Source organism: Abramis brama, assembly GCF_963993115.1.
Source record: "Abramis brama genome assembly, chromosome: 7".
Taxonomy (NCBI): Eukaryota; Metazoa; Chordata; class Actinopteri; order Cypriniformes; family Leuciscidae; genus Abramis; species Abramis brama.
In genome coordinates, this window is record NC_139969.1 from 12,354,572 (window position 1) to 12,426,660 (window position 72,089).

The 72,089-nt window shown below is 40.0% G+C and overlaps 1 protein-coding gene across 3 annotated transcripts; it reads left to right on the forward strand.

The window, feature by feature from the left end:
* Nucleotides 1-2,207: 2,207 nt before the first annotated feature.
* epha4a (eph receptor A4a) lies at nucleotides 2,208-43,017 on the forward strand (the record flags this gene model as incomplete). Of its 3 annotated transcripts, none has more annotated exons than XM_084119061.1 (18): nucleotides 2,208-2,399; nucleotides 3,505-3,572; nucleotides 5,850-6,513; nucleotides 22,355-22,510; nucleotides 26,305-26,640; nucleotides 27,939-28,063; nucleotides 29,171-29,330; nucleotides 29,723-29,834; nucleotides 32,171-32,229; nucleotides 34,816-34,929; nucleotides 35,086-35,271; nucleotides 38,311-38,372; nucleotides 38,481-38,690; nucleotides 38,946-39,122; nucleotides 39,225-39,418; nucleotides 40,185-40,343; nucleotides 40,702-41,584; nucleotides 41,943-43,017. In XM_084119061.1, the coding sequence occupies exons 1-17, from the start codon at nucleotides 2,300-2,302 to the stop codon at nucleotides 40,814-40,816; spliced, it is 2,997 nt and encodes a 998-aa protein (XP_083975187.1). In that variant the 5' UTR covers nucleotides 2,208-2,299. The 3 variants fall into 3 exon arrangements, with proteins under 3 accessions (XP_083975187.1, XP_083975188.1, XP_083975189.1); XM_084119062.1 differs by having other exon boundaries at nucleotides 38,973-39,122; XM_084119063.1 differs by lacking the exons at nucleotides 40,702-41,584; nucleotides 41,943-43,017 and having other exon boundaries at nucleotides 38,973-39,122; nucleotides 40,185-40,347.
* Nucleotides 43,018-72,089: the final 29,072 nt, after the last annotated feature.

The window sequence follows — 72,089 nt, forward strand, 5'->3', positions numbered from 1 at the left end:
TTTCGTCAAACTGAGTGACAATCGATGTTGGGCACCCATCTAGGAACGCCAGATGCTCCGCCCGACTTCATTATGCTGGCCGAGATGGTTTCGCCGGAGCAACGGCATCGCCACAAAGCGTTTCGATCGTGGCCCTAGAGACAAAGTCCCGGACGTCACCTGCTCCTCAGCCTAATGCTATTAAAAACGAGAGATCCCAGAGAGGCCCCAAACGCATATGGAAAAGAACAAAAACGTAGCTTCTCTGGCCTATACATAAACAGGAAACGCTAGCTGTGGTCAGACGAATCTTGAATTTTAAAGTCTGAGAAGGCGGTGGAACAATTTTAAAGCCTTGACCGAATCTGCTGGGACCAACTTTCAAAAAACAGCTGAAGACACACCCTTTACTGGGAGCACTTCACTAGAAATGCATTGTTTTAAACAATATGGCACTTTCCATGAATAGGGTACAAAATGGGGCCTGAAACGGAAAACAAATGTTCACTGAAGGAGGTGCCCCCTTAAATTAAATGAGCATTTTTTTCTATTCATTTTCTAATTATAATTGTCTAGCAATAAACATTAAATTGATATAAAAAAGAAATAACTAAATTTATTACAACATTACTAAACTACACCAGAATGGATGAAAAGGTTGCAAATGCAGCATAAATTAAGGTTTATCAAACCTATCTGATAGATAACAAAAAAACAAACAAACATGGGATTTGTTTTTAATGCTTTCAAAAAAGGGTCATGTGACACCAAAGTGTCCCTGGTTTTTCCACATTTGGTAAGTCACTGTGGATATAACAAAGCTTTACGTGCTTATTTATTCAAGCAAACACACTGATATCTCACTTTATTCCAGCCATCTAAATTTATCGTATAGTGACACAATAATAAAGTGCTACTACAACTGTTAATGTTAAAGTATAAACAGTGCCTTGTCTCTTTCAGATCCATCACGGTCCTCAATAACTGAAGTCAGTACTCTCCTTTGCAGTCCATCCATATGCAAACACACTGTTGTCAAAGTTGTCAGCACACAGTCAGTCCCGACACCCGTTACAGGATGTAGATTGGCTCATCAGGTGGGCGCATATAGTAAGACAGTGCAAAGCGTGAAGCGAAATCGACGCATCTGCTGCTATTGATGGAACTACGATAGAAAAGACGCAACTCTGGGTGTGGGCGTCATGAAATGCTTGATTGACAGGGGCTGGAGAGGTCGTGGAGTGTAGGCGTCCAGTTGATAAAGGCATAAAGGGTCTCACACTAACATTTAATAACTTTTAGTCTTTGCAGCAACACAAACTGAATAGCGATGCTAGATTCGCGAATGAATCGTTTTTTTGAGTCGGGTCTTTTAATGATGCAGTTCACAAAATCGGTCTGAACAATTCGTAGGCTATCGGACTTCTTTTTCGGACACGATAAACATAATTATTTATAAAATGTAATCGAAAAATTAAAGAGAAATAATGTGTCTACATGTGGTCTTATTGTAATGCCATGCCGGCATGCAAATGACGCAATTATCTCCCAATACTAACCGACTGATTTGCGATAATGAGTCTCTCTACTGAGACTGTAGCACTGAAGCACTGCAGAAAATGGTCTGGTTTACGTTTTGAAGCATCTTCCCACTCATAGTTTTAGAATTGTTTGTTTTAATTAATAATTATTGGAGAATTCTGTTTCCCCTGAATAAAATGCCTGTTAGTAATGAAGTATTTATACACGAACTAGCACGTTTAGAAACTGGCTTATGTCCGAGTGTTGTGGATTAGAGGAATACATTGCAAACACTAGACGGCGCACTTGCTCTTCCCACAATAGAGCTGGTAAACTTAACTTTAATGCATTGCGCGTTCCATACAGTCTTTTGTATGACGTATACAGATATAATAATCATGATCAGGACATTTCCCATATATTGTGGACCAAGTTCTATATGTAAAGAAGAGATTTAACAACAGCATCTCTCTTTCTTTCTCTCGCGTTCTCTTTCACGCGCACACTGCATTAAATCTCTCTCACTCGCGCGAGCTTAGTTTTTTTATGATACGCAAAATATTAAAATAAGACTTTTTATACTTCTCCAATTCTCCAATTATCATATACCTGGAAAATGGGCTGGCTTTTTCCCCGAATGGACAGACTGTTGACTTTTTGTGTCTCGCTGTGACAGGCAGGTCAGGCAGTAAAGATCCGCCCCTCGGCGGTGTTCAGCAGTGCATCACTCTCAAACGCTAATTCCACCGGGACAGACGCAACTTCGGTCCGCACGCGGAGCGGAGGAGACGCACACGAAATGACACCAATGGCTGCGCTTGTGTTCACAGCGACTTTTGCGCTAATAATCTGGATACCGACTTTCACATTAACCGCACGGGTCTACCCTCCTAATGAAGGTAAGGATTTACCAAACCAAAGGAAAATCTTTCCAAGAGTTATTTTTTGTTGTTGTTTGGGTTAAGATTTGAGACGGTATAGAGTGGCACACTGCTACGACTGACGTTTATTTCTTTATTTACCATTTGTATTTTTTTATTTCGAGACTTTATCCCGTCAGCGAAAAGGATTTTTAGAATTTTTCTCCGAAAGTCCCTTTGGGGATCTCCAAGTGTCTGTGGTTCCCAAATCCGCAGATCCTATGGAAGACTGCGGCGTTTATTTCATCAAACGAAGTTTAAACTCGGACTCTATTGGGAGGAAACACTCTTCTAATTTTGTCTTCTAATTTTGTTGGAATTATTTTTTATCTTATTTATTTATTTATTTGTATTTCAAGAAATGTGCTTGGATGACCAGAATGGACATTTAGGCTAGCGTATTCGAATAATTTGATGGAAACTTGCACGACTCCTTTATTATTTTAATTTATTTGGAGTGTTTTCTGAAGCGAAATGTACGAAATTCGTCCATCATAACCAACAGAGACACGCACAAAATGATTAAAGCACTTCAGTATAATACAGACTTTAGTCTCTGTTAAACTCGCGTAAATATCTCATTACACTGTACGCTTTTAATTTAGGGTAGGCTATGCTAGGGCTTTGTTTTTGTGTATGAAGGCTATAGTCTACACACAAATAGACAAATTCTGAAACCCTTAGAAAAAAGAAAAGAAAATTACTTGTTGTAAACATAACCTTTTATATATTCCTTGCACATTCACTGTTCACTGACTATGCTCTTCTCTCAAAGGACCGGATTTTGTTTGGACAATAGCCAAATTGGAACACTGATTAAAACAATACTTAATCATGCCACAATCAAACTTTATAAAATACTTATTTTTGCCAAATATATGTGTTATTTAACCATATCCAGTACATTTCCTTAATAAGCATAAATCAGTGTACTTGGAGGAAATGGAGAGAGTAATAACTTTGTACACTTGGGAACAAAAGGGTAGCAAAAGAAATAAGTTGTGACTTAAGAGACAGTTTGGTCAAGTCAAAAAGAGGTTGATGATCCATCTTCAGTGACTCACGGCATTTTGTCTTTCCGCAGTGACGCTGCTGGACTCGAGAACTGTGCAAGGAGAACTGAAATGGGTTGCGAGTCCGACGGAAGGAGGGGTGAGTCTACAGAGTACAGACAGTGTTGTTTTTACTTTTGTATTTGTGTGGAAAAATCTCTATTGACAACTCTTGAAGGTGCTGATCGTCTTGGAAACTATATTTGCACATGAAAAGCAGACTAGAGAATTTAAAGAACCTTTTTTGAGCACAGCGGAATTGCTGCTCCACACTGTACATAAAACAAGAAGGTTTAACTAAGGCCTCATGCTATGCTAAAAGCACACTAAAAATTTATGGAAAACGGCTTAAGATGCATCACACTGTATGCAATCGGTATTTTCTGCATTAGTGCATAGATGAAACACAGAAGACTAATGAGATCTACACAAACATCCATAATTATAAATCCTGACAGATGAAATGGCTTTGTTCTTATAATTTGATGTTTCATACAGACTGAGAAACGACTTGAGTTTAAGTGCTTGTGCTCAGGATAATTCATCTAGAAATTTTATGCTTTGTAATTATAATGTTCATTTCTTTACATTATTTATGGGCTGGCATCTTAAAACTTAAAATTTCTTGGTGTACTATATTTTGCATGTACAACATTAAAGCTTAATAAAACGAGTACAAATAAGATAATTGAAATACAGTATGAAGGCTATGTGCTGATGGTTAACATGCTGAGATTTAAATATTTAGTTTATACATTTTTCACATTTTTATATTTATTTAAAAAAAAAGTATATATATTTTTTTTTGGCCACACTTTTCATTCATATTTGTACTTAATTATAATTATTATGCAGTCAGCAACTGCATGTATAAGTTTAAGCACATTATATATACACATTATTATTGTTAGTGTTGCGATTTAATTAGTACAACATCGTTTAAAAAAAACAAAAAACAACTGCATAAATTAATACATTACATTAACAAAAACATGTACTCATTTTAAAAATATTTTTATTGAAATATTGAAATCAATCTACTCAAGTATAAGTGAAGTTATTTATCTGTGATTTGACTGATTAATTAAACCACAATTAGTCTTCCTTATTCTCTCCGTACACGCTTTGGTTGGTTTCAGGTTTAATAGTGAACTTGGCATTTGAGGATATGTGGTTCCCCCCACCCTCTACTGCTTTATCTCATCCACCCGTTTGATTGACAGGGTCCCGACAGAACCCCCTCCCTCATACAAACGGGCCGAATGTACAGCTTTATCGGTGTGACAGCTGGGATTTCTACACTTACGACTTACAAAGAGTAAAAAAGCGAGAAGAAAAGACAGCGTCATAGATCGTGACAGGCCTTTTCAAAACTCTCCTTCATTGCATACATCTCATTTGAAACTCTCACCAGCAGGAAGCATCAAACTCTAGGCCCCATGGTATTACAATGGCTTAATATGGGATTAATGGTCACCAGGAAGTCAGGGCGTTCTTGTAACTGTTGCTGGGTACTGCATTTGTTTGGTAGATGTGCAAGGGTGTTGGTAATGCTGAATTATTATTGGAAACCATACTTTCACCTTAGTGTTAAGAAATTCACAGCAATCAATCATTTGACGTATCGCCATATCTATCTCCCAAAAACAACTGTTTTTGAAACCTTTGAAAGGCTTAAACAGCACTTTCAGTTCTGATACACAGAAACGGAGCTGAACAATGCTTCAAAGAATCATGTTATCTCAATTATGTTAATTATTTAGCAATCTCCAATAAAATCTTTGTATGGCCAATGAGTTTGTTTGCAAAGAAGTGTAAAGTTTGAGTATTAAAACCGCTTGTCTTAAAGGCATGGTTCACCCAAATATGAAAATTCTGTCATAATTTACTCACCCTCATGTTGTTCCTAAACCTGTAAGACTTTTCTAATGAGGAACGCAAAAATACATATTTGGAAAAATTTTGTTTTGTTTTTTTGTCCACACTGTCAAAATTCAGTGGAGTTCCAGTGCTGTTTTGGACCCAATTCACTTTCCTTGTTTGGACAACAACAGTTGAATTATTCTTCAGAATTTCTTCTGCTTTTTGCAACAGAAAGAAAGTCACACAGGTTTGAGTAAATTATGACAGAATTTTCATTTCTGGGTAAACCACCCCTACTATTCACAAAACAGTGCACAGAATCTGGCAGATGTGTGATTTAAATTCTCATTATCATATCGTAATCAATGAAATCATTGCATCATTGCAGCTGTTGGTCTGTGGTAAATCTCCAGCTCGGCCTGGAATTGTGTGCACCTGCTGTGACAAAAGTCTCCCTAGCAGAATCTCTATAGGCCTACTTACCTGTCTGTCTTTCCCTCCGTCTCTCTCACAGTGGGAAGAGGTGAGCATCATGGATGAGAAGAATATACCAATCAGGACATACCAGGTATGCAACGTAATGGAACCCAACCAGAACAACTGGCTCCGAACAGACTGGATTCCCCGTGGCGGAGCTCAGCGCGTCTACATCGAGATCAAATTCACCCTGCGTGACTGCAACAGCCTGCCAGGAGTCATGGGAACTTGCAAGGAGACCTTTAACCTCTACTACTATGAGTCCAACAATGACAAAGAGCGGTACATCCGAGAGAACCAGTTCACCAAAATCGACACCATTGCGGCAGATGAGAGCTTCACGCAGGTGGACATAGGAGACCGCATCATGAAGCTGAACACGGAAGTGCGGGATGTAGGAATTTTGACACGGAAGGGCTTCTACTTGGCCTTCCAAGACGTGGGGGCCTGCATCGCCCTGGTATCCGTACGGATCTTCTATAAGAAATGCCCCCTCACTGTACGCAACCTAGCCCAGTTTCCAGACACCACCACCGGTGCGGACACCTCATCACTAGTGGAGGTACGCGGATCTTGTGTGGACAATTCAGAGGAACGTGAGGTCCCTAAAATGTACTGCGGAGCAGATGGAGAATGGCTGGTGCCTATTGGAAACTGTTTGTGTAACCCTGGCTATGAGGAACATGGGGGAACATGCCAAGGTAAGAGCTCAGATAACTCCCTCGCTCGAGTTTTTCCAACAGAGCGTTTCACCAGGTTCTGTTATGACTCGAGATTTATGCACCTCCCACATGGAAAGTAAAAAAAATACCCTGATCGCCCAGCAACAATATATTCCATAATTTAAGATGAGATCATTATAAGTGAGGCTGACCCGGATCCACTTTTCCCCTCTCAGGGATGAGAGAGTTTACTCAGATGTATACAGCTGGGTACTCGGCAGATCACTGTGGATTAAGCGAGTGTTGTTATTCGAGAGGTCTGGTTATGATTATGAATCGCCCTGTTTGATATCAAAACACCTCCCAGTGGATTTGCGCATGAGAAAAGTTGGCGCTAATTATTTTGTTGGAGCAACAGCCGTGTGGTTTATGTGCAGAATCCGCTTAATTAGATCATGGGCGAATGCTCTTGTAGCCTTTTCACTCTCGTTCTCATTTTGCTATCTCTCAAGAGCATGTCTGGTGGTTTTCAGTTCACATTAAAGCAAAAAGATGCGATTGGCAAAACACTGAAAGAGCAAAAGAGATAAAAGAAGAAAAGGAGAGGATCAGATAGATTGCTTCTGTCACCAGAGGGTCGTTTCTCTTTCTCCATGCTGGCTTTGATTCCCAGTGTCCGTAGTCAGGCCATACGGCACTGAAAAAGCCATGATATACTGTTTGGGGTAATGCTGAGGTCAGTGCAAGCAAAAAGGAAGAGCCAGAGGACATGTAGACAGTTTGAGCACGCCCTTTCTTTCTTTTCCGTCTGGTCCAGGAGAGGGTCGTCGCTTGAGCGGGGTGATAAACGGCCGACTGGCCAGTCTAACGGCCTTTATTTATGAGCGCTATCTCAGCGGGCTAATTGCATGACAAATACGGGCTGTAATTTAGGGCTCTTGCGGGCTCAAGGGGGGTGGTCGGCATTCACCGCGGGCGATCTCTCTCTTAGTGGATGTGCTTGTGTGGGTGGTTGAAGGGGTACACTGGGAAAGGCCATTCTCATGGATCTGGCCGTTTTTCTTGGCCACTCTTTTATTAGCAGAGCTCGCTGGCAGTGGCCGGGTTCCCCACTCGCTCCTTAGCTTTCCGTCTCTCTCCCTCTGCTCTCTTTTGCCGTTCAGATATGTTGAAATGAAGGAAAGCGGCTGTAATTGACCAAGAGCAGAACGGAGTTTCCACACAGACATTTGGTGAAACGTTTTACTTAAATCACTTCAGGGCTTGCGTTGATGATTTCATTACTCTGAGATATTTGGAAGAGAGCGATTTTGATATTTCTGTTGTTTGGAGTCTGCAAAAGTTTTTAGATTTAATTTCCCAACTCACAAAACAAAACACACAAAAAACACTTCAAGTCATAAAAGCTGTATTGGATCATTTTGGCCACTTGTTTGCACAGTGCTGAACTGTAAGGATGGCCTGCTGGCCCAGAGTTTTAGGTCAGTTGAACAAAACCATCACTTGCTCTTTCAGGACGGTTAGGGTTAGTGCTGCAGCCGGTGCTGAGTCACCAATGTAACATTTATCGATCTTATTCGTAAATTTTTATAAATTGCAAACTATGTTTGGTTTTCTGTGACTTTCTGTATTGTCTATTGTTGTTGCACGTTCTGCTGATCTGATTGTCATCAAAAACACTAGTAGCTGGCAAACATAGAGGTTGAATTTGCAAAAATGACTTGACAGTTTTGAAAGCACAACTAAGAAATTTTGTAAAGAAAACTTTGCACTTTTTTCTAGAAAATATAAAAAATTCAGTGCTAAAAATAAAATTGATCATTCAACTACGGACCAGCAAAAAAAAAAAAAAAAAAAAAAAAAACCTGTTCAGCATTGGTGCATAAAAAATATATTTGTTGTTGAAAAAGGAAAAATTTTCCAAGCAGTTTTTGATATCGGCCAATGCAAAAAGTTGACCAATAAAAACTAATCACAATTCATATTTAGTATTTTGTAGTCAATATTCCAATTTCCTTTTATAAATATCCAGGTGCCTTCTTTACATATCCTTAGACCATCTTCTTTATATCTGTGTTATTTAAGCATGAGCTTGTCATCAATGTCTGATTAAGCCATCACACGCTGTCTTCAGCAAGGCAACAGGCAGTTGTTTCCTCATTGAAGCGGGTTCAAAAGGTGGCTTTCTATCCCAGCATGCAGATGCGAGTCACTGTCTGTTTAATAAGTCTGTGTGTGCAGCCCAGGCCAGGGGAGGGATGCAGAGGTTCACCTTCAATGTGAGGGCTTAGGCGAGGGCGAGAACTTTCTCAATGGGGCGTCCCAAGAACCTTGTGAAAAAAGCCCATTGAGGATAAGGGATACAAGCCCTGTACCCCAGAATGCCTCAATGGGAGCCTCTCCCCAATTGTTGGGATGTCATGATCGGGGATGGGGGTGAGAGGGGAGGAATACTAGACAGGGTCAGGGGTGACCCCTGGCTTTATCCTCCTCTCCTCCCCAAGAGACGGGGGTCATGGCCGAGATTGATTAAGACGTCAAAATTTTGACAGCTGCAGCCTAGATGGACAGGTCCAAGAACAGAGGAGCGAGAGATGGCCACAAAACAGCCGTCGTTCGGTTGGTGAATGGAGCGGAGACTTGGCCAGAGGATTTGGTGTCTTTTCTTCTTTTTAAGAGTTTGCTGTTTTCTCACTGCTCATCTGCTGTGTTGAGTAGGAGGTGAGGATAGAGAGGAAATCTCTGCTTGTTAGTGGGCGTCCGGCGAGCTGGAGACGTGTAAAAGCCCGCTGAGATGCTAGGCTGCAATTAAGAATGACAGCCCACTCTCAGCTTTTCACTACACTGTAAACGTACACGCAGTTTAGTGAAACAGCACGACGACATGGAGAAAAATCCAACCAACACTAGTGAGTTTTCAGCTCTTTTGACAAATATGCCTCTTCAAAAAATGTGCTACAGTATTTCTAAAAATGTACCCCCATGATAGTGTCTCAAAAGAAGTACTGGTATACTGTTACCATGAAACATGTCCAAACAAGCATGGTAGTACCATGGTACAGACCATGGTAGAGAAATTCATGCACCATACTATTTAAATAGTACATCAAGATATTTCAAAAGATAATATGGTATTACTATAGTGCATTTCCAAAAAAACATGATAGTACTATGATACTTCTGTAACATTTACAAAAAAAATATTAAAGAAAATACCATAGGATTTTAGACATGTAGCATAGTACTACCATAGAATTCTTGGAAGTACCATAGTACATGGATTTCAGCAGCATGGTATATTTCAAAGCCATGATACCATATTGGTACCATAGTACCACCACAGTAGGAGGTGATATAAATGTAAAAAAAATAAACTTGGTAGTGCCATGGTACTGTTTGGTAGTTTGTTGTGACACCTTGTCTAAAAATTATATTAGTGCCATGGTTCTTTTTTTGTCAGTGATACTATGGTATTTTAAATGTACCATGCAAGTACCATAGAATATATCAAAGTACCATCTGATACATCACTCAACCATTGTGCCACCGCATTATTTTAATGGGTGCTAATGTAAAACAGCTCACGCATATTTAAGTAATTAGAAAGGATAAAGGGTTTGAAAACTAGAGCATGATGGGAAGGTGTGATAATTTGAAACCATGCTCTTTGAATCAGAACAGACAGCAGTTTGTGTAACTGGAAGGAAAACGATGCTTGACAAGACATTATTTATGTATGTGAGCTGAGATAAACTCTCAAGAGAACGCCGTTTGTATCGACTTCACCATGCAAAAGTACATTTTAGCTTTAATCACACATTAAGCAAATTGGCGTACTTGAGGAGAGGTATTGATCTGGTTTTCTCATGTGTTATTGTTGAGACGCAGCTTTTTTTCCCTGTGTAAACTTTGCACCTTAGCACCTGTATGCGGCTGTGTATGCCTAATTAGAAAAAGCTTGCATGTGTATCTCTTCGCTGTCATAATTATGAGCAGGTGTATGAGACTCATCATCCTCAGCTGTGAGTCGTTTTTTGCTCTTTTCTTTGTTAAACAATAGCCGCCAAAATGCTCCTACGTATGAATATTCATCACTTCCTTTTTGCTTTTGATGGCAAGCACATATGTTGATTCCTGTCACGATCCTCCTCAGTTCTCCCCTATGAGCCCCTCCATCGGCCCTTGAATGGACTGTCAGCTGTCCCAGGAAAGAGAGATGGAGAGAGGTGTCCTTTGATATCAGACAAATACACCATTTGCATATTTCGTCCGTGAAATGCAAAGCCAGCAAACTTGCCTCTCAAAGACAATGGGCGGCTCGTCCTTTCAGCGAGATCGAGCGAAGGTTGGGTCCATCCTCTTCGCTCTGTGATCATGGCAGCATGCTGTATATGTTTGAAATCATTTGGATAATATGATTCGCATGATTAATTCCAGATCTTTTGAATCGGCGGAATCTGACGTTCGTGTTTCGAGTTCAGACACTCTGGTCTGTCTGCATCTCTCTCGCTGTGTCTGTATGTGTGCAATTGCTTGCTCATGTGTGTGTTGTTCTCCTTGACCTCTTCCTGTCTATCATCATCCGGTGCTCCCATACGGAAGCTCCCCTGACAGCTCGCAGCCCTTCAGTTGTCATGTTGTGATGGATGCACCGGGGTTGGAAAACGGCCTGAAGGACAGAACTGGTGGGAAGGGTGAGGGATGGAGGTGACTGTCCCCCTCCTACAGAACTGTTAGCATCCATGCTAATGCAAGTTTATAGGTGACAAATGCCCTTTTTTACTGTTCGTTCAAATTAAATCACTGCATTCAAACTATCATATTGTAGCATATTACATTCTGATGCAATCGCTGTGCCTTTGTGCAATCACAGTCATTTCTATAATAGGATATTTTCTACTTAATTTTAGTATATAACATCATTGATAAATTTACATTTCTCAGGAGGAGTTTTTGAAACTACCTGCTTTTGCTAATGCAAACTAGTCAAACTGTCTGCACCCATGCTAATGTTATCTGACACGAAAAATATTATGAAGAAATACTTCAAATGAAAATGGAGCATGGTGATACCATAGTACTCTTTGAAATATCTTGTAAATTGTCGTTGTTTTCCAGGAGATCCGTCTGTCTCCAGAAATGCCCCCATTCATGGTACCGTTCAGTACCATGGTATATATCAAAGTACCATAGTATGATACCATCACTGTACCTTTTTTGTAAGGCAAAATGCCTGAAATAACCAGATTAAGTAGAAACTATCCAGCGTCTTTGATAAATCCACATAATTTCCCAAGAAAGTCTGTTGAAACTACATGCTAAGCAAAGTTTTGCTAATGTGAACTAGCTCGCTTTCCCTTTTGAGAAATTCTGATAGCGCTAGTCTCATCTCTCTGGTGTTTAATTATATTTTAATTACGCCGTCTGGAACACATTCATTGCTGGATCCCTTGGATCAGAAGAGCTGAGCACAGATCTCCTTTAGCGTCACTGGAACAGCGGTGTGGACAGCACTGTCTCAGCATCCACATGCCAGCGTTTATCTTTTCGAGTGGATGAGCCTTATTGACTCACTGCTTGAGGGTCTGTCCTCCCATTCTTCCTGATTAACCCAGCATCCATTTAGCCGCTGCTCTCCACACATGCTTCATGCCAAAGAGTTTGTGTTCTTTTGACAAGATGTCCATCAACGGCGGACGTGAGCATCCAACCCAGCTACTTTATGCGATCCTCCCCATCAGTTAGTGCCTTGCTCCTTTCTTTTCCCGCTTCAAACATGGAACCCTTAAGTTGGCTTCCTTCCAGAGAAGGTCATAGGTCAGCCTGAGCCTGTGTCAAAGGCAGGAAGGCCCAAGCCATAATTTTCTTCTGAAAGAGATGTTGAAACGGCTGACCTGTTTTATGTGAGAGGGGCACGTTTAACTTTACAGTCAGCATGGCTGCTGTGTGTCTTTGTCTTCGGGTTTGATTAGGACGCTGCCAAAATTTTCTCTGTACAAATGCACCAGATGGAGCCCATGAATGCAGTTGTTCTTTTCTACTAATGAAGTGTTTATGAAGGCCTAATATGAATGGTTTGATTCATGATGATTGATGTCACAAATTAATCTTAGTGCTAGTAGTTTGAACCAAATGACAAAACTTTTTTCTGCAGTGTGAATGACAGGAACTGAAGTGGCTCAGTGTTTTCTCACTTAGGTAAATATGCAAACGTGAATGAAATAAATGTTATTCATAGACACACACAAAAGCACTTTTTGAACTCTCCATTGCACAAACATGCATAGTCGCCTGCATACTCAGGGATTCCTGACTGAAGTGCTCTTCGCTAAACTCACTCTCGGCACTTCTAGATAGGACGTCAGTTAACAGATGTCAATTAGCTGAGACCGTGTCTACAAGAACGGGAGCTGGAGAAAGGACAGACTTAGTAATGGGATTATTTTGGGGGTTGGCAGACCTGTTTCCACAATGCAAGGCAACACTAGTGATTAGCGCAGAGTGGTCACAGCGGCGACTTCACAATGCACATTAATACTAGTAATTATTTGGAGGGGCTGAAGCATGGCTGGATCTAATGCTTGCCATTAGACTTGAGGGTTTATTCCATTCCTGGGGTTTTCGTTAGAGTGGATTGGTCTCTCTCAGACCAGCTGCTGTGGAAAAAGCCACTCGGTTTGTCACTGAACGCAATTAGTTGTGACTTTATGTCTTTGTTAGCGCTGAGAGACACAGAAAGGCGGGAGGGGAAGATGAAGAGCGTTTGCTGAAGCACTTCGGTAGACGTAAATCTCATCAAAGAATTTCGAAACATAGGAATGGGATCCTTATATAGAAGCATTGTAATGTAGCTACACATTGTTGCTTTGCAGTTTTGTTACCAAAAGGTAACTGTGAAATTAGAGAATAATTTGGTGTCCTTGAGGAGTAAAAAGTAGCAAAAGTAGCTAAGCTACTAACTTAGCTACATTTTTTTAGCTTGGCGGTGGCTCAACGGTTTTTAAAATAGTTTAGCAACAACTTTTTCATCAAGTAGCAGTTTAGTGTGACAAAATGATACATTGCTGGCCTTTATATCACATTGAATCGCAAGCTAAAGTTAGTGTCAAACACATAAACAAAAAAGCTTAATTAATGAAGTACCTGCATGGCATTTCACTTCAGTTTTTAGCTAAATATTTAATATACTAAGTATTTCATTTAGTAATTAAGTCATACTAATTGAGATTTATACATAGATTAATTTATTATTTTACAAATCAAATCTTATAATTATGAAGTCTTTTCCTTAAAATATAATATAATTTTAGATATTTACACATTTCTGTCTTTAATAGCTTCAGTGGTGTTAGCTACTTTTTGTTAGTAGCTTGTTGTATTGCCAACTACTTCTTTTCTTCTCTCTCTTTTTTTTTAAGTAGCTTGAATGATTTAACTTATGAAATCAATAGTTAGTAAGGAACCAAACTTATGCATTTTATAATTAGAACACACACACACACACACACACACACACACACACACACACTCACTCCTCCTGGCCTGTAAATGACCCTTAACATCATTACAATGTTGCGTGCCTCCTCTAACACATGTGGCTTACTTAAAAAACCTGAGTATGTTTCCCTTAACAGACTCCCAGTGCATTTTTGTGTGTGTGCACACAGACTTTCGGAATCCAACCACACATGCATTTCTCTTGATTATATTTGCACTACTCAACCTTCAAAAACATACACACGTGACAGAAAGCAAAGCAGTAATTTGAAAAAGAGACTGTTGCGAAGTGTAATTCACTCATCGTTGCCGTGGTGTTGACACATTTACCCTTTAACATCCCTTGCTGGACATTAATCCGAGAATCCAGAAACTCTTTCTGCCCCTTCACCACCTCGTCGGCACACACCTCTGCTCTGAGGCACGAGCTTGTGGCCGCACATTCATAGTAACCACAACCCATAACCCTTTGCATGTGCATTCAGTATGTCTAAGGAATTCTTGCGCTGTGTTGAATTTTGGATCACTTGAGAGGGGAAAAAAAATCTAGTCTTAATGTTGCTTATTTTCACTGTAAGTTGTTACTGCTTTCTTTGGCTCTGATTTGATGCATGTAATCAAACTGTTAGATTTTATCCGTTCCATTTGAGATTTAAAGAGTCTGCCTGTTTCTCCAGTGCAATGTTCTCTATGTCATGAGCTGTTCTTGGTGTTTTGTAAGGCATAGATTGCGCGCTAAGCGAGAGCGTCCATTCAGCGGGCAGCACAGTGCATTCTCCCTGTCTTTGTGTGGCAGCCTCCCTTTGAAGGCCCTTGGCTAAGAGGAGGTGGGGGACCGAAGCCGACAGCGAGAGCATTAGCATGTGAAAAGCTCCTAGAATCAATAAGGGCCTTTCTCTATCTCTCTTTTTCCCTCTCATTCTCTATCTCTTTCTCTCTCTCGTGCGCAATATCTCTACCCAGAGGCCACGACCCTCCCTGGCATCTACCAGCACCGAACAGACCTTACCTTCATTTTTTCTGTGTTCACCGTGGTCCTCACGGGCAACTTTAGCGTAGGTTCTATCTGGAAATCTTATGCTGTAACTTAAAGACCTTGTGCATTATATGACATGAACTTATGCAGGTTTTAAGTTGACAAATTTAGAATTTTAGTTGAGAAAACAGGAGATCTGTAGAAGACAGTGAAATAGGATCAGGAGCAGAACTCAAACTTAAATTTTCCACATGAGCATCACAGCTCAGTGTGCGAACCAATAAGCCGTAGCTCATATTCAGGTTTTGAAATGCACATTTCTTAAGGCATTTGTCTTGGAGAATCTCTTTTCTTTTTTTTTTACCATGAGCTGTCAAAGCATGTCCCGCCGCTACTGGCTGCAGCCCAGCCCCGAGTAGCCCCTTTGCAGTCTCTGCGGTCTGGCCGCTGAACAAAACAAGTGGACGGGACACGACCTGTTCTCAGAAGCATCAGCTCTTCAAGAGAGCACCACTTAGCTAGGGTTCATGCCGAATACACCGCCTCGACCCCTCAGCAGAATTTAATATAGCGGTCCAGAGAGAGCCCACTGCCAAGCCTGCTTGAAGCGAGTGCTATTTGCTAATGATTGTAAGAGTAATCCTGCCTGTGAGATATGTTGAAAGAGACAGACAGGGCTGAGAGGGGTGGTTTATGGGGTGCCAGAAAAGCAATTGCAGGCCAGAGCATTTGCAGTGAGGGGGAAAAATGTTGGCTTTGCAATGAGGGGACAATGATTCTGCGCCCTATGGAGTGAGGCAATTATGACCATGAGTGAGTAGTGGAAAAAGACAGAGAGAAAAAAGAGAAATCTTCCAAAGAGTTTGGAAGTATCTTTATGCACCATGCTCTTACAGACAAATTCCAATTCCATGGTATTACCACAGGATTTTAGACTTTTGGTATATTAGCTCCATGGTATTTTTCGAAGTACCACTGAGTACCATGTAGTAGCCATATCACCCTGTAGCCCAAGACTGGTTGCCCACTGAAGCTAAGCAGGGTTAAGATCTCCTGGGAAAACCAGGTTGCTGCTGGAAGAGGTGTTAGTGAGGCCAGTAGGGGGTGCTCACCTTGTGGTCTGTCTGGGTCCTAACGCCCTAGTAAAGTGATGGGGACACTATACCGTCAAAGAGCACTGTCCGTCTGATGAGACGTTAAATCGAGGTCCTGACTCTCTGTGGTCATTAAAAATCCCAGGATGTCCTTCGAAAAAGAGTAGGGGTTTACCCCCAGAATCCTGGCCAAATTTTCCCATTGGCCTCTGTCCATCATGGCCTCCTAATCATCCTCATATTGGCTTCATCACTCTCTCTCCACCAATAAGCTGGTGTGTGGTGGGCATTCTGGCACAATATGGCTGCTGTCGCATCATCCTGGTGGATGCTGCATATTGGTGGTGGTTGAGGATATTCCCCCTTTCATATGTAAAGCTATTTGAGTACGCAGAAAAGCACTATATAAATGTAATGAATTATTATTATTATTACTATGTAAATTCAACGGTACATGAATTTCAATACCATAATATAAGTACCACAGTAGTATCTGATACCATCACTGTAAAATAATATCGCCACAGTACTTTTTTTTTTGCAGTGAACAGTGTTGTAATTGTTAATTAAAACTAAATAAAGCTGAAATAAAATAAAAATTAGATAAACAAACTTGAAAATTAGAAATGTTGCCATGTCTGAAGTTGAAGTTCTTACAATTATTGTATACAAGCGCACATAACAAAATTACTTTAATTACTAAAACGATACTAAAATATTCTCCAAGATACATAATGCAATGCTTAAAAATTCTAAAATTAGCATAAAGTAGTAACACTATATATCAAGACTTTCTGACGAAAAATGTGGTTTCCACCAGTTCGCAAATCTCACTTCTGAAAGTTCAAAATTGCACATTATTATTTGACTATAATTTGTAGATAGTCAAATTTAGTTGGATTTGTAGAAATGTAACCCTACATGTTTTTAGCCACATGAGAGTGCAAAATATTGATTGAATTTGCATCTTTCGGGTGAACCTCCCCTACGCATACACACACATTGCAAGGCAGCTCCTCCTTGTTTGCTATGCAGGAATTGTTAGGAATGTGAGATGTTTGGCCCCCTGCCTCTCTCAGCTGCCCGCTCCCCTCAGAGGACAGTAGACAAGACAATGAGCTGCATTTCAGAGAGACTTCACCTCCATATCCCTGCTGCTGCACCGTCCCTGCCCCCACAGCAGACTGAGAGGAGAAAAGAGTGTTTTCTTGTCACCTGCCTGAGCCAACCCTTCATCAAGGACTTCCTGAAATGCCATGTGTGTGTGTGTGTAGTGTAGGTGGAGTTCCTGTCTATCAGATCTGAACCTCTAGCTGGGATCTTGATATGATTCAGAAAGACCTACCCTGGAGTTGTTGTCTATGCTGCTTTGCCCCCTTCTTTCTTTTCCTTCAACGCGTTACGTAGCTCCTTATATAAAATACAGCAACACACACACACTTCTGTACAGCAGATGGCCACGTAATAATTTACCTCAGAGCGGAGCTCTCGCACATAAAGGTTAACACACGTCATTTGTGTGCATTCGCCTCTAGCTGTACCACCGTACCTTACTTTGGTAAGACCTTGGGAGTGTCTTTAGAAAAGTTTCAAAAAACCTTTGACAGGTTCGGGGGGGATCAGAGAGCGAGAGAGGGCAGGAGAAGGGTACGAAGAAGTAGAGGCAGACAGAAGAGCAATAAATAAAACCTAGGTGAATATATATAGATTAAAGCCAGTAGGGTTTGACGCAGCTTGGCCCCTCACTGACAAACAAGCTTCTCAGGGGTTAGAGCCACATCAATCACAGCATCATCTTGCACACGCACAGTACAGCGATGAGGAATGTTTGCATGCAGTGAGAGGATCAAGGCATCAGTCACTGCAGATGTAATTAATAAGCAGAAGAAGGTGGGAACCGATCAATGAGGGAATTGGTGTGTTCGTGCTGGAGGGCAGAGATGATAATCATCTCTCTTTTTCATGTCTGGTTTTCGCTGTATTTCTTTTTCTGTTCATTCAGATATTGCATCAGATAGGAGTGAAAGCAGTGTTTGAAAAGTTCCAAAAAAGTATAACTTAGGGAATTTTGGTCAGGTATAAACGAGTGGTCAACCGAGTAGTGACTGGTGTGGTGGCAATGTTTTAATATAATTTAGTAAACATATAGTAATGACAAATAAGTGTGTAAATACTAAATAGAAGATAATATAGATATTATTTAACTATATATTTAACAGGCAGTATGTGTGTGTATATATTTATATTGCAAATTACATAAGCCTGTACATAATTACATAAGCCTTGCCCCTTTTGTCATAAGTGACAAAAGGGGCAAGGAACTGCATTAAAGACCATGAACTAGATAAATGTCATAAAATGACTCTGATTTTCCAACTTGAACCTGGCAACTCATGAGATAATGTGAGTGAGTGTGCGTATGTGATGTGGATTAGCCGCTGTTGATCCTTCTGAGCAGCGGCTTCAGAGATAAGCCAGCATCATAAAAGTGTCATAAATATGTTAGCCATTAGCTCAGGTCTTGACTTCACTTTCTCTGCCTTCGGGAAGTCTCTCTCTCTCTCTCTCTCTCTCTCTCTCTCTCTCTGTGTGTGTGCAAAAGAGACTTTCTTTTTTCTTTGTCTTCGAAGCTGGGTTTCCATCAACATATTTTTATGTGATTATGGGATAATGCATAAAAATGCTGGATATAAACATGCAAAGAATGATGGAAATGTTTCAAAATGTACAAAAACCTTCAAGACGGACACGTAAACTGCAATTTTTTTTTTTTGCGTAACTTTGTTGTTTTTATAATTGTTATGACTTTTTATTTTATCATTTTTTTATTACTCCGAGGTGCAGGATGTGGTGGAGAAAAAAAAGGGCAAAAACAGAGAGAGATAGAGACGGAGAGAGTCACACTTCACTTGTGTTAGAAATATAACCTGGCAGAGTTAAGTCAGTTTTGAATTTCCGAGAGGACACACACACTCTGAAGACCACCCAGTGCTGAAGCTCCATTCACTCTCATTTTCCTGTCCCCCTCTCTCGTTTTTTTTCTTTCCACTTTTCCTCACATTACTATTTATTTTTCCTGCAGTTTTACCTCTTTGTCCACTATTTATTTATTTGCGATCATCTGAATAGAAACCACCAATGTCTTTATTGACACAAGTATCAGACCCCTTTACGTGTCTAACCGAACGTCCTCGGATTACATGCATCTAATTGAAGTATTTTGTTCCGTTTGGAAAATCTTTCAATACTCATAAACCGCCACACATACCTTGCAGAATTCCATGATTCATTCGCTTCCCAACACAATGCCTTATCCGCTTTTGTCCTCAACTCCACCCTGCGTTTTGTCTTTCTATGGAAGACAACAGGTGACTGTTTTAAGGTCTAAAGACTATAGAAAGCATTCAGTCTGAGATGGTGTCTTCATTGAGATGGACATTGTCCCTGCAGTGGACGGCAGGACGAGAGCGCTGACCCTGAATATTAGGGCATGGGCTGGTAATTACGACCCTATTATGTCAAAGGCAGTAAGCTCATCTCTTCAATCGTCCACCAGAGTGGACAATGAGACTGTGATTGTCCTGCTATTGTCCAGCCCATTGGTCATAGGCTTCATGGAGAGAGAGTGGAAAGGTCAGACCTGTAGGGGGGACAGAGTTGTGCGTGGAATGGAAACCAGGATCTGTTAGGGGTCTCATGAGGGATCTAGGATGGAGGACTTAGGAAGGGAGAGGACAGCTGGTCATCCTCTGTAAGGGTCTGGGACTGAGAAAACACTCAGGCTCTTAAGCAGGTGGAGGGTGTTAGATATCCTAAGTGCTTGAGAAAAGTGCTACAAGTCAATGAGTGCATTCGCTTATAAACAAGACCGAAGCTCCTGCACTCGAGGTCTTCTGGTCTCTCAATCACACCCCATACCGTGGTGTTAAGCTTCCCAAGAATCCTCTTCAATTAACTCTGTCCTTCAGCTGGTGTTAAGATGAACCAAAGCTGATCAGATGAAGCCTCTAGCTCTAATTCCCATCCTTCCCCTCCAACGCACGGCAACAAAGCCCTCCGTCCAGTGGAGGTCGCGACCCAGGTCTGCATCTCTTCTCCCTGAGCTCGTCCTATCTTTCTATCCCTCAGCCCCCTACTGTTGTTTTATGGACCCTGTTTAGAAGATGACAAAACTGTGTTAATCTCCTCTCAGAAGATGTACGTTAACTCTCTCCTCTGATCAAACTTGCTGTTGCGGCTGATTGCGAGTGATTGGCCCCTGGGTAGTCTGTGATGGAGAGAGAGATAAAACGGAGAAATGGAGGAGAGTGGAAGGTGGTGATTCCTGAGGGCAAGCACTAATGCAGCCCCGGGGTTCCTGACACTTATGTGAGATTAAAAGAATTGGCCAGCAAAGAGAGAAAATAAGAGAGAATGAAGCAGAGAGTGATGAGGGACACTTGTTTGAAGTACTGTTGGTCTTGACCTCCTGCATCTTGTCAATCAAAAGCAGAGAACTTTTCTGTCCTCACTTGAAGCGGAAATATGTGATGCAACAATATCAGAGCAATCAGTATGTTTTTCACATTTAGGGCCAGATTTACTAACAGCTTGCGCCAGTGCAGACCTTAAGAGGAGAGTATTTCAATGTATCATGCAAGGTGATTTACTAAGGTTTTCGCTAGTCAATTTACTGGTATTTGTGCCATTATTTAACGCCCCCAAAAAAGCATGTATTAACCCATTTTGCACCTGTGTTGTTAGTAGAACCCCCTGCACCTGATTATCAGCTGCTCTGCTTGTTTGCGACCCAACACTAATTTGTGCTGTTCTTGGTAGATTGCGTTGGTCACTATGGAAATGATCCGGCTGCGTCATTAATTTGCGCGTCGTCAGTAGATCACACAGAGAACTTTCCACTCCCATCAGCGCTTTTATGGAATTGCGCTCTCACGCTGATTTGCCCTGTTTTGTAAATCTGGCCCTTAATATACAGTTATACTTGCACTAGTGATATTTCACTGTGGGCGGGGCTGCATGGCTGGTTGGAAGCCTTGTAAAGGGTAGTCACACTAGATTTTAAAAAATTTAACAAATTTAGGAAACCGGAAGATGTCACGTTCCATCACAGTATGATTCATAATATATTGGTACTGGTTAGTTTTTTGTTTTTTGTTTTTTTACTTTACTTTTTTTATTTTAAGTTTTAAGTTTCTAATATTGATGCAAAACCAGCAAAATGAGTTTACCCATGTTTGATTTTCACCCAAGAGGCCAATCATTGATGTTTATATCCCTTGTTGGTCTAACATATTATATGCATTGCCAACTTGCAGGTCAGAGTTCACCAAGCACAAACTTTTGTACCCAGTGAAAGGCAAATAATATTCACATTTGTTCGCATTCATATGAATGTAAGTGAATGGCACACAAAGCCCAGTCTGACTTGCCCATCCTCTCGACACACGAAAGCTTGTTTGTCCTATTTGCCATATAAAAGCTTTGTGTTTCTTTCCCATAATGCTTTGCTAAGAGCATGTATGATTATCACTAAAGGCATTATATTATGATTTGTGATATTCTGTACAGAGCGTTTACATTGATAGGGCCTTTTAGGGAAACACATCTGCACACTATCTACAGATCAATAAACTCTTAGATAAATGTCATAAGTAGTGCGGCTTTATTCTTGTTCATATGCTATCTGTACTTCTGCGGGTATCGATGGCTTTGTAGAAGAAAAAAAAAGTCAATAAAAGACCTCAAAGCATTCCTTTGTCTCTGTCACCATAAATAGGAAATTATGCTGTGTGTTTGTGTGTGTGTGTGGCATATTAGGAGCAACAGAAAAAAAAGAAGGAAATAGAAAGGCAAACAAACAAAGGAAGAAAATAATAAAGCTGGAGGGAGATGGACGAGAAATAAAAGAAAGCGGACAAACTTGAAAAAAGAGTTTGAAAGAGAAAACAGAGCTAGGAACAAATGCTGAGAGTGAGCGAGAGATATAGAGAGAGAGAGAGAGAGAGAGAGAGAGAGGGCTTGGCTTGGGTGTTAGGATTAATGACAGTGCATTCCTCTGGTATCACTTCCTCTCTTCATTAGAGTGTCATAAAGCCGTGCACTGCTGTCTGTCATTCAGACATTCCACACCACTCCCTTACAGTGTCTTTCACAGGCCTGACATAAACATACACAGACAGAGTGTCTTTATAATTGCTGGAGGTTAAAGACTACGGTTTTTTATCACAAAACTATGAGCTACTATAGCAGGATATGTTGAATAGTTTATGATCATTAACGTCTCAAATTTCTCCCTCTTTCTTTCTCTTTGCAGCCTGCAAGATCGGTTACTACAGAGCGCTGGCAACAGACGACAGCTGCTTCAAGTGTCCCCTGCACAGTTACTCTGTGAGAGAGGGATCCACTTCCTGTGCCTGTGACAAAGGCTTTTTCAGGTCCGAGACGGACCCTGCCTCTATGCCCTGCACACGTAAGTGCATTTACTTTGATTTGGGTTCACACTGACTCCATGGATTAATATGCACATCGTGCATCACTTCTGTCTTTCAGGCTTGCATTCATTGCCAATTGTTGTCCGATTTACACTACTTTTCAAAAAGTTTGGGGTTGGTAAGATTTTAAAATGTTTTTGGAAGAAGTCTCTTTGACTCTTATGCATTATTTGAACAAAAATGCAGCGAAAACAACTGACTTGCACGAATTATAAATAACTATTTTCTATTTTAATATATTAGCATTTATTATTTAATATATTGCAACATGTAATGAAAATAAACAGCATTTATTTGAAATAGAAATCTTTTGTAACTTTATACATTTTCATATTTACTGTCATTTTTGATTATTGATGTACTATCAATTTACTACTTAATCAATTTAGGGCATCCTTGGTGAATAAAAATATGAATTTATTTCCAAAAAAAAAAAAAAAAGTATACTAACCCTAAACTTCTGAACGGAAGTCTCTAGACATGGTGGACAAATCCGGGAAATATTTGGTTCTGTTATTCCGGCTTCGCAAAGATCAGACAATTTCAACAATTCATTTTTTTTAATCTGAATAATTAATCTGAATAATTTTGGAATTTTTAAAACATGAAAACATGCTAAATTTGAGTTAGTTTGAAATACCTAGTAGAAAGTTTAAAAGTTTTAAACACACTCCATTTCATAATTACCCACATTTTTAATGTCACAGGGTCGTTTTACATTTCAGTTAGATGGTCTCTTCCGGTCTAAGTGTGCTGTTCTTGGTCAGGATAAACTGTAACATGAACCAGATTATGCTTGTATTCAAAAGTCTAAAAACACAGACGTAAACAAACCGCCCTGGACATGAGCAATCATTAGACCAGGTCAGGGTTTTTGAACTGAGGAAGCACATATCACTCAGGAGAACCAGCACCGCCTGGACATGTATCAGACTGCAGCTGTTCACTTCACACACCATTGGAGCTGTTTTCCTAAAGGCTGCTTACCAAAGTTAAGGACAAAAAAAAGTGCTTGACAGTGACAAATTATTGGACGTTTAATTGCAGCAGATGTTATTTTGCGTCTTTTATTCCTGCATTGTCTTATCAAAAAGTTTTGTGACGGACTGAAAATGTGTGTAGCAGTGAGTTGGGAGGAGCCCTGTCATGATGAGTAAAGATAGATATGTGTGTCAGACCCTGAGGTGAGTCATAGACTTGATAACAGTGTTCTGCTTGTTAAATAGAGACCAGCACAGTTGACATGGCACAGCTTTGAGCCAAGACGACAGGGTTAATCATAAAAAAAATACCGAACACACGTCAAATCGTTTATGACACACTCTTTCTCACATACGAATCACTCTTGTTTTTGCAGACACACACGCTTAGGCTGGGGTGATCTAAAAAGCGTTATGTAATAAATATATTAAAGATCTGTGGGAAAGGGGCAGAGAGGCACCCAGGCCAGATGTGTTCATGGTGTCAGATTTAATAGGTTTTCCAGATCTGAATGATCAGGGGTGGCAGGTTGGGGGGGGGGGGGGCTCTCATGCACCTATCGGGCGTCCATTTTACGTATCGGATTGTCTTTCTCGCTTCTATCTCCTTTCTCTAGCCTCTCTCTAATTGGAGCTCTCTTTCATATCGCCGTCTGTCGTTCACCCAGAAGCAGCCGTCACATACTCAGCAACCAATGCACTAAAAGGCGCATTCAAAAAACGAGATAAAAAGGCGCTAGGTAGCAAGGGAGGGAATAAAGCAAAATGCGAGAAAGTGGGGAGACAGACAGCGAAGAGGTGCGAGAGAAACGACCCCATTACGCTTGCCGAGCTGAGAGTCTCTCTCACCTTATCGTATTAAAATGCAGCGAAGCCAGTCGGCTTAATCAGCTCCTGTCAATCACGGAGCGTGTGGCACCGAGGCACCGTGGGAGCGCGCTCGGTTCACCCCAGTCTGCCGGGTGGGTACACCAGCCACATACTTAATGCAGGTTAAACAGAGTTTAAAGACCATTTACACTTAAAGCTCAGCCAGGAGGAATTCAATCTAATCCAGACCTGTGTCAGATATGTGTTTGAAGTGTTTAACTGATTTGGAGGATATGGAGATATTTGAAAATGGCTTTTGCCATATGGGGAGATCTCGAGGAGGGATAATGAGACACATCCTGTTTGAATGTTTGTCCTCTTACTCACTTCTCTGAGTTTAATGTTGAATGTGTGGTACGCGAGACCACCCACAGGAATGAAAAATCTCAAATGAGATCTTTTAAAGAGTGAAGGGAGTAATTCTTTCTTTCTAGTTAAAGTAGTCTTGTCTATCCCAGCTAAATGTGCCAACTTTGGCTTAACCAGTGGTGCGAGTTGGAGGCGGGACTACCTGCTTGTCCAGCCAGTGGGAGAAGAGGAGACATACTTTAGCTTTAATATTTCAATTGTTTTCCCTTGAGAGCAATGAAATTAAAATGAGACCCTATATTTAATGCCAATCCACCTTATTTTTAACAACAGGCAAGTGCAGCCATTTGTACTTCTAATGTACAAGGCTTTGGGTGTCATCCACTACCAGTTATTTTAGTTGTACAAAAAAAGTCTGTTATGCTGCTTGAAATTGCAAACTGGTATCTGTTATCTATTATTATTATCGTAATAATAAACATACTGGTTTGTAGCGCAAATGGTTTTACCATTTACTGCACTTTATTATTCTTTTAATTATTTACCTATTGCGGCTAATGAATTGGAAGTCTCACAGATTTACAGAAATGTGCTTACTTCCAGGCTGAAAAATAAGGTGGTTATCTCTAGCTTTTCGGATTTTGTCATGTTAATGAAGACCTTAACAATCTCAAATCCTCTGGAGTTTCAAAAGAGACCTCAACAGTGTCTCAAACTTTGCTCAAAGTTGTCAAGCTACCGAAGTCTTGAAATTTCAATCTCGACTCAAACATATCTCATCCAGTTTTCTCTTAATGAAATTATAATTTTTTAAAAGCTCTATAATGTATGTTGACAATTGTCACACTTCTTCCTATGTTTATTTCTCCTCAGGAATTTTAGGAGAAACCTCTAATACTTGAATATACATACCTGAGGACTCAATTGAGCAATAAAAGAGCAACTCCTGAGCAATAAAAAGTTCCTCCGAGTAGATTTTATGAGAATGTCAACCTGAGACTGCTGATTTAGAGAACCATATTTATGACAAGAACGTCATTGCTTTGCTGTACCAGAGATGGCAGCGAGGGCGACCAAATTAGCATTTATGAGATCCCTATCAGCAAGTTGCTCAATTATGGAGATGTAATCATTCTCTCTCTCTCTCTCTCTCTCTCTCTCTCTCTCTCTCTCTCTCTCTCTCTCTCTCTCTCTCTCTCTCTCTCTCTCTCTCTCTCTCTCTTTCTCGCGGGTTTAGAGTATTTCCTTTTTGCGCAGCTAGCACTGCGTAGCCTGTGGTGCTGGTTTGTCATAAATGTAATTATCTTTAAATTCAGCAGCGCCTGGTTTACGAAAACACCACAGAGAAAAACAGCGCCAATACACACAAGCACACAAACAGACTTGTATCCGTCATCTGCCTGCAGTGGCAATAAAAAGGTGTGTGTGTGCGGGTGTGTATTTGCTTTCCATTGAAGATTCCCTTGCCAAGGGTGTATTTTGAGATCAATTCTTGCCACAGTCATAATCCTGTTTTGTTTGTTCCAAAACTTTCAGACATTACTGCAAATCATGTGCATATTTTGTCATAGAATCTCTTAACTGTTTCTTTTTCCAAAATTGTCTTTTCATAGAGCCCCCATCTGCTCCTCAGCACCTTATTTCCAATGTGAATGAGACCTCCGTGAATCTGGAGTGGACGACTCCAGCATCCTCCGGTGGCAGGCAGGACCTTGCTTATAATGTCATATGCAAGCGGTGTAGCTCGGATGGCCAACGCTGTCAGCCCTGCGGCAACGGCATCCATTTTTCCCCTCAGCAGCTGGGCCTACGCACCACTCGGGTGTCCATAAACGACCTGCAAGCTCACACTAACTACACCTTTGAGATATGGGCCGTCAATGGGGTCTCCAAGCAGAGTCCTGGACCGGAACAGGCGGTGTCTGTGACGGTTACCACTAACCAAGCGGGTAAGTGTGTGGTTTATGTTAAAAAATTATTGTTAAATATGATATTCCCACTATTATGATTTCATTAAATACCAGGATGATGTCGTCATGTGATCTGGTCACAAGCTAATGTGTTGAATTTGTCACCACAGTCTAACACTGAACATAGTCATCAACTCCGTAATCAGCTTCTCGTCTGTGAAAGTGCTCTGTCTTATATCACCACAGAGAAATTTCTAATTACTTATTGCCTGTGTCTGTCAGAATGGATTTTTATGGCATTAAACCGCGTGTCGGGTCAAATTGCGCATATGTGCATATGTTGGCTGTTCACATTTGTTTGCGTTGAGTGGACTGTTAACTTTTACAAGGTGTTTAATTTCGGGTTCTTGAGAAAGCGTGAGACAGGAAGTGCCTTTTTGTCTGGCTTTTGGGACTGTGTGTGTAGGGCCCCCAGGAGTGAGGTCTTCCAAGTGTCTTTCTCACCATCATTGTCTTGGTGAACTCTGATTGTAATAGCCATGACACCTGTACAGAACACTCTTCAAACAGACCTTCACTCTTGACCGTCTGTTCTTAGCTTTTATGACCCTGTATATCGGGGTTCTGAGCAGATATTGCCCTACAGCACTGAAGCCAGATCTGCTTTTCTCTACTGGTGCTTGCTAAGGGCTATATCAGTATTACCCTAGTAACCATATAACATTTCTCTTGCACCCACTGAGAACTGTATAGCAGCATGTTTTCCTGATTTTCGACAGGAAATGTAAAAATCAAGTTAATAAAAGATACATATTAAACATGGATCTGTTTCTGATTATAATTTTCATCTGTGCTGAGAAACTAGGCCAGAATCGTCTCAGGATCTGGCTTAAATTCCCCTTTGGCAACTGTAGAGTGTCATTGATAAAACCCTAAAGATTACAGATAAGCATGTGCTCCCTAGATGAGTACATCAATGGACCTTCTGTAGTAGCAAAGTGGAATTATGAGAGGAGGAAAAGAATCAGAAGCACTCGCCCGATTATCAGAGTGGATTCGTAATGATGATGATATAATGGGTGCATCACTTTGGTGATTCAACCTTTTTCTGGGAGTTGCGAAGCTGTAATCACTACAGTGTCAGATGCTAACCTGTGTAGCTTCCAGCGTTTAGTTGTTTTTCTGGTTTTCTCAATTTGACAGCATAAATATCTCCAATCTCATACCTTTTCATTGCTCTATGGCACTATTATGTTTATGTTTCTCTGAAACAGCTTGGTGGTCGGTGCTCCTAGAAACACTAAGCTTTTTCTCTTTGTGATTTTCTCTTATTCCAGCTCCCTCTCCAGTTACCACCATCCAGGCCAAGGACATCACTAGACACGCTGTGTCTTTGGCATGGCAACAACCCGAGAGACCCAACGGAGTCATTCTTGAGTACGAGGTCAAGTACTACGAGAAGGTAAGATGATTCATGTGAAAGTAGTTTCCAAAATTTAGCCCTGATGAGATCTTCCTTGCTGAAAAGACTAGCATATGTGGTCAACAGCATATGTTGTGTTCTGGATGTTGGTGTACAGCCCAATGAGGCTTCATGACCAGAAATCTTGGTCAACCAGCTTCACCAGAAAAAAAACAATGCTGGTTGATTTTGCAATCCATGGTGGTTTAAGATGGTCTTTTTGGCTGGTTGCTCATCTTGACAGCATGAGATTAGGGATGTACTTTTGGAAATGTAGTTCAGGATTAGGCCTTGTGACATCACATGTCAGGGACAACAAATGGGAAACATGCTGCTTTGAAACCACAGTTTAAGGTGTAGCAATCAACGTGAAGCCTTCATTTAAGTCCTTTACATGAGCAGTATGATGTCAGGTACTGTACATCAAAACCAGAGAGCTGCATTTTAGTTCAAGACCAGACCAGACTCACTCACACTCGCAGCAGGAGTCTGGTGAACCGGCGGGTCAGAACAGCATGGGGTGGATAGACAGATCTAGGGTGGAGCATGTGGGCCGTTGGGATAGAGAGAGGATAACAGTGTTCTCCTCTCTCTGCTCCTGCTGTGTCTTCCTCTGGCTGACTGATTACAGATTGCAGCAGTGGTCAGATTCCTTTCCCTTACACGCTGATGTTTTCCATTGCAAACACACTCTGACACACACATAAGACCAAGACACAAAGGTTATTGTTTCGTGATCCAACAATTATAAGCCAAACATTAGGGGACATTGAAAAAAAATAATTAAACTTAGTTCCTTTGCTTGTTTTGGTTCAAACTCGACATTGTTTAAGTGGTTTGGATGTAGTGATGAAACGGGGGAATTTTGAACAAGCAAATTCAGGTTACACCCAAGGGAGCAAGTGAAAACAAAGATGGCAGCCTTGTTTTTCTACAACAAGGCTGCGGTTTTCCCTACAAAAGCCTGGCTGTAGTTTCTGTATCAGACCTTAGACAAATCCCTCTTCCGTTTTGTTTTATCAGGGTTTGATTCCAAATAAAACAATCTTAATGACCAATCCCACAAGTTGGTTCAACTGTTGTTTCCATTTTCTCTCATCCAATCAGGATCAAAATGAGCGCAGCTATCGCATAATGAAGACCACATCCCGAAGTGCCGAGATCAAAGGCCTGAGCCCGCTCACCTCCTATGTATTTCATGTGCGTGCCCGTACCGCCGCTGGCTACGGAGACTTCAGTGCCCCCTTCGAGTTCATGACCAACTCAGGTAGGTTTCCATGTGCATGTTACCGAGCCGACAATAGCAAGTCTTTGTTTCCACAATTAGAGACTCGTGTTGAATTTTAGGGTGGATCACCCATTCATCCGGAAACTATTTCTCTAAAGTAACATAATTATAGCCTATGTGTATGTTTTCCTTTTCTTTACGATAGTTTCTTTGTTTGCTCACTACAAAGTCACTGGTATTTTTAAAAGCACTTTAAAGCAAACTCTGTAACGACTGGAATGTTTTTGAGCTTTGATACTAGGTTGTTGCAGCACCTTAAAAGAAACAAGATTTGTTCCTCCCTGATGAAACTAGCCTGACAAATTCAATCTGACACTTTAAATGAGAATTATACATTTGAGATGAACTTTAATATTGTTTTTTTCTCTTAGTTCCCTCTCCCATCATCGGAGATGGTGCTAATTCCACCGTGCTGTTGGTGTCTGTGATTGGCAGCGTGATTCTGTTACTCATCTTCATCGGAGTCTTCATCATCAGCCGCAGGTAAGCCACCCGTCCCAACTGGGTGTCAGTCGTCTCACAGATACTGTCTGAGACAGGAAGCATTCCTCCATCTCTCCCCGTCCCTGTGGGCGTCTCCATCACCTCTCCCTCACCCTGTCTGTCATCCTGAATCAGACTTTCTATCTGTTGTTCTCCTGCTGTCTTCCCCTCTCTCTACCTGTCCATCAGTCTGGTTCTCACTGCTCTTCCACCTTCTCTTTCCCACATTTTCGCTCTTTTTTTTTTCCTGTGGTGTAGCTAGTGGTATTGTGACAGGCCTTTGGCAGCTCTGCCTGATTAGTCTCCGGTGTGCTGCTACAGGTCTATGTGCCATGTGTGTCGGAATCCGTAGGGAACACGTACCATTCCCAAGAGAGCTGAGACGCACGGCAGGACGGCATATGTGCGTCTGTGTACCGTACTCAATCAGAGCAACTGTCATACTCCCACTGGCGAAATGTCATGTTTGCTTTACCTTAATCAAACAACTTTTTCTTGCCAAACTCTCAGCCAGCTACGCTCTTACTCCATCACGGTTATCATCAGCTACGTTTCCCTTTCTGAAGGCCTCCTCCTTTTGTGTCCGATCTGAGTTTCCCAAGACCGAGGTTAGAGTGTCTATTCTTGCAGTGGTTGACATCGTATCATTATCAGCCGAGATAATTATCTTCGCATCCTCAAAGTACCCGAAAGAGAGCCATCACCCTCATTCAGGGTGAAACTAACAATTTGAGCTAATGAATGGGGCTTTTGTTTTGGCCAAGCAGCCATTAAGCACTTCCTCAGTGGAGCCCATCAGTGGGAGATAAGCCTACACCTCACGAGTAGCTCTCACCTTTGGCCTGCTCCTCTCTACCTCGAGGGGAAACCAACCGCTCGATCGTGGAGGCGAAGAAGGGGGGTTACAGCTCCGCACAAAGCTGTGACGTTTATTGCTTCTGTACTTGGATAGCTCACCTGATAATCTCCTTGTTCCTAAAATAAACGTGTACTGGCTGCTCGCGCTGATGGCAGGGCCTCCTCCAACGAAACCATGGCCCCCTGCAGGCATAGCTATTTCTAGCTTCTGCGGAGCACTCAAGCATTAAAGCCTGGCCCTTTCCTCCTGTTCTACCTGTGGATATGCCCCTCTCCCTCCCTCTAACCTTTTCTTCCTTCAGTAGCCCCAAACCTTGGGATTCTTTGTCAGCGCCAAAACGCACTAGAAAAACAATAACAGCAGTTGTGCATTCCTGAATGAGCCCCCCTTTCTATATACAGGCAGGTGACCCCATCCCCAGCAGGGAGTCTTGGATTTGGCAATGTCCTGGGCGGGGTTGTTATCTGTTCCATTGCCTCTGTTCTGCCCCCTGCTCCCATGTAGAGGGGTCAGCGGTTGACCCTAAGGGGTCAGCAGGTGATTGGGTGAAATGGTAACTTTGAAGGTGGCACATTCTAGATCCTTTATGTCATTGTGGACAGGCTGAGAGTGATGTTTTAGAAGAGGGGGTGGGATGGTTTTAAATGGAATTTTGTTGCCATTTTGGCCGCTTGATGAGTTTGTGTTTACTCATCTGTCATTCTCTCTACCTCATTGCTGTTTGCTCTTTATCTGTCAATCTCTAAATGATTTTTAGATGAGAGGCCAGTGGAGTTGGGTCGTGAACAGACCTTCTTTCTGCTTTGATGATGTAGTCTCTCCCTCTCACTCTGTGCAGCCTCATTGGCTTTACAGATTTTTACAGCCCCACTTTTATGGAAAAGGTTTGAGGTTATTCAAAAGTTTCACCTACTACATTGACTGGCCCACCGTGTCTCACACATATGCCAGCTAGTCTGTGTGTAATTTTTGAACAGATGTTTCAGGTGATTTCTCTGAGAATTTGTCTTTTATTTCTTAGAAGTGATTGTTTCATATATCAGGAGACTTAGAGAGCTCGGTTATGTTTCTTGTTATAAATCTCTGATTTTTATCCTAAAGTGCCTTTAGTATCTGAAAATCTCAGATATATTCCCATTAAAGTGTCTAATAACCTATATGCAGAACCACTGTTTTTTATTATTTGTTTTAATAATAACTAAAACATTCATCACCAACCTCTGAAGGTCAACAGCCCACTTTAGGAGGTGTTGTAAAAATAATAAAAAGTAAAATAATTTATGCAAAAATATTAAGTTAATTTACCTCGCTGACTTTCACATTGCACACTTCTGCTATCTAAAAAAATCTGAGCACAGTTTCTGACATTGTTCAGTCTCAAAGAATTAATTCCTGTTTGAAAGAAACCAATGAGATTTGTGATTGTTTTTTTCTTCTTCTGTGGATTAAAATCTCTCTCATCTCTGTATGTTAACAGGAGAAGCAAATACAGCAAAGCCAAACAGGATTCTGATGAGGAGAGACATTTACATCCAGGTAATGCAGTGGCCACATAAACAAACACAAACATTAAGCGTAGCGTCAGTTCTGGCAGGTCACGTTGGTCAGGCTCGCATCAGCTGATCCACGTCTACCTATAGGAATACGACGCCTATCACTGTATACATATATAAGCTCCTTCAGTATTATCAGCAGCTATCGCATTTCTCAGGAGCTAATTAAATGGCGAAATTCAGCAGGCAAACCGCATTATCTCACAAGGAATCGTGCAATTGGGAATTTAGCAAGAGGAATAAATTCCCCACAAGGATTTCACCTCATTCATTCAAGTTCGTGAACACGAGATTCGCCGCATTGATCATAAGTTGCCTGATTTGGAAATGACCTCTGTCTGCATTGCTGCTCGCATCGCTGCATTATTGACACAGGACTCGATGTGATTCACTCTCCATTCATCTCTGAAAGTCTTTACGAAGCTAAGCTATCAGGTTATTGGCAACATGCTTGTTGCTAATGCTATCCGTGTTGCTTGAGCTTATCTAGTCATTTTCATTCGAATGCTCTTGCTAGGCTTATGCGATCATATTGGCTATGTGCGTTACTTATCTGTTGTCATTGGCAATTGCTCGCGTTGCACATGCTGAGCTTTTAGCACTGTGCAGCACAGATTCAAGCAGCTTGAGGTGATAGTTAGGAAATAACTATTCATGGTGCAAATGGAATCATTTCTTCTGAATCATTTCACAGCTCTAAAAAGACATAGTTAACAGTCACTATTCAGTTGAGTCCGTTCTTAAAGCTATAGTGTATTTGGAATATGCTTGTGCTTAAGGTTATCTGGTTGCTATTGGAAACCTGCTCAGATTTTTTTAAAGGTTTAAAGGGAGTGCGACCAAAAAATAAATAAATAAATAAACAAATTGAGAACCACTGCTCTAAATGCTGTTAGGCTAGTTGCTATTGGAAACATGGTTGTTTTAAAGTTATTTAGCCCAGTCGTTATTTGGAACATGGCTGTGTTTTAGGCCTGTATCTGGTGTCATTGTTACATGCTGTGCAGCTTATCCAGGTATCAGCAAAATGCTTGTCGTTGTTTCAGCAACATTGCTATCAACTGGTTGCTAATGCAAATGTTATCGAATATATACTCATTACTTGGGCTTCTAGTATTATTGAGAATACTGTACTGAGTGACATGCTGTGGTAATCAAAGCGTTGTTTTAGCCTTATCTGGTTGCATAGAATAAAGAATGAGCTTTTTTTTTTCAATCAGATTATTGCACATGCTGTGTTAAAGTTAGCACATGCTTGTGGTTTAAGATTATCTAGATTATTGGTAACATACTGTGCAAATACACATTAGGTATGTTCACCGCAGAGGTCTTTCATTCAACACTAACAGCAGAGCTGCCAACACTCACGCATTCACCGTGAGACTCACTCGATTGAGACTTTTCACACTCTCTCACGCCACACATCCATTGTGTGACACGGAGACCGACAGACTAGACAGAGCAGGTTACTTATGATATACAAAAAATCTCAGCTCTCAGATTCTGTCAATTTTATTACGAAATTCAAACAATAAATACCGTTTTGGCGCTTGTAAATGTGACGTGACAGATCCCTAGCGGCATGTGATTTCCCCCCCCCCCCCCCCCCCCCCCCCCCCCCCATTAATCTCACTCCAAGCTAAACTCAAAAGTTGGCAGCTATGCTAACAACATCATTGCTTGATGATCCTGTGAATGAGTGTGGAATCATGGGAGTCCTCTTCACCTCCACAATGGAATTCAGTACGACGGGAGCAGAAATCATTTTCATGAATGAGGAAGCACACTGTACTTCATTGCTTAGCTACACACTGCATATGACCCAGAGCATGCCTCCCCGACCGGACTACACTAGTTTTAATACTAGTTCCATGGTTATATAACATGCTTGTTGTATCAGATTTTGTTGCCACTAGTCTGAGCTATTGCTGTAGGGTTTATGCTTCCCCTGCCAAACTACACTAGTTTTGGCAATAGTTCTGTGATTATACAACATGCTTGTTGTAGGCTATCAGTTTTGTTGCTGCTAGTCAGAGCTAATGCTGTAGGGTGAATTTCTCGGGAGCTAATTACCCTCCTCCTCTCGTCAGTCAGGATTTGGCATTCTGATTACCCCAAATCAGACTAAAATTATCTAATTATGTTGTACATTAAAATTAATTAATGATATCTGCAATACATTCATGTTGGTTCTGTTCTGTTTACCCTAAGGGGGGTTATTGCTGCTCTCCCTGCTCTTATCCCAGAACAGAACCATTCCGCCAATCCTAACTGTATGCTAATTGTCAATCATATTTGACGATAGTGGTCCTGACAGAAATGCACATTATCAAAGATGTATATGTATCAAATAAGTTAAAGGGGGGGAAAAAAAGTTGTATAGGAGAAGAGAAGGTTTGTATGTTTGTATGTTCTCAGTGTGGTGGAGGACAGACAGAAGCCAACAAGAGAAGGAGGAAAATAGAAAACAGATGTTGTATATTCATCATGTTGTCTGTCTGCCAGCTATCCTCCCCTCCTCTTCTTTCAACCTCCTAACATGTAGGCACCTCTATTCGTTTCTCCACAGGGGTCCGGATCTATGTGGACCCCTTCACCTACGAGGACCCCAACCAAGCAGTCCGTGAATTCGCTAAAGAAATTGACGCCTCCTGCATCAAGATTGAAAAGGTCATCGGCATTGGTGAGCAAACGACCTGCTGTTTTCCTTTCCGTGTGTCTCAGACTGAGTGTAGCTAGACTGTTAAAGTGAAATGTTAGCCCACAGTTCCAGAGATATTTCATGGGTCATTATGTACCGCTTACATTTTTGATTCAAGCCTGGTTTTTCCGTTTAAAGGAGAATTCGGGGAGGTGTGCAGTGGCCGTCTCAAAATGCCTGGAAAGCGTGAGATCTGTGTGGCCATAAAAACCCTCAAAGCAGGATACACTGACAAGCAAAGGCGGGACTTTCTGAGTGAGGCCAGCATCATGGGCCAGTTTGACCACCCCAACATCATCCGACTGGAGGGAGTCGTCACTAAATGTGAGTCCTTTGAGTGTTTAAAATGTGAACAAGCTACTCATTTACTTTGACCACATCCTTTCAGACAGATTTGTTCTGGTTTTGCATATCTTTTGCAAATCGTGACCTTGTTGATTCAAGCTGTGCTTCTCTGCCTACAGCCATCTTTCATGAAAAGTCTTTTTACAAAGTGATGCATGATGATTTTTGTAGTGTTGTGCAACAGAAATATCTATATCTTCTAAAGTTTTTTAAAGAATATATTAAAAAAATTCTTAAATAAATTAAATTACGTTTTCTTGTTTTAAGCATGAACCTCCTTAAATTCTGTTAGATTTATACTTTGCAATGAAAAAAACTAACTTCAAAAATAAATAATGGAAACAAAATCTTATGCAATTGTGCTTCTCACAAGGGCGAAAGAGATGTTTACATATTTTTACAGAAAAAAAAAGACAAAAATACTTGTTAAGAAAATTATTGTTTGCTGTGTTGTCAGCTTATTTGGCCACCCATCGAAGCTCTGCTGTAGAGCTGATGGTTTTAATTTCTTTAGGTTTTCGACTTTTGCTTTGAGTTTTAGCCATCTAAAGCCTTAGCCTGAGAATTGGTCCACTTCGCTTCAAACTTTTTTACTGTTGATGCCTGCCTCCTGTTAGCATCTTAAATGCGTTTTGGAACCATGCTGAAGGAATGACGCACTCCCCGTTCCCCAATTCATGATAAATCAACCCTGTCTTTTGTAATGCACCCTTCCCACTACCAGAACGGAATCTTGGCTGACTGGCAGACCTGACATCAAACCTTTTAATAACTCATTATTGATTGAAAGTTGACTCTCTCATATGTGCGTTTAAGAAACCTCTAGAGTGTAGTTGTGGCCAGTCCTCACTGTGCATAACAAATATGCTGAGGACCGGGTGTGTGTGTGTGTGTGTGTGTGTGTGTGTGTTCATGTGTATGGAGCTGTGATTTGCATTTGATGGCTTTGCATTTGACAGCTGGACTGAAGAACACCCTTAGTGTCTTCTCACGCTGATGGCTCTTGTGCTGTCTGGCAGCTCGAGAGCTCTAGAGAAACACATAGATGTAGATTTTAGTTTAGTTTGTTTTGGTAGACTGCATGGAAGAGAGCTGCATTCATATGCAGGGGCTTCTGCAGACATGTAACAATCCCACAATCCCACTGAGTCACATCTTTTCTCCAGACAGCCCTGGCAAATCCCCATCCTCTCTGATGTATTAGTGAAGACAATGCCAACAGATGGGTTACACACAGAGAAAGAGAACAGAAGTGAAACAGAGAGCAAGATAGAGACATTATAAGGACCAGGAGAGAAACCACTCGTGGAAAAATAAATGGGGGAAATTGTTACACTCAACTCTTGGTTACAAGAGCCAAGTGCCATTTTCATTGAGTTTGTTTACTTAGCAAGTACATTAACTTGACCAAATTTAATTTAATTGAATTGAATTCATTTTTAATTTTTTTAGGATGGTTTGAGATGAAAATGCATGATACTGTACAATGTGATCAGAACTTTTCCTATAACAGGGCTGGTGTTGCAGAGCCAGCTTAGTGTGAAGCGTTAGAGTGCTGTTTATTATTATCAGCCCTTCTCCCATAATCCTTAGCATGGCAGAAGTAGTGTCTTCAGGAAAACTGTTATTGCAAACAGACTATGGCTGCCCTCTCTCGTAGCCTACGCCTCCAACTGGGCCAATTAAACCTGTTAAATAAATTACTAATGATGTAGAAATTGTCCTAAATAAATAAAGACAAAATGCCCCTAAGCCTCTGAGAACGGGAGAGAAACATGATGCCAGCCGTCTCTGCAGAAAGCTTTCACAGACGGGCTTGGTGGGCGCAGTCTTTTATGCGCTGGCATTAAATGCAAAATTGTATTTGCATAATGAAGGCACCGCTAGAACACTGCAATGATTCCTCTGAGGTGAAGTGTGTGCGTGTGTATGCGTCTGTGAGCGGCTCTGTGTAGGTGTGTGTGCGTGTGCCATTGTCCTCTATTGTGAAGCCACTGCACTCCATCCTTTTGGCTCCATGAGAGGGCCATGCGTTGCCATAGCATTGCCTTGTCTCTGTACTGACTGGCAGGTAATGTGGGAATCCAGTCCTGATAGCCTCCAGCAACGGCTGCATTCAGTAAACAAACCCACACAGAAATCCCACTCGCAAACAGGAGCGAAGAGGAAGAGAGAGGGAGGGGAGGGAAGAGGGGGAGGGAAGAGGGGGAGGGGGAGGGGGAGGGGGAGGGGGAGGGGGGGTGTGAGAAAGGAGGGGCTTGCAAACTAACACTTTAGGGCTTGATTGGGAAGTGGCATTCAAATGTGCTGATGTGTGCCTTGAGTGCATACGACTACAAACAAAATATAAAATCTCTGCATTTTTCTCCGCATTTTGATCTACTTTGAGTTTTGAATCACTATTTGACTGTTTTTGTTCTTGAAGACAGGTGATTTAAGCAGATAATTGGTTCAGTACCCAGATTTACCAACTCTGATTGGTTCTGAGTAGGGCAAACTGCATCCAATCAGGTGCTATTATGTAGCTGCAAAGGATCTGCTGGCTTTAATGTTGCTTTCTGAACAGAAATCAGATTTCCAACTTGGAAACTCAAGTGAAGATTAAGATTAAGCTAATTAAATGCATCCAAAGATTTAACGTAGACATACACTGCCGTTCAAAAGTTTTGGGTTGGTAAATGTTTTTTAAATAAGTCTCTTATGCTCACAAGGCTGCATTTATTTGATAAAAAATAATTTAGTTTTCTATTTTAATATATTTTGAAACGTAAATATTATGGCAAAGCTGAATTTTCAGCATCATTACTCCAGTCTTCAGTGTCACATAATGCCAAATAATATGGTGCTCATCTTATTATCAATGGTGAGAACAGCTGTGGTGCTTAATATTTGAGTGGAAACTGATTATTTATAAATCTCTTTAGTGTCACTTTTCACTTACATGCTATAAAATGATAAAATATCATTTTAATTTGAGTTCATTTATTCAAATCTTTTTTTTTTTTTTTCTCTGCGCAGGTAAGCCAGTTATGATCATCACTGAGTACATGGAGAACGGATCCCTTGATGCTTTTCTCAGGGTGGGTTTTGTTTGTGAGTTTTTTCAAGCACATCATTTTGACCCGACAGTTGTTTAGTACTGTCTTGGCTTAAACATCTTTTAACTATGAATGTTATTCCTTCCATAGAAGAACGATGGGCGGTTTACAGTAATTCAGCTGGTGGGCATCCTGCGTGGTATTGCTTCAGGAATGAAGTATCTGTCTGACATGAGCTACGTCCACCGTGACCTGGCGGCACGAAACATCCTGGTGAACAGTAATCTGGTGTGCAAAGTGTCCGACTTTGGCATGTCTCGAGTTTTGGAGGAAGACCCAGATGCTGCTTACACTACCAGGGTAAGTCTGACACCTACGTTTGAAACTCGTTTGTTTGTACTTGTGTTTGCAGCCCTAACACAAGCTTTTTAACCCATTATCTTCAACATTTAACCCGCATGTATGTGGTTGTTCTTACAGGAAGTGCTGTAACTTTTCAAGTAGTATAGAAATGAGCAAACTAACCCCAATATTGAGTGCAAAGCATGTGTGTGTGTGTGTGCATGCGTGTGTGTGATTAACCTCGATGCATGTGTTTGCTATTTCTTTTGAAAGGAAATAACAGGAACCTATCAATCACAGGGAGGCAAGATTCCTATTCGCTGGACCGCCCCTGAAGCCATTACATACAGAAAGTTCACCTCCGCCTCCGACGTGTGGAGTTACGGCATCGTCATGTGGGAAGTGATGTCATACGGAGAGCGGCCATACTGGGACATGAGTAACCAGGATGTAAGTGTTTTATAAGTAATGGACGAGGTTGATTCAGAGCTTAAATGTTTAAATTTTCCACTGTTGTGTTTAACTTCCCATTTGGATCCTTCTCTGTCTCAGGTGATAAAGGCAATTGAGGAAGGCTATAGGCTGCCTCCACCCATGGACTGTCCAGTTTCTTTGCACCAGTTGATGCTGGATTGTTGGCAGAAAGAGCGCGCTGAAAGGCCAAAGTTCAGCCAAATTGTCAACATGCTGGACAAACTCATCCGCAACCCCAACAGCCTGAAAAGGAAGGGAGGAGAGATAGCCAGGTAATAAATAAAATCTCTATCACATAAGCCAAAGGGCAACATGCACCTATTTTTCGAGGGTGCACCAGTCACAGTCCTGAGATGTTTCTATATCTGTTTTAGTTTTTGGAAGTTGCAATAATTATTATATGAATTATTATGATAATTTGTACAATTGATATGATTTTTTTTGGAAGTTGTATTTAAAATAATTTAAAAAAAAATCCTTACAGTTACAATAGGGTTTCAGTGCTTCGCTGAGTTTTTTTTGATTTTTTGGAATGCAGCTTTCAAAATATATTTGTTTTAAATAATATAAGTTGCATTTGTTATTAAATAAATTATTTTGACAAAAATATGTCAATATTTTTTGAGAGAGTGTCTGGTTTAAATATTTAAAGTGTGATGCAAAATGTTTATGTATAATTAGTTTTTTTGAAAGTTGCATTCAATTATTATTGTTATTAGTGTTATTTCATTATAATAATAATTTCATTTTAAAATCCACTTGGCTCAAAATCTTTGCTCAGTTTGAATGGGCATGCCGCTTCTCATATAGGCTTGGGTCCAGCCTCCAGTGATTACATTGCTGTAAATGTGATTTCAGCTGTGGCACATAAGTGCATGTTAAACGCATGACTGGCAGTGTTATATAAATGTTTTCCAATGAAGTGATGCTCACAGCAATAAAGTCTTTTATAGTTCTTTCATACGTTGTTCAAAGTGGGCAACACATAGCCAACCCAAGCTCTTGGGGCTCCTAACTAAGTCTTTTCTCCTTTTCTAGACCCAACACCACCCTCCTGGAGCCCAGCAGCCCAGAATTCACATCTACCCTGGGATCAGTTGCCGATTGGCTGCAGGCCATCAACATGGAACGTTACAGAGACAACTTCACTGCTGCTGGCTACACCACCCCAGAGGCTGTGGTCCACATGACACAAGAGTGAGTCACGTGACCAAATAATGGGCACTATTAAGGTGTTAGGAGATGTGTGATGTGTGTATGTTGGCTTCGGGCATACTTTTGACTAATAAAAGGGAAACAAACCCAGCTCTTAAATCAGCGCTCAGGGATACACGGTCCTGACGTATGGGTTCAGTAGTCACATGTCCGTGCAAAACTCCTGTAGATGCCAACGAAGCATTCAGAACTTCTACTTTGGCATTCAAATGTTCAGCCAGGATCAAGTTCTTAGATTTCATGTTAAAAGCAAATGAGGAGAGGGACGAAAAAAAAAGAGTTTGCAGAGAGAAAATTAAACATGTTCTCATCAGCTCTGTCTTGTTTTTCATTGGAACAGAGACATGGCAAGGATAGGGATCTCCTCTGCCGCACATCAGGATAAGATCCTCAACAGTGCACAGGGAATGCTGTCCCAGATGCAACAAATGCAAGACAGGATGGTTCCTGTCTGAACCCACGGGATCAGAATACACAAACTCGAAACATACTTTTGGACTCCTTTTTTTATTTTGGTTCTAAGAAAATCCATTTACCTCATCCATGCACTTTAAATTAAATTTTGGGGGAAAAAATAAAACAGAAAACAATTTCAGAGGAACGATACAGCACTTTTCTTTCAATAATGCCATCCCCGCAGCCGAGTCAAGAGGATCGTCCCGCGCTGTATTGATGCTCTGGATATGATTGTAGGAAACTTTTAATTTCAGTGAAACTACGAAGAAGTTTCTCTGTTCATTAATTTGATTTTTTTGTATGTATGTGCCTGTAAGTAAATGTATAAATAGTACTGGATTTTTGCCATTTCATGGTTACTTGAGTCAGCGGAACCTGGCGGGAATTTAACACACGAAATGGAGACGTCGGAGATAGAGATTATATGCACTCTTTACCGCTTTTTTCCGGGGATTTCACAGAGGCATTCATCTTCCAAACGTCCACAATGGAAGACCAGTTCTGGAAGGTCTCCAGGTCTCCCCACCCTCAGAACGGAATATCTGTCTCCACTCCGCAATTCTCCACACCGCTCTGCTTGGCCTGGGTTGGAATAGAAAAATCGGCCCTCAGTTTACATCTTTCTCTCTCCACCTCGGTCTCCACGGTTTTTCCCTGTTCAATCCATGCCCTCTCTCTCCTCGCCTCTCTGTCTCCAGAGACCTTCGGCGGGCCGTGAAATCAACACATGTCTCCCTTACTGGAAGTTCCATCAGAGCTGAGCTAAGGTAAGCACAAAGTAACAAGTTCTACCCAATGTTTATGGGATCTGCTCTACTTCCCCTCTATCCCCTACAGTTATTTATCCGCTCATTAGTTGGGATTAGAACCAGTACCGATGGACACAAGGGATATATATTGGTGCTGTTTGATGGGATGAGCTCAAAATGAAAACAGCGCCAACGATGTAAAATGTGTTTTTCCCAGACTCCCCAGCAACAGAGCAAACAGAGCAATTTCAGTTTCCATACTCTGTGGATTACTTCAATTAATGCTGCGTTTGTATGTTCTGGTCTGTTTACAGGACGCGCTTTGAATCCCTGAATCATAATCATTTTCTATTTCTCTCTCTCTCTCTCGCTCCAGAGTCACCTTCACACATCTGCTCCACAGCGATATCCTTGCATCCATTGCGGTTTCAATAACTACATTTACTTGACACCGAGACAAAGGACTTCAGTTCCCATGATTTTCAGCAAATGCTGAACGCTTCCACGACTGGAGACTGAAAACATGACAAACAACCCGAGGAGCGGTTTAGGGCCCTTCGGTTGTCTCCTCAGAGATTCGATGAGCGATATAATGAACATTTTCATTTGGTCTCACTCTTGACAGGAAAAACTCTCCGTTCTCACTGCAGCGTGTTGCTGTTTTCTTTGAAGGATGACGGTTTGTTTTGAGGCGCATACACAAAGGACAAGAGCACATGATGTGTGCTAAGACTGCAGAACTTTGTGGCTGCTCTCTGGAGACCGACATACTGGAGTTGTTTGCTATATACACTAAGTCACTGCTGTTCTTCGCTTCTTACCAATGCTGGAGATTGTAACTAAAAAACACGGCACATTTATTTGGGTCCTTTGACTCAGATGAAACTATTTCAGTGCTAATTCGAATGGTCTGAATGCGGACTGCAAGAAGAGGCACGTTATTTGTACCTAAAATAAACTTATTACAGGAATGTTTATAAAAAAGGGAAAAAAAACGTAACATTTCAAGTGTGCTCTGTTTCACGTCAACCACATCCATCCTTCCAATCTGAGAGACTTCTTGTTAATGTGACGCATTCTCGTATGAAATGCTTTTGACTTTGCTTTCTTCCTGTTTCATCTTTCGATATTCCCTCCTTACCTGTTTAGGACCTCTTTGGAATATGCAATGAATGTGAGAGGAGAGAAATTCAATAGAATGTACCGTGCCAAGTCTCCTAATGTAGTTTATTCCGAAAGAACACTAACAATTCACATTTTTGCCCAGATGATCTAGACATTTTAGGTTTAAGGTTGTGCACAATTGTGTCATCGTTTTCCCTCTCTTCCATTTTTTTATTTGATGAATTTAGGTACATGAAACGTCATTTATTTATGGTCTTTTTTTATCTAGTTTGTAAATTGTAAAATAGAGCTATGAGAGAAATAAATGATTGCCAAGTGCATTGTTATTAATGTCTAAAGTGATTTATGTGGCTAATTCCACTAATTCTCCAAAACGGATTGCTGGAAAGGTATTTGGATGAGGAGTCTGATGAGGTATTCTCACATGGAGAGAAATGGATCCCGTGTTTATAGCCACATAAAGTGGCAGCCGAGGGTGAGAGCGGACAGTTGGCTCCAATGCTGGTCACATATTTCTATTACATTTTGGCCGCAGTTGAAACGAAACGGTCGAATGTGGTGGTATAAACAGGTTTGCCGGTCTTGCCAGTAGCATTCAGATTATTTTGAGTTTCCTCTTCTCCTTTTCACCCATCATTCCTCTCCTCGTCTCTTTCAGCTCGAGCTTTGAGTGAGTGTTTGTGTAAACGCTGATTGGGAGTAAAAGCAGCTTGGCAGGGATAACCAACACATTAAAAGCGTATCAAAAAAAAAAGAGGAAAAAAATGAGAAAATTCTCCCCCGAAGAACAATTTCAACAATCAAACCGTATTATGGTTGAAGCAGCGGCAAAAGAGGGGGCTGCCCGTGAGTGTCTGCGTTTCGTCAGCCTTTCTTTTTTTCCTTCCTTTTTTTTTTCTTTAAACTTTTTTTTTTTTCCTGTCCTTTCTACACTTTGAATGGGCTGTAATACAGCCGCTTTGGCACGGTACGCCTGCTTAATCAGTAAACATCTGTTTCCCACAGCCGTCCCAGTCGCGATGAGGGCTGATTGTGGAAAGCCTTTGATAAATAAAGGAGGGAGGGAAAAAAACGAGGAGAAAACGTAATTTTAGAATCCCAGAAAACCCTGCCGTGAGCCAAGCAATGTTTTTCCTCTGACAATCATTCTAATGAGAGATGCATTCATTATGCATGTATTTAGACGCCCGTCACCCTGAAAAAAAAAGAAAGGATGGAGCAAAAAGAAAAAGTTAGAGGAATTACACTTTGCTCAGGAAAGACTCACCAGCCTGAATCTGGTTGATATGTAATGAGGAAGAGAAACAGCATTCCTGCAGGATGAGAGCAGAGAGAGAGAGAGCGAGAGAGAACAGGAACTAGAGTGTTTTGATAGTTCTTGATGAGGTTTAACAGGACCAGGACTTAGACTCTAAGAGGGTGGTGAAGGATAGAGTGTGTCCGAGGACCCAGAAACGGCTTACAACTGCAGTCTGAGAGAGTTATGCTTTACAAAACCAACCCTGAATCCATGTTTTAAATCCTTAAACCCTGGAACAGTACAATCTGGACCAACAGGATATAAGCCAGGTCTTACATTTATATGAATCTGTCCTATATCTGTATTCTGCGAGATCTCTGTGTATTGTAGTGCTGGCGTCTTTTATCAGCTAGATATCAATCTTTTTCAATAGCCACTTTATCAGTTCTTTTCAGCAACTTCCAGCACATGGATTTAAAGAAAGCAAGAAAGTAGAAAAAAGTTTAGCAAGAAAAAAGATTAACAATTGAAATCTGGAACGGCAGCAGCAAATGAATTCATTCCCTCTCTTTTATCTTGCCCTATCCCAGACGAGCATGGAAAATGTTTTGAGTTGCTTTTAGCAAATGTCACCAAATATTCACTGCAAAAAAATGCTGTCTTTGTCTTGTTTTCTTGACATTTTTTTTTTTTTTTTTTTTTTTGCATTTTAGTGTCCCGAATTTTAATTGATTTATTTACTGTGGCTCTGGCAGATTTTTTTTCACTCAAGGTAAAATACCAAAATTTGCATAATTGTTTTATTTATTTGAAGATTGGGGGAGGCAACCCATATTATAAAACCCATATTGACCAAGGCTTTTGGGGTTATATGACCAATGATAGAATGTTAAATAAGTGATAAAAACAGATCTTTTCAGCTCTTGAAAAATGGTTGGTGGGAACTTCTGCATTCTACATTTCCATAATCAGCCTTAAGCTGTACAAGACCTCTGGTCCATTAATCCCTATACAAACAGTCGTCCTGGTGTGTGTGAAGACCGTTGTTCTGACCTCCCTCCGAACTAAAGGAATCTCTCTGGCTCTAGATCAAGACGGCATTTCAGGACACATTTCAGTGATAAACGGCAGAATAATAATTCAGAATCAGATCAGAACAAAAAAAAAAGTTAATTCTATTTTACTTACTTATTTACATAAAAGGTGAAAGAAGAACAAGAGTGAAATCATTAAGGAATAATGTCAATTGGGTCCCACAGCATAAATCATTTTCTTAATTTTGTATTTTTTGTTTTATGGTTAACATATATTTTAAACAAAATATATTTACTAAATGAGATGTAAATTAGTTAGCAAAAAGTAGACTCAGAATTTAGAGGTTTATTCCTAAAACAAGGGGAAAAAAAACATTTACCAACAGACCAACATAAAACGTATCGTCTCAAATGAAGTCTTAATTTTACACAATTGTGCGTCTCAAGGTATTTTGTTTTAAGGATTATTTGATATTTGTGCTGGAAAACAAGGCAAATACTAATTGAGCAAACACTTTTGCAGTGCAGACATTACAAATGTGACCTTTGCGCTTCCTCTAAATGAATGAAGCTGATTTTAACTTATCACTTGATGCTGGATTACGTTTAATACATTATCGACATTTCATGCCTATTAATATGTGAGGTGTATAAGTGTGAGTGATTGACTTTGACTGTGCACACATGCTGTGGTGAGCTTCATACAGCCCTGCATGATTAATGAGAAAGAGATGACAAAGGTAATGAGGTTTGCTTAACAGTGTCATACTCACCCACAGGCTTTTACCGGAACCACACAACTAATGGAGAGAGAGAGAGTTAGACAGAGAGAGAGCAGAGGGGGTTCAATGCAATTAAAATCTTCAATTTATTTTCCTTTCCCACTGTCTCTCCACTTCTGTCATAACATCATATGTAGTGAATGTTTTCATTGCTCATTTTTCTGTACTTTTACTCTTCATTTGCCACTCTCTCAAGGATTTCTGATTGATTTTACCAAGCTTTGGATCAAATTTCAAATCCTAGTAAGATTCCTGTCTGTCTTCTACCTAGGCAGCATACTAAATGAAATGGAGCCTCAAAAGTGACTGATTTGGGATTGGAACAGTCTACATAAACAGCAACTCTGCACACAAATAGGCCTTTAGTCTGAAACCTTAGGAACTCAAAGTTGATTCTAATGGACCTTTTTCACATTACCAGGTTTGTAACTTAAAGTAAACTTTAGCAGGGTACATTTCTGTACATTTCTGTACATGGGAGAGCACAACAAATATTACTTTTGCATTCCAAATTGCTCCAACAGCAAAAGAAAATCATTATTGCATTTCCACGACTTTCCGAAAGAAAATAATATAGAGAGATGAATTACGGCAGCCAGGGGAGAGAAAGATGTCAAATTTACAATCACTCCCTCAGCTGCTGTATTAGAAACACAATTGCAGAAGTGCTATTTTTTTTCTTTTTGTAATTTACCAGGGTAGTGTTGCAAATGTTTATTCACAAAAAAAAAGAGAAAATAAAACAGACTTACCTTAATTTTTGCAGAAATATGTGTCAATACACTCTGTGAAAAGGGTCCAGTATTTGCTGTTAGCATGTTGCTAAGCTAACAACACAATATTCTTAGCGTACATAAGTACTGTAGAATGCACAAATATTGAGTAAATATCAATCAATGATTTATGTATTGTTTGATACAACCATTTTGGATAAACTCTTTCAATGAGGTTGTTGCGATACATTCTGGGATTGTTTTCACTGCAAAATGATTAATGCAATGCTCCTTTCAGAATAGAAGGTGTCTTAGAAAGATAGTCATGCTGCCTACTGTTTGAACAAGCCTTTGTGTTGGTTGGATATATACCTACAACTCCTTAAAATGCTGTTTAGGTAGGTAGCTCACTAGGTTTTGGAACAATTAAGGCTGTTGACTTTCTAGGAGCAGGTGTTGAGTTAGTAGGCCTACACTATGTAGACTACATGAAAGCATTACATTTAAAGACCCCCCTGAAAACCATGTTTTTAGTTTATTTGTAGTTTATTTTAGGGGTTTGTAGTTTATTTTCATTTGGGTTAGGATGCTGATTTTTAGAAGGCACCAGTCTGACTCTGAGATGGGGAACGGGAACATGGTTTGTGTAACAGTAGCAACTGTTTGATAATGTAGTTAAGCCAATTGCTAATCATATCAATTACCGTAATGTGTCCAATGTTGAAGAGAGCGATACATAAAACGCATTACCATTCTAATACATGGACTTGTAGACGACCCTGTATAAGTCGCTCTTCCTCTTCTCCTGAATCAGATTCTGATTCAAACATATAGCTGAATTAAACCTGTATTTCCACTTGCCCTTGTATAAAGTTTACTACAGTTGACCGAGTGGATCTTTGAGCTGGTGTGACTGAGTGGAGGCGAGGACTAATTTGCATATTCATGAAACGGAGAATACTAAATGAAGCAAGGATTTAGAGTTACAGTACATTCAAGCTATTTTAAGGCATGAAGAGATTTTCACCGGAAAAAAAACAACTTTTAAATATGTCATTTTGATTATCAAAGATGAGGATATGGGATGAGGATATTTTATGGGATAAAATTATTGACTGCAGGAGGACTTTAATTAAAGTATTTTTTTTTTACTTTCTATAACAATACTGTTAGTCCAACATGAGGTTCTGATACCCAGCCATTTCCCACAGCATCTGCAACACAGCATCCTCATCCACACGCCAAACGGAGTTTGGTTTTCTATCAGACTAAAACGCTGCAGACACCACTGCGGCCAAAAAGCAGTCTGCTTAATTTCTTCTCTGTCCAGTGTGTAAGTATTTATGAGATTGTGTAAGAAAAACCCAGCAGTATAAATCAGACGCGAGCAGGGGTTTAGGCCATGCCAGCAATCTTGAAATCCTCAACTTAGGAAAAGTTCAACAGATCCATCTTTATAATGCAACAAAGCTCTGGAACCTTTTCAACCACAAAGTGTGATATAGAGAACACTTGTGTGATTCATCAGAAACGAGAGATAGAGATAATGATGGAGTGAGGGATAAATATTAAGAGCCAGAGAGAGTGGGGGAAATGTTTGGACAAGGCCTTGAGCTTAGTGCCTCGGTTTGCATGTGCACCACAGGACAATTCATACAGACCGCCATGCCAAAAGTCCCCTGTGCCGAGCGCAAACACATTTCTTTTCCGAGGCTTTAGGGTTCGCCATGGTCCAAGACCAATACTGAGGCGAGCTTTAGGATTTCTACAAAACTCTACGTCTTTGTCAACTTCTGGAGCTTATGGAACAGGATTTATAGACGAACCTTTCACCAAAGGACAAATACGTATGAATTACGCACAACATGGAAGAAGTAATCCACAGACCGTCCTCATTATCTCTAGCATGCGAAACGCAGCTCAATCAAAACACACACGCTGCAATCAAATGGTATTTCCATCCCATGTTTTTGTTGAAACCTGTCTTCCAAAGCGAGGCAGAGGGGATGCTGCGCTGGTCTGCAGTGGTCTGGCCGGTGTCCATTTCTGACTGTGGGGACAGGGGGCAAATGAAGGGAGAGAGAGAGAGATAGAGGCGAAGAGCACGATGGAGAGTGGGACGGAGAAGGATGCTGTGAGCCGTTCTGTTGAAACGTTCAGCGGTGGAGGGAAGCCATCTGCTGTATTACAACAACCTGCAGGAGAGAGAGGTGAAGGAGGTAGCGTTGTGCCTCAGGTTATGATCTCACCCAGGTTGGACTGAAACAAATGCACACGGTATTCTGCTACAGTGACTTCAATCTGCTACTAGACATTTATGAGCAGGTGACAAAACACCAGCCAAAACGGTACACGCACACACATAGACTGAGAGATGACCGCATCCTAGTGGAACATTAAAATTGTTCAGTGGTTGTACTTGCAAAGATCAGGAGGCAAGTAGTTTATTTCAAAATGTCTCTGATGTTTTGCCTTAAATTATTTTTAGGAAAATGAAAAGTAGAAACAAATGAGACTATTGTTGACGTACATGTACAGTAAGAAAAAAAAAACAGATAAGTTGGTCTTGGAGGACATTATTTGACATCTTGGTGCATTTTGAAATCATGTTGAGAGCTGAAACTGTATTCTGGCTCAACTAGTTGAACCTTGTAAGAATTTATCGGTCAACCAGCAATATTTGAAAGGTTCCACAAACTAAGAACAAATGCTGATCTACAATGAAAACTACAATGTCATGAGGCGGGGGACACATGGAATGAAAAGGTCTCAATTCAAATCCATTTGATGCCTTTGCGGTCAAGAAGAAACACCTAGTCACAATGTTACGGAAGTAGTGACAGATCTTTTCTTCTTTTTGCATTTTCTGTATCCTGTTATCCCGAGAAGTGATTTTTGATTTTGTTTTCATTAAACTTTCACAGCGTGCGATTAGATCCAGCTCTTTATTTTTGAGTGTTTTGCAACCATCACTGACACCAGGGAGAAGTCTGAAGATCAAGTTGTGAGATTTTGATTAAAATTAGGGGCTTTTATTGATTTGATCTCAGAATAAGATCAATATGATCCGTTAGATATAGGATCAATTTCCATTTCATGCCGACTGAGGAAATATCTATGTATGTTCTCATTTAACTCATTTTTGTCTTGCAGAATAAAAAATGTAAATATTAAAGTCTGAAAAATTCTCTATTTACTACCAGTTTAATCTCACTGATGAGTATACTGATGTATTGGATATCCAATTTGCCAGGAAAAGTCTCAATTTATTTTCTGTTTAATGTCTTTGCAGTGAAAAAATTTAGATCTCATCTGTGATTTTCTTATGGAATAACAATCAACAAACTGAAAATCTAATTATATTATCCATTTGATCGCTAATTACCTTCCCACTGCTTTTTACTTGCAGATAAAATGCTTCACAATAAGAACTTTTGTCATTTGTTTTAGGAGAAATAACCGCCTATATCACGGTTCGGTCGCCGTGTCAGCTGTATCAAAACGACATGGCCCTGACTGCACAATCGACCATGAAAAACGCAGAGATAAGGCCATTGTTTACAAGGAGGACGCTTTATTTGGAGTACATCATTGACATTCCCGTTTGGTGCAGGTAACAGAGATAATATGGAGCCAATTGCTTCGCTCCAAAACTGGCATAAATATTCACCAGCCCAGCCCGCACAAAACAAATTGATTTCACATTCAAGGTTACTGATAAGATAACATCCGTGAGTGAATACCAATCTACCTCCCATTGACTGAGCTGAAGCAGACTTTGGTCGGGTGGGGGAAATCTGCACACGTTGTGTTGTTGAATGATGAATGGACCAATTGAGTCCTATTACCAATTGAGTTCTATAACTTTCCATCATCAAACGAAAGTTGCTGAGGAGTGCTGCTCTCAGGAACAGATTATGAATGCAAAATGAGGACAGAATTAACCCTTGCCAACTATGACTGAAGCCTGAAGGCAGCTTCTTTGTGTTCATTCTTTTCTTTCTCCATTATTTTCCCTGTCCATTCTCTAATAATGTTATCTCGCACTAAAATGTACTATCTTGCTATGTATGTTCGTTCCCCTCCCCCGAAATCATCTTTCCTGCTTTTCTCCAGACTTCTGCTCTCCAGTCGCTTTCCCCCAGGCTCAGACTATCTCCAATATGAGATATAAATATCCTCAGCATAATCTCTATGCACTTTGTGTCTTCTTCACGGCCGGAGGTTTCTTTTTGCTCCCCCAGTTCTTCCATGTTCTTCCCCTCCAACTACAAAACAAAGTTTGATCCACTGACTGTAGTACTGCAGGGACAGCATGTGAGAAACATTTTTGTCTGCTCATATATTTATACTGCATGCTCGGGTCACGTGTTGCCTATTTTACAAGCAATTAATTTAACTGCTAAGAGAAAAACACGCTTTTTATGACATTATGTTCGGTTGACGGCTGACCGAATACTGTGGAATCCCATTTGCACCATACGAAAAAAAGTAAATCTTGATTATGACATAAAACGACAAAATTATAACATACTAAAAGGTCAAAACTATGACACAAAAACTTTAAATTATCATAATTGACAAATAAAGCCGAAATAATGAGGGAGTCGAAATTGACATACTGAACTTATTTATGACATACTAAGTTATTATTATGGGTTAAAAAGTCAAAATTATGAGATAAAAAGTCAAAATTATTAATTTCTATGTCATAATGACTGTCATAGTTATGACTTTTGTTGAGTTTTTATGTCATACTTATGACATTTTAAGTCAGGGTTTAAACTTTTTACCCTTTTCAACTTTCAACCTTTTTATTTCATACTTATGACTTTGTTTGTCGATTTTGACTTTTTATCTCATAAATATGACTTAGTATGTCATAATTTAGACTTTTTATGGCATAATTATGTTTTTTTTTGTTTTTTTCTTATGTGGTGGAAATGGGCTTCTATAGGACACCATACTAAAATACTTTAAAATGGAAACTATTTTGACTATCACTATCACTGACTCTTTTTAGTGAGCCACAAACATGCAGCGTGATCAGAAAAGTCTGATTCTAAATTTTGTGAGCGAGTTCTATTTAGTGAATCTCAAATAAACAATAAGACCATTGAAGTTCAAAGTGAAAGGCTCTTATGAGCCTTTTTTTAGTCAACCAGAAATGCTTATGAGTCGGTTTCTCAATTCATCTGACTCACTGAAGCGGAAGAGTTGTGTCCGACTCCATGAAACAAGGATAGGCTACTTGTTTTTTTGTGTGTTATTTGTACATTCAGATATCAAAGCAAAGATATCAGTGTTTTTTAAGCTTCTGAACATTAACTTCTTTTTTACGTTAACATTGCACTGGCTTAACTTTGGGACTTTGTTCTCTGTCTTTTAAAGGTAATGGCTGCGTCCAAAAAGGCTGTTGACTTTGTTATCCAGCTGCCATATCAGACAATGACTTTGTAGGCAGCTTTTGCGCAGGAAGGTACCTCACGAAACAAATTTCAGACAGACTTCAGAGGCAGCATTACGGTTTAATGAATAGAGTGAGCTTTGGTAATAACTAAGCAAATATTAAATTACTACAATAGTCATTTCTCACTAGAAATTATATCAGACGTGGAAAACGTTGGTCAAAAACGTACATTTACACACAAACTGACCAGCGGTTGGTGGTTTCTTTCAGATGCCATCTTTATTTTTAGCTCGACTGTCACAGAATGGAAAGCACAGGATTGTGGGATATCAAAGGCAGCGAAAGATACATCTATGCTGCTTTCAAAAATCGAAGGTACCTAAGGAGACAGTAAGTGTAGCTAACATTGGATTCAGAGGTGCCTTGATGCCTTCCTACCTTCGAATACATCCTCCGAAAAGCAGCATTTTTGAGCTTTCAGACACAGTGTATAAGATTTAGAACCTTACAAGCCTAATTACTGAAAGTAATTACTGCGAGTAATTAAGCAATAAAAATGCAAGTTAGGTTCTGGAGAACATTTTTACCCTTATTATTTGGTCAATGTTATTTTTATTGATTAAATGAGAATAACACATCATTCATTGGCATTCACCATATAAAAGGAAAGCTAGACTTGTCACGCTACAATGAATAAAGTCTGGCGTTGTTTTGAAAACCCCCAACTCACCAGTGATTGATCAACTTGGATTGCTATAAAAGATATCATAAATAAGTGCTATCAAAGGGTACCAGCAGTTTTAGGACACTAATTCAGTAACGCTCAGAGAGTTCCGTTAAGTTTGCACCAGTTCATCCCAACATTTTTCTTGTTTAAGAAGCCATTTCACTTGGATATAGATACAATAGGGAAGAAAAGTCTTGCGCAACTTCTGTGTCATGCCGACTTTAATCTTACTGCTGTCCAGCAGAAACAATTGAGATCTCATTTGTGATTTTCTTTCTTTCCAAAGGTTTTTACTGTTTCTGCTGTTCCTCCTCCACTCGTCAGTCTCTCTCACTTTCTTTCTCCCTCTCTTACTTCATTTATCTTCACTTCTCTCTCTGCCTTTGCTGATAGATCGGTTGTTGTGGGTTTGCTGACAGGATCAGCACGCAAACAGCCCGGTTTATTTATCTTCTGTTCTGTCCCTGATCCATCTACTACACTGTCACACACGGTCCTGCTCGCCCTAATCACCGCCATCTGCGAGTGCGCGGGAGAAACAGAAAGCCGCACTCGGACATGTGACCTTCTGCCGCCACTCGCCGGGGCTAATCATCGCCTGTGTTATCAGCTGTTGGAGAGTGGGAGTGTGAAGGGAGACTGAGTGAAAAAATGATTTTATGATGAGAGATGTTGCTTTGATCGATGCAATTCAGATTTCATAACCTCAAATCTCTTAAAGTGGCCACACGGCAGTAAAGGTCAATCATCATAATTAAGACAAGGGGTTTGAAAATGTCACTGCTTGAAAATGGAATTTCATTTGGATTCTCATCACACCACAACAGCTTGTTACACGCTGATTCAGAGTGACTGGGCATCTGGTCAATGTGAAACAGTGTTTGCAACCCATTTTACTTCTACAATGTGACATATTTTTGAGTAAAAAAATTATATTCAAAGAGAAAATGGAGGATGGAACATGGAATATGATTTTGCTTATAGAGAATTGACTAGAAGAAATCAGACCTGAATGAGAAAGCAGACATTTTTTTTTTTTTTTACTGCTGTTTAGAGTTATATTTTGGATGCAGTATAAAAAAAAGTTAAGATTGTTGTACAAACCACATATAAAACAAAATCAATGTCAAACTTCTTTTTTTTTCTTTTTTTTTTGCACAACCAAAACACCAAACTGCAACACTTGTCAGACATTTTATTTAGATTTTTTTTTAAATAACATCATTTCTACATTCAACTAAATACAAACAAGTCAAATTACATTTGTAGAACACTTTTTTGCAAAGTATAATCATAAAAAGTTTACAGATTTACTTCAATAGCAAATTTGTCGCAACAATGGACAATTGACCACAACTGTCAAACATTTCACTTAAGTAAATTGTAAATTCATTTTTCAACCTGAAAAGAAGAGTTTTTTGAATTGGCTACACAATACATACATTTCTTAATCACTCAACTTTGCAAGGCAATATAAATGAAATACATAAAATAAATTAAATGGATGATTTTTTTATTCTATGGATTTTTTTTTCTATTGTTTTGGCATAATATATATGCTTTAATCCTTGTTTTGTGTATTTTCATAAGCTAGTCAGCAGGCAGAACTCTCATGTTAAAAACACTCTGAGCTAATCTGTGCAGGAGGAAATCGAGGGAATTTAAGAGGAGTTGGTGTGTGTGTGTGTGTGTGTGTGTGTGTGTGTGTGTGTGTGTGTGTGTGTGTGTGTGTGTGTGTGTGTGTGTGTGTGTGTGTGTGTGTGTGTGTGTGTGTGTGTGTGTGTGTGTGTGTGTGTATCTGGGCTGCACTGCAGCGTAATGTGTGTGTGAATCAGAGAGGGTTTGTTAGCCTGCGGGCGGTCCGGTCTTGGGACAGCAGGAAGTATCTGCACTATGCATCTCGCCAGCTCACTAAGCCCTGTGAGTATTCATAAAGTTTGATCCAAGGAAAACAGATTACAGATCTTGTTCTCTTTCACTGCCTCTGCCTGCCACAATTATTCCCCTTGTGCTATCAGAGGTAAAATCATACCTTATGACACACACTTTGCCTTCGATGGGAACTCAAAATAACACACCGCGAGGTAAACCAGACCAACTTGCTGAAAAAAAAAAAAAAAATGGAAGGGGTGTGAAAAAGAACAGACAAGAGAGATGTAAAAAGAGAAGAGCACTGAAATGCCAAGAGACCAGGAGAAAGTGAAAGAGACGGGAGAAAGGGTGAACAAAGGTGAGGATAAAATTAATGGCTCTTTTACAAAGAGAGTGGTGTCAAAGACAATGGCAATGAAAAAGAGGACATAACTAAATGGTGGAAGATTTCAGGCAGCTTGGCGCAGACTTATCTACTGTAGGAACGTGTGTGTGTGTGAGTGGACCTTTGGCCAGCCACTGATAAAACTCCTGCTGAGGGCTGCAGGGGTCTGATTTCATTCATCCTAGGCTGGTAGCTGAGAGTTGATGAGTTCGGCTCGCAGGTCTGCATGGATCGTCTTTCTGTGTCAAGATTGGCTGTTTTTCTTGGCCTGAAACAGCATCTCATTGGCCCCGTGCAGCAGGTCATCTGTACCAGTGACTCACTGTCCATCAGATTAGCACTCCAAAACTCAACTCTCCATGAAGACTTTGATGTGGTTTTGCTTTATTTTTTTTTGCTGCAGAGAGGTCAGGGACATAACATGACCTGGATTCAAACCTGCATTTCCTGCATGAGCGCCATGGTTTAAGGTGTCAGCGTTTGCATACTCCACTCCTAGAAGAAAGAAAAATAACTAATTTAATATCTCAAAAATAAAAGACTCGATTTTAGGCAAAAAAAAAAATAATTATACGTGAAATGACTTGTAGAGCCAACTTGATTTTTCTTAAAAATTCAAGTCAGCAACTGAATGTTTTTTTTTTGTTTTTTTTTTGTTTTTTGGTTCTCTAAGAAATTGAGATTTTCTCTGTTTGTCTCCACCCTGGTAGTCACACAATTGACTTCTCTTGATTCTCAAAATAGATCTCAACCATTATTATTATTATAATATGTACACAAAACCAGATACAATTAAGGCTAACATGGAATATGCAACATTAAAAACATTTATAACTCATTGACTCATCCTCCTCTCGAATAATGGATTTAAAATGTTTCAGAGACACCAGATTGCAGCTTTACTTGTTATGAAATTCTTTCCATTTTCTACGCACATTAATAGCTCTGTACTTGTGCTATATGTCAACAAATGTGCTTGTGTCTATTTTTATTTCTCTTAAGGAATTTAAAGGGAAACATCTGAAAGAAAGTTGATCCGTAAATAAAACATAGCATTCATTCTCCTGAGGTCAGAAAGCAACCTTTAAAATAAAAAGTCCTCCAGGCTAACCATCAGGCCAGGACTCCAATCGTGGTGTTGCTTCCTTAATTCCTTAATCCTTAATTCCTTAATAATTTCTCCACTGCTGAGATTTTCCTCCGTTGTGCTGCTCTATATGCGGTTTGTTTGTTTTTTGTTTAGATCAACTTTAGCAGGAACCTTATTTGTATTCGCTGTGCATATATTCATTAACTTACTGCGCCCAGCTTCAATCAGTCTTGTGCAGCCCAGTGTCTGTGGTGCGCGTGTGTGGACGTAAGTATTGACTAATGGAAAAGAGAGTCGCGACAATAACGATTAGAGCCGACCCTGTCCCTAATGTATCTCCCACACAGAGTGAATACAGAATTAGGAATCATCTTAAATCACGGCAGACAATGCCCAGTGTTTCAAAGAGCATGAACCATCGCAGATCAGTCTGTCTGTCTATATATCTAATCGTTCGTCTGTCTACCAAAAAATAAATACATTTGCATTCCATGTTTCTAAAGTCACTAAGAATGCAGTACGTCTTTTATCCTTCAATATCCGACTTGTTGTTGATAGTAATCCATACTATTTTTTGAAGCTGAGAATGTCTCAAGGTGATTCATTTCCTAGCCAAGGAGAAAATCAGTGTCTCAAACTATTTCAAGCAGCATTATAGAGCTGGCATGTCCTAACAGCTGCTGTCAGGAGACATCTCCTGCCATGTAAGTAACAACTCCCATATCTCTGTCTTTTCAGCCCCTGTATTACCCAGTCCAAAGTCCCACTCCATTCTCCTCGCCTACAGGAATGCAATTTAGTAGCCTGCAACAAAAAGTGGATTAGGTTTGGGAAGGAAACCCTGTGTCTGGCACTCCCTCTCTTTAAGCTTGATTTTCTGCCTGATTGCAGCTCTCCAATGAATGAACCAATGAATGAATGAATGTTTCAGAGACAGATCGGAGGGAAAGAGAGAGAGTAACTTTCACGTTCCGTGATCTAAATGGAAGAATTGCAGTCGTAGGGGTGAAAAAACAACAAAAAACTGATGCTGATAAAACTAGTGAAATCAGTGAGCAGATTTTTGGACTGGTTGCTCATCCCAGCCATATGGTTTGAGGATTTCAGATAACTGCAGAATGTTCAATTAGACTATTTGTTATCCTTTGTTGCTGCAGAAGGAGAAAACCCAGATTTATGCCTTTGTAAAGGTTGCACCAATTACCCAAAACGCCTCACTCGTGTTTGTCACAAATATTCAAATGCCTTCATTTTCCAATGATTTACATAAAGTGGGATCAATATCCCTGAACTCATGTAGATGACAAACAAATCGCTCTCGGCACTCCTCGCTGCGATGCCCAACCTCATGCTCTTCCCATAATGCAGCGCAGCTTTTGCATACCATCCTAGCCTCAGGCGGTGTGCAAACAAACAGACATATAAATACACTCGGAGACGTTCTGAAACAGCTGCACCGTGTGAGTCTGGACCGGACCACTGTGAGGTTGAAAGGCAGCCCTTTGGGTGCGGGGTGCATCAGAGAGATACGAAGGGGACGGCTGCTTTGAAGAGCTGATCTCTTTAACCACGTTAGACACAGCGGCCTTTCATTCTGCCCATTTTATTATGACATCCTGGCACCATCATCCGCTCTCTCGTCACTCTCTCCCGTCTCAGCATGCGATCCGAGCGTGTGCTCCGCCTCTGTGCCGGATTCTTGCCTGCGTGTTGATCCTGATGGATCGTGACACGCAAGAACGACACACAATCAGCCGGGGAAGAGCAGTCCAGATTGCATTATGAGCATATTTTGGGGTGGGCAAACGGAATAATATCACTTGAGCTGCCGAGGCACAGTTTAAAATGAACCAGCCCTTCTTCCCTCTCCTTTTCGCTCACATTGTCCCCCCTTTATATCACCAGATTAGTTTCTGTAAAAGGATCTCCTAATCTTCTAAGCCTGAACATCGCGGTGTGCCGGTGGGGTGTCTTTGCTACGCGGCCAGCCGTGCCCAAATGTGTGCTGACGAGCTAAAGGAGAGAAGGGAGATGCCTTTAAAGAGCTGTCTGCACTGCCCATTTCCATTTAAATGCCTGCTGGTCTGACCAGGTCCTGGCTTTAGGGGTTCCCACGGCAACCCTGATTCCGAGCTTTTTAGGAGAAGATTTTGGAATACTGACCCTGGGGGAAGGAAAGACAGACATTTCTGCAGTTGTTCTTTTCTTCGCAGCTGGGGTTATTTGAAATTTTGACAACTCAATGAGCTCACGGGCACGGCGAGGTCCGTCCGGCGGGGAGATTGGCTACAGATGAGGCTGAAAAGTGGAGGCTTTCAGTGTGGATTCGGAGAGGCATGTCTGCTCCCACTGACATGCGCCATTATTTCCACATCAGCTATCTGCACTGACAACATCACAACGCCAGTGTGACGAGAGGGATGTTTGCACATCCATTGGCACAAACATATACATATGGAGCTGTTGTACGCTCACATGCAATCAAATAATCATATATATTTTTTTGGAAGTACAAAATGTGTTATTTGTTGGATTTACACTATGATACCCAGGTTACTTTTTCAAATACTTTATCAATGATTAGTTCACCTCAAATTAACATTTTGGGCCCTATTTTAACGATCTAAGCACATGGTGTAAAGCTCACGGCGCACGTTCACTTAGGGCGTGTCCGAATCCACTTTTGCTAGTTTAACGATCTGCACGCCAAGCGCATGGTCTAAAAGAGTTGTCCCTATTCTCATAATGAGTAATGGGCACAAATGGGTGCAAATGCATTTGCTACTTAAACAACGTGGCGCAGGACGTGAAAATGATAACTGGAAACTTGCATCGCGCTTGGCGCTGCATTGTGCCGGGTGTAAGATATAGGCCCTTTGTCATCATTTACTCACCCTCATGTTGTTCCAAACCTGTATGACTTTCTTTCTTCTGCAAAACCAAAAGTTGAATTTTTGAAGAAAATCATAGTCAGTCTTTTTAAAATAATGAAAGTGAATGAAGATTGGAGCTGTCAAAAAAGTATAATCAGAGTGGTACATATTAGCTTTGTGTGAGGAACAGTCATTATTTACTGAATTTACTGGGACCGAGCTTTTGCTATCGTATAGGCCCTAAACTTTGGAATGGCTTACCAGTATCGATCAGAAAGGCGTCACCTCTTTCCGTTTTCAAATTAAAGCTTAAAACTCACTTTCTTAATGTGGATTTAATACTTCATGCACCTTTTAGTTTTGTACATGCTATTTCTTAATATGTATTGTAATCTGTATGTCCTTATTTTTTGATTACATTGTTCTGTACAGCACTTTGTATTTTGAAAGTCTTGACATCTGCTCTAGCTCTCCTTGGCATGCGGTTTTGAAATACAGTAATATCAATTTTTCAAACTGATTTGAGACTAATTCGCATGGAAGCCAATTTCCACCAAATAAGGAAATAAAAATAATAATGCTTTGGTAGATGTGATAAAGTGATACATATGAGATAAAAAGCTGAAATTATAATACACCAAAAAAAAAAAAATTCTGAGATAAAAAGTCATGACAAAAGTCATAACTATGACATAATTAGTTATAAAACAGCAAAAGAAAAAATCTGAAATAAAAAGTATTATGACAGATTCTTTTTATGTAATAATTATGACTTTTAATCTAAAAACAATTTAGACTCAAAATGTACACGTTTTAGTTATTATTTCATATGATTTACCAAAGTATTTTTCACTCATGTACTGAAAATGATTTCCCATAGATCTGTTCACAAATTGAATATTCATATTTTTCTGTCAATATTCTTGCTTTCCTTGATTCCCAGGGAAAGCAAGAACTGATAATAATGTATATGTGTACCCTGAAATGCAACGTAAGTCGCTTTGGATAAAAGCGTCTGCCAAATGCATAAATGTAAATATTTTTCTCATGAGCTCTGATGAACGTTCCAAGTAGAGCTAGTGCAAATATAAATCAATCATTTTGCATTCTATAATTTATTTACACATAAATGCAACTGAAAACTTTCCCCTCCCTTCCCTAAACTGTTCACGTAGGCTGAATCAACACATGTGACAGTGTGGCTACAATGCAAGCAAGTTGTGCAACGTGACTGGATTGCTCCCATTATAATCAACAACGCTGTCTATACTGCAAGCAGTGCAATGTCTTTACGGGGTAGCTGTTACATGCAAACTACGTTTTGTGACAGCACAATATACCACTTCAAATTGTAGAATGCACCTGCAAGCCAAGCATAGTGCTACTGCTTTGGAAGAGAGAGAGAGCATTAGCCAAGAAATGACAAGATAATGCAACATTTCATAAAAAGAAAAGTGAAATGAGGACTAACCCCATAATGCAATACATTCTTTCTTTTTTTACATTTTTCAATTATTATTTTTACATTCACCAACACTGCATATGGATGCACATACTCTCTCTATCACACACAGTAAAGATCATCAAACACACATCAGATGCAAGCAGTAAAATCATTCTAAATGCTGACAGCTGAAAGCTCTGCGCTTCTCGGATGCTCCTTAAGGAAGCTGTAAATTTGGGTCTGCGACGGGCCAAAAACCCAGTGCTTTATCCAGACTGATTCTGCTTCTCTCACCATTTTCTCTCACGCACAAACAAACAGAAGATGCTGAGCCTTGAAGACGGTATACAAAATAAAGCCATCAGCACACTAGCTCATTCAGGCCTTGTGGATTAAGGGCTCATTGGCACTGGATGGGCGAACGGCGCTCACGGTGGCTCACAGGGAGAAACTTTGTAATTCCCGGGGATTTTTTCCCTTTCCCTTGTTCAGAACAATATGGCACTTCAGTTGTGTTTCAATGCACAATGGAATGGCCTAACATTAGGAAACCCAATCATGTGGAACATCCCCTTGCCCCTTCAGTGTGTGTGTGTGTGTGTGTGTGTGTAGGTGGATCATTGAGACTGTATCCACAGGCCTGAATTGCATGGATGAATGGCTCTACCTGAGTAGTAATTGACAGATTGATGGCACTTAAGAGATGCTGACAGTGTGTGTATGTGCTTGTGAGAAAAGTCACGGGTCACTGAGACAAGATACCAGCTGACCAGATAAAGTGCAGTGTGTCCACATAGATCCTCCCACAGTGCCACGGCCTGACCTGTCCACCTCCTTTCTCCAGGACAGAAATCCAACAAAGACAAATCAGAGAGGTCCCAGTCTTAATGAACATTGTCTTCAGAAAAGAATGGCCTTCTTTGTGCAAGTACACAGAAATAATTCAATGCAGCATGACCCCCGACCTCGCCTCTAATGGTAGTGTAATGAGAGATGAGAGCTCATTGTTGGATCAATGTAGAAGATTTGGGGTTCTACACTAACCGAGCAGACTGCGCATCTGTCAGGTACCAAACATATCCATTTTCTTTTGTTTATCTCACACATGGCCCTATTTACATTTAACAACTGTATCGCATGCACTACAATTCAACAGATAAATAACCCAGAAAATGGGATACATTTGTACATTGTTCATCATGCACATTTCATCTAATACTATATATTGTAGTAATACAATATAACTCTATGTTTAGATTTTATACACTATGTAGACTGGTCAGTATGTATACAGCCATATATATTTACAGTCAGCTTTATACAGTTTTTACAGACATATTTACACTACCGTAAGTCTTTTATGCTCACCAAGGCTGCATTTAATTGATTAAAAAAAAACAAAAAAACAGTAATTATCATAATTTAAAATAATAATAAATAATTATTTTATGTATTTTAAAATGTAAGCTGAAATCATTATAATATGCTGATTTGATGCTGAAGTAACATTTCTTATTATTGTCAATGCATACAAAAAAAAAAACAGTAGTGGAAACCATGAAACATCATTTTACAGGATTATTTGATGAATTAAAAGTTTAAAAGAACAGCATTTATACGAAATAAAAATATTTTGTAACATTACAATGTATTTACTGTCTCTTTTGATCAGTTTAATGCATTCTTGCTGAATAGAAGAATAGATTTCTTTCAAAAAAGAAAACTTTTACCTCAAACATTTGATCGGTAGTGTATATAATATACTGTATATTATAATTAATATTACCATTAATAGACTGCCACTGTCCTGCCACAGTTTCATAATGATACAATTTTTTTAAACTTCTCATAAATCTCTAATGTATATGTGTGTAAAAAAACTGAAAATTGTCAGTTTGTTTCTTTTTTAGTTGTCTGTCTGGATGTCTTATGTATACCTTGATTCCTTCCAAGACAGCCTTTCTCTAGGGTCATTATCAATACTCAAATCTAAACTGCACACTTTTATCCTACATAGTAAATAGTGCTTCCATCTCTTCATGTAGAGCTGATCTATTATCTTGTTTTCTGTCTGAGTCTGATTGGTCTGAACTAAAGTGATAGTGTGTCCTGAGGAGAATTTTCACCCCTGTTTTTATGTCTGTGAAAGGCTGATTACTATTGTGACAGATGCCTCACACAGCTGCAGAAATACGTGCGCTCCTTCCATAATTACATTATGTATTTTAGACTCATTCTTCGCTTCACAATGCTACTTTCTTTGTGTCTCCCTCTCTTTCTGTCTGTCTTTCCATGTCACTCGCTGTTTCTTCGTCAAGGTATGAGTGCAGAGACTGATAACTAATTCCAGCAAAGTACAATAACTGAAGCTCCCGTCCCCCAGAGGGGCAGAAAGTAATTACTGACCTCACTAGTCGCATGCATACATGTGTCCATCTCCCTGCTTCGCTGTCATTGGCTGTTTGTCTGTCTCCCTTTCACTGATTATGCTTAAGACTCTGGCGCTCAATACTAAAAAAAAAAACATTGGTAACACTTTACAATAAGGTCCCATTAGTTAAGGCATTTTACATTAACTAACAATGAGCAATAGCCTACATTTGTTGCAGTATTATGAATATTTGGTCATTTTAGTTAAAAAATACAGCTGCTCATTGTTAGGTCATGTTAGCTCAGGTCCATTAAATAATATTAACATCTATAACTTTTGATTTTAAAAATGTATTTACAGAGTGGTGCAGGGATGACGTCAAAACCCGGAAGACTAATTCACCACTGGTTATCTCAAGATTTTCCTATGGGGTTTTGTAATAGGGTTGTTATCTTACTTATTCTATAAATGTTGAAATTAACATTAAAGGTAAGGTAGGCAATGTGTTTTATAAACACTTTTTGTAATACTGGTTGAAACTCTCTTCACATCCTGATAGCAATCAATAATAGATGTGGTCTAGCTATTAAAACGTATATTCTGTGGAAGTTTCAGGACCATAAAAGTTTCGTCAAATCATTGCATTCGGTCAGAATCCAATGAGACCATGTCCTACCTGCCTGTCAACATATGTATTTCCATACCTTCATGCACACTGCTTGTGCAGACATCACACGTCATCAGCGAAGGCATTCCGTAAGGCAATGCAGAGTGTTGTAACCGTCATGTTGTAACCGTAATTAAGAGATGGCAACCTGTGAATTTCTACCCGGAGCAGTTCACGTCCTCAGACTTGGATTTATACGTTTCTATGTCAACACTATAAAAACCAAAAATGAATCTGCAGCAGTCAGGTGGTAGCCTACAGCTAGAGCTCTGTAAGTTGTTTACGTTAGGTAAATTTAAGATCGTCTCTCATCTCGGCTGTGTGTGTTCATGTGTTTTAAAGGAGGCGTGGCTTTGGGAAGCGCTCTGAAGGAAGTAGGATCTCATACTTTCAAAGCTAACTTGCTATTGCTAGCCACTCCAAAATTGCCTACCCTACCTTTAAGATGAATAAATGCTTTAGAAGTATTTTTCATTGTTAGTTCATGTTAACTAATGTTAACAAATGGAACCTTATTTTAAAGTGCATTACAGGGTTAATGAGCCAACAGTGTAACCATCTTTAAGCCAGTGTACTTGTAAAATGAACTTTTAGCAGATACCTACATTTAAAATTCACAGTCCTTAAGCAAATCCCAAAAAGTTTGAAAAAACTTTCGGTTTGAAATAAGTTGTCGGTTTACTGATTAGCGTGAACAGTAAATGGGTTTTTTATAATGAGCTTATTTTTCAGTATCAAATGCATATCTTGTCACTGTCTGCGTGTCTGTCTCCTGAGCTCATCCCAGTAAACACCCCTCCCACCCTGCTATGATGTGTCACTTCAGTCATCTGAGCCATCTGTTTACTGCCGTCCTCAATTACCTCTGGATTTATGTGTGTATTTGCATATGTGTGTGTGTGTATGAGAAAGAGAGTGAGAAAGAATGGGTTGATTCAAACAGGTTAAGAGCGCTTGAAGTGTCATCATATAGCATGCGTTCGAATATTTAAACCGCAATGGGCGGTAACTGTACGCAGATGTGGATCTTTCTTTTGTAATGAGGTGATCAACTTACACTGTTTCTTTCAGCAGCATCCTCTGCTGATATTGAGGGAGTTGTTTGTCACATGGCATTGTTTGGCAAAGACGCTCTTTGTATATAGGCCCCGGAGTGTGAACACGGCACAGATGATGGCATTTCATGCCAGCGGTGATTTGCTTTGCTTCAGTTGAATTGGGTGGATTTTTGAAAGAAAGAAAGAAAGAAAGAAAGAAAGAAAGAAAGAAAGAAAGAAAGAAAGAAAGAAAGAAAGAAAGAAAGAAGAGTAGTGAGTTGATACCAGTGAAATTTCACAGTTCTTGACTTTAATTTTGCTAGAGGTTCGATAGAAGTTTGTTGTTTCACCGGAAGATTGAGAAGACTGATTTTGATTAAACATTACGAAATGAATAGATGAATTGTTCACAACAAGATCATTAAGAAGCATTTAGGAAACACATGAAAGTGTTTGAAAGCAGCCAACTACTGCTAGTATAGAAATATTGTTGCATTTTCTACTTTTAGTATCAAACTGACACAGATACTTCACTAACAGAGAGGCAGACAGAATGAGAGAGTGTGCAAGAGAAAGAATAATGGAGAGAAGTTCATCTGGAATTGTTTCAATACCTTCATTATGGGTAATAACCTTCCCTGCACTGTTGATCAGACAAATTCGTCTGTGGGGCTTTTCTGACGCCCCTATACACGTCACTCTTTCCTACTCTTACTCCTCATGCAGCGAAGCATTAAAAAGCTATTAGACTGTACTCATCAAACCCAATGAATAGATAGAGAGAAAGAGAATGAAAGAGGGAGGGACAGAGAAATGCACTTCAATAGTCAATTCAAATGATTTATAAGCTCTGTTTTGATCACTCGCTTCTCCACCCTCTGGTTTTCAAGGACGTGGCCACACTCAGATAGAAAAACAACTCAATAATGAAATAAAAAGTGTGGAAAGATAGATAGTCATTGAGGGAGAGATGCATTAGGCTGAAGGTATACGGTCCACTTAGTCCTCAACTCCTTAACTTTTCAAACCGGTCCCAAAACAAGCATGCAGTGGACAAGAATGACAAAATGGAAGATTACTGTAATCGGCTTATAGGTTTTTGAAGCCGCCATCGTTTTTAAATATGTTCTTGGATGCCACTGAAATCCATTAGGCCTGTTCGAGAAACATTACATTAAGTCATGCCTGCCGTTCTTCAAAACACACCACAGAGTATCACAGAATCTCCCTATGAATCAAATCCCCTGACAAGACTAAAAAGCAGGCCTGCAGGACTATGAGGGTGAGAACAACAAGGTTTTTGATTGTTAATACGAGGGAATGAATGCTATGTTATGAATGTGATAGCATCTCAAAGGTGCGCTTCATCCTGACAGCAGGCTTAGCGTTGGTGTGTGATGATGGTCAAATCCCCGTGTCGGCACGTCTAGAAAGAGAAGACTGTGCTTCAGGTGTTGGGTAGAGACACAAGACGAGTGAAAGTGTGTGTGTTTGTGTGTAAAAATGATAGCAGGTATTAGTGCAGAGGCTGCTCGCTAATCCCCTGTGGCGACGACTGGACGGAACGCTTTATCACAGGTGTGTCTGAACTTTGATGGCACCGCAGGTGAACCAAACACACACATACAAGTTGTGCGCTTTTACTTATGAGGACCTCCCATAGATGTCTATTTCTCTTTAGTTAAAAGAATAGTGAGAACATGTTAGTTTGGATATTTTTCCAGTGAATCTTTCTGAATGCTACATCGTCACAACAGTAGATGGTGAAAAGATACTCTCTTTATCAGTGAATCATTCATTCAATCAATTCATTCAAAATCACGAACAAGTGACAGTCCCACATTTGTGGTCTTGGCACTTGAGAGCACGTGTATGCGACAGGAAGTAAGTGTACAAGACTGTCCCAGGTCTGAAAAATGCCAAAGCTCAGTGCTCTTAACACACTAAATTCACACTATCTCTAACACTGCTTCAGAGCGGTATTTCAGTCTAAGCATGTCCCATCATTCATTGTATTCAGGAACTCGCATACCCAAAAAATTTGAGATTGTTGAGGAAAACTTAACAACGTAAGTTAAATTAATTATATATTACATAATTTGGTAGCAAAACGTAAAAGTGTTGCATGTTTTATTGGTGCAGAGATGACTGCAATTGCTTTTTATCTCTTAATTAGAAGCACCACAATTAAATTGTGTTGTCTGTTAGTGACTACTGAACAAATATGTAGAAGTTTGTGTAAAAATGTGTAAATAAAGCTCTGTAAATAAAACAGATTCGTTCAGAAATAAAATAAGTGACTGTCTGTGTCTGAATATGCATACTTACCCACTACATAGTAGGCATAAAAAGTTCATGAAATGAGTAGTATGTTTTAATTGACCTATGACTTCCAGCGGGATTCTGACATGTGCATCAAATGGGCACTTTACTATAACACAAGGCAAGGGGAGAGGAGTCACATGACAAATACAATAGATGTAGTACAAACGGATTGCATTCATACAACACACATTGATACTAAATAGAACATACTTTATTAATGTTAAAGAAGTTCATTCCTCATTACATGTAGTGTCTTCTCAGAAAGTATTCAACTTCAGAAACTGAATCATTCATTTAAGTGATTTGCAAACCATATTCATTCAGGAACACTTGTCTGTTGATACTCAGAACAACGGTGATTGCTTAAAATCAGCATGAAATGGAAGTTGCAATAATCTTTTCTTCCCTATTGATCATATTTGAAAGAAAATCAATGAGCATCAAGTGAATGAATACATTCACAATTACCTTCATTTCTTTAAAAATAAAGCATTCAATATTGCAAGAATCAAAGATGCATATATTACCAATAACACACAATCACAAATTGTGCATGCTTAAAAAAAAAATGTCATTGAAGAAATAAGAGCCCTATCTTTTACATTTTTAATGTTACTATCAGTCAAGCTTTTTTGTCACTACAAAAACATTGAGGCTTAACTAACCTAAGATCTGCTGGAAGATGTGCTTCCACTGTCCAGACAGTAATTCTCCACACCTCATCAGGATGTGTTATTTCAGTGGACCATACCTTGGATCAGCCACGCTGCACTAGTCTACGTGTGTTACTGACTAATCAGCCTCCCCCAAGGGTGTCCGCTTGCTCTGACGCCACTAATCCTGAGCATGTAGCGCTAACTGCTAAGTCAACAACCATGCAGACAAACATACACACACAGTGCCCTCTCCTGCGCAGTCATCCAACAACTCCTTGGACAAACAGACAGAAGGATGATATTATTTTGCCGCTAATCTGTAGTCCCCCATTCCAACCACCAGGGAACGAGTGTGCAGCTTTTTTTTTTATATAAGGACATAAATGATCCCCACAAGGCAAATAATTCCCATGAGAAAGAGAGAGAGAGAGAAAATTTCACTCCAATGCTTATCATTGCGACTGTTTGCAACCAGGGGACAAAATGGCAATAAACAAGAGGTGCAGCGGAAGCCGGCGGGGCGATAATATGCACAGTTATTTACACGTTTGCATGTTTATCTGCGCTTGGCAGACTCCCGCCAGATCTGGGATGCGTTCTCCTCTCTCGCAGGGCGTAAAGATTCTAGACAGTAGCGCACACACACAGTCTGACTCCTGTGCTACTTGAGTGTGTTTTCTAGCTGCAGGTTTCAATGCGTGATTGGTTTGGATAGAGATGTTTGTGCTCCCAAGAGAACGGAAGCCAAGCAGAAGATGGACTGTGCAGCGACTGATAATCGTTAGAAATCACAGAGACACTGTCCTAGAAACAGAATGAATGAGAGAGGGAATGCAAAAGACCCTCATCGTGATGGGAATTTGTCACTTGGATGCAACGGACATCACTAGATTTTGAGTCATGTTTGCATGGAAAACTTGACGCTATGATGCTAAGATGTCTCTATACTGCTCCTATAAGGTGTTCTGAGGGTTTAGTATGTTGTAGCTCATAAATTAGCATATAACGTTCATGTAACTCACAAAGTAGCGTTGCTATCAAACACACACACATATATACATATATATTGTGTGTGAGAGGGCAGATGAGAGAGTGAGAGAGGGATGGAAGTAAAGAAAGATGAGGTTAAGAATCTGGGTCATGTGGAGTTGTGTAATATAAACACAACCACTTTGCCAGCTTGACGCTGCCGTTGTTAGAGTAGAGACATCCAAATTCCCCCTGTCCTAACTAATAAACATTATACATACTCTTCTATTCACTGTCTGTTCTTTATTTTCATCCACTCCCTCCTTCTCTCTTTACAGCCATGACTTAAATGGTTCTGGAATGTTCCCGTCTGTGGATTTCACCTTGATTGGATGTAATGACAACATCTGTAGCCGCAAGTGCCCTTGAGCTCCTTCAGGAGCCGAGGTTGTCCACATGTACACGCGCCCCCATGCATCTTCCAAAACGAAAATAAATGGTTTGACTTACCTCTGAGTATCGGGAGAAACTTAAATTGCTTGGTGAGGTCAGGGTGACAGGACGGGGGCTGACACCGCAAGCTTGTCTCCGGGAAATCCCAGTCAAGGTCAGGGAAACAGATATACTGGTGATAATCAGCTGTGTCTTGAAGGCTGGGCTGCGATGGAGGATACGTGGTCGGTAGACTTTCATCTTCCTACAACAACATGACTGCTTTTCTAACAGTTCAATAAACAAAAAGTTCAAATTTAGTAACTTACATTAAGGACACAATATTCCAGTCATTTTGTTTAGTTTTGCTCCGTCAACAAAATAATTTGCAAAAAAAACCACAGTTGAAGAGTTGTGCTTCTCTGAGCAACACAGAGTAGCTGTGTTTCCTGTTTTGTGTGTCAGCGGTGTTAAACGAATCATTTGAGTGAATGACTCCTCGTCACTCATAACGACAGACACTTTTATCGTTACTGAATGAATCTGCATTTTTAATTAATCAGTTGAGTGAGCGATTCAATGACTCACTCATAAAACAGTGACTTGTTTAGTTACTGGATGAATCTGAGTTTTAAACAAATCATTTTAGTGAATTATTCAAATGGCTCACTCACTGGGCTGCAACCGAAATCGCATACAAAAAACAGAATGAAACGTATTTCTGAATTCACAGTTGACATAAAAGAGTAGGCAAAAAATAACCGGATGACATACTACTTCTGGTGTTTCTGAAGTGTGTATACGATGCACACTTTACTATCCCATGAGTCCTCGGGAGAGGATTTGTGAATGGTAGTAAAGCGACATAACTGACACTGATAGGTCACATGATAATGACAGCATGGTAAATGTAGCACGCCCATATTACATTCATACTACACACACTCATACTATATATAACATACTTTTTTTAGCAGTCATGAAGTACTTATTTTAAATAAGTACCCACTCAAGAGAGTGTGCGATTTCGGACACAGCCATAATGTAAGTCCTATATTTCATCCCTGAATGAGTGGTTTTGAACAAATCAGTTGAATGAATGAGTCAATGCCTCACTCATAAGAAATACACTTGTTTAGTTCCTGAATGAATGAATGTGTCATGATCCCAGCCTGTGTTCCCCTGGACTTTTATGTTATTTCCTTTTCTGCGCCATGTTTTGTAGTCCTTTGTAGTCCTTTGATTTTTCCCAGGTGTGTCTTGTTTGCCAATTACCCTTTGTGTATTTAAACCCCAGTGTTTCTTGTACTCTATTCGAGTCTTGTCCTGCACAGATGTATGTTTGGTGCAATCATTCTGTTCTCTGGTTCTCTGGTTCTCTGGTTCTCTGGTTCTCTGGTTCTCTGGTTCTCTGGTTCTCTGGTTCTCTGGTTCTCTGGTTCTCTGGTTCTCTGGTTCTCTGGTTCTCTGGTTCTCTGGTTCCCTGGTTGTTTGTTCTCTGTGTTGGATTTGATAGCAAGTGAATTGTTTTTTTTTTAATTAAAAGGCAAGATGTCTTTTCTCAGGTGCCATGTTGTGATTTTTCCCATTGTTTTTTTTTTTTGTTTGTTTGTTTGTTTTTTTCTTTTTCAGCAAATGGCCTGTCTCTTTATATTGTCTCTGCAAACTCTTGCATAATAGCCCTACAGGACACCTGGGGTGACCACTTCTAATGGCAACGTTATGTGGCTCTCAGCTGGGCTGTTTGCAATTCCTGTCAAATTGAGTTTGAAAGCCACTGAGCAAGTGATGTACAAGTATTGTAAAGAGTTGATGTACTGTATAAGTTTAAATTAAGTCATGCTACAAGGCTTTTTGGCAAGCACCGACATTCACTCTCATAATTACAACGAGAATGTCCATTAAGACCATTGTCTTTCAATTAGGGAAGCTGAGTGGGTGATGGAACCTTTCACACACTCCACTCAAGAGTGTTTTACATTCACATTGCTTTACATTCTATTAGCATATAAAGGTGAACATTTTGCAGTTTTGTAGATATTTGCACAAATGAAGTGAGAAGTGCTTTCTTTAATAGTATTAGGAATAACATTAGAGTTGTTTTATTATAATGTAAATGTAAATTATTATACCTGTCTTGTGTTGTTGAGAGTTGTGCTGAAATCGAGGTGTCTCAGAGCATATCTTTACATATACTTACATGTAACATTGCATAACATGAAATTGCTTTACCTAACTTTAAAGTCACAATTAAACAGAAGTAGCTGATCTTTTCTGCTGTATTGTGATTATCAGGAAAAAAATTGTAGGACATATATACGTGGTTATATAGATTTTGAAATGTGGGAGGCACATATGAATGCAAGCTTGCAGAATTTTGTAAGAAAGGGGCGGGGTTAAAATGGACTTAATGATTGGGGAAGTCCGGCATAAGTCATCAGAAAATCTGTTGTTTCACCAGAAGACTGAGTTCACATTTTGATTAAAAATTACAAGATAAAAAAACAATAAAATAAACATATGCATAGATAAATCATTCACAACATCATACACTGAGTTTGTACTGTAAAAACTATATTGTCTTTTGACTGCACTGCCAATGGCCAATGATTCAATTCAGTTCACATTTATTTGTATAGCGCTTTTCACAATACACATCGTTTCAAAGCAGCTTTAAAGAAAATGCATGCGTCCACATTACAATTTACATTTACATTATAAGTTATGTATTTCAGAAATGTACATATACAAAATCACAGTTAGCTAATAATATAGCTAAGAGAGTAAGCTAGCATACAGTTTAGCCTCAAAGCTAGACAGAACGCAAGACAAAAAAACTGTAACTTTAAGACTTCACAAAGACCAGAAATGGAAAAACAGACAAACTTAACTTTGGAGGTGTCATGATGGTGACCATTGGTTGTTAAAGAAACATGACAAACTGACTGACAGGATGTACTGCCATAGTGACACATACTCGAGATTTTTAAATTTGTGTGGATTCTGATTGGCTGTCAATGTTTTTATCATTCATCAGCTAGAAAAAAAAACATTGTGACAGTGATTCCAAAAATCTCGTTTCTCAGTGGCGTTATCGTTATAGTTGGGGTGTGGAATCTGCTATTCTTTTACATTATATCCTCATCATTATAGTTATCGTCCTTGGGGTCAACAGGCCTTAAACCAGGTCTACCATAATCAGAGGCAAATGTAGACCAGCTCTAAAGTAAATATAGGATATACACATACATATATCAAAATACCCAATATGCAATGGAGGGCAGCACCTTTCCTGGATTCTCTCCCTCTTTTCTCACATCCTTAGAAGCAGAGTAAGGTAATTCCTCTGAGGCCAGAGAAGGCTAGTGAGA